General features: G+C 49.3%; 2 protein-coding genes and 1 pseudogene across 9 annotated transcripts; 1 reads left to right on the top strand and 2 right to left on the bottom strand.

The window, feature by feature from the left end:
* Nucleotides 1–3394: 3394 nt before the first annotated feature.
* CDC42EP2 (CDC42 effector protein 2) lies at nucleotides 3395–9414 on the bottom strand. Its single transcript, XM_036259160.1, has 2 exons — nucleotides 9316–9414; nucleotides 3395–4796 (listed from the first exon to the last, which is right to left on the bottom strand). Exon 2 carries the CDS (start codon nucleotides 4436–4438, stop codon nucleotides 3794–3796), a length of 645 nt encoding a protein of 214 aa, XP_036115053.1. The 5' UTR covers nucleotides 4439–4796; nucleotides 9316–9414; the 3' UTR covers nucleotides 3395–3793.
* A 13348-nt stretch (nucleotides 9415–22762) lies between these two features.
* Nucleotides 22763–52359, bottom strand: POLA2 (DNA polymerase alpha 2, accessory subunit). 8 transcript variants are annotated; one of them, XM_036258530.1, is made up of 18 exons: nucleotides 52247–52359; nucleotides 47811–47932; nucleotides 46715–46809; nucleotides 46475–46532; nucleotides 41986–42092; nucleotides 39273–39466; nucleotides 38536–38624; nucleotides 36552–36707; nucleotides 35974–36036; nucleotides 34830–34872; nucleotides 30532–30656; nucleotides 29384–29422; nucleotides 28707–28780; nucleotides 25595–25703; nucleotides 24948–25054; nucleotides 23935–23994; nucleotides 23573–23699; nucleotides 22763–22927 (listed from the first exon to the last, which is right to left on the bottom strand). In XM_036258530.1, the coding sequence occupies exons 1-18, from the start codon at nucleotides 52323–52325 to the stop codon at nucleotides 22778–22780; spliced, it is 1797 nt and encodes a 598-aa protein (XP_036114423.1). In that variant the 5' UTR covers nucleotides 52326–52359; the 3' UTR covers nucleotides 22763–22777. The 8 variants fall into 8 exon arrangements, with proteins under 8 accessions (XP_036114423.1, XP_036114421.1, XP_036114422.1 ...); XM_036258528.1 differs by having other exon boundaries at nucleotides 34830–34919; nucleotides 35943–36036; nucleotides 52247–52357; XM_036258529.1 differs by lacking the exon at nucleotides 23935–23994 and having other exon boundaries at nucleotides 34830–34919; nucleotides 35943–36036; nucleotides 52247–52357.
* Nucleotides 46827–47451, top strand: LOC118627739 (annotated as a pseudogene).
* Nucleotides 52360–62845: the final 10486 nt, after the last annotated feature.

Raw genomic sequence — 62845 nt, 5'->3', positions numbered from 1 at the left:
GGACACAGCAAAAAGGCAGATGTCTACAAGACAGGAACCAAATCTGCTGGCACCTTGATCTTGGACTTCCCAGCCTCCAGAACTGTGAGAACTAAATGTCTGTTGCTGAAGCCTCCTAGTCCATGGTATGTTGTTACAACAGTCTGAGCTGACTAACACAATATGCTAACACCAAAGCTGAACATAGTCTATGATCCATCATTTCCAATCTATACACCAAAAAACACGTACAAGAGTGTTCACAACAGCATTAATTGTAATAGCCCCAAACTGGAAACATCTCAAACACCCACAACAGCAGAATGGATTAAACAACAATGAAAGGAACAAACTATTGCTACACAACAACATGAATCAATCTCAAAAACTTAATATTGAATAGAAGAAAACAGTTTTAAAAGAGGACATCTTGTATGATTCCATCTATATAATGTTACATAAACAGACACATTATGGGGCTACAAGTCAGGAGAGTGGTTACCTTTACATGATAGTGACAAGGAGGGGCATGAGGTGGCTACTGGGGTGCTAGTAATGTTCCTTTTCTTCACCTTGGTAGTGGTTACATAGGTTTGTTTACTTTGTAAAAATTAATTGAACGACTCAAGATTTGTACCTTCCTTTGTGTGTATAATTCAATAAAAATTTTTAAATGAAAACTATTGGTGTTAATAAGTAGGCTAGTTCTATATAATCGGAAAGCAGTTTATAAGCCCAGCATCAATGGCTTTCTTTTAGGATTACTTTAAGAAATGCTGCGTCACTGAACAGTAGATACTCTATATGCTCAGAACCAGCGACCGGTTATATAGTGATTCTCTTACAGACGGGAACCAAGGAGTGGAAGTGGGGAGGTGCAACCACTTGCCATCTCAACTAATGACTCTTGCAAAATGTTTCCTGTGCCTGCAACTCTGGCTCTGGCTGATTTAGAGCCTTTAAGGACCAAAGGAAGTTATGCTTTCACCAGGGGGCACAATATGATTTCTCTAAATTAGGAGCTGAGACGGCCAACGGGTCATTTTGCATTCGACATCCTCTGAGCAAGAAAGTAAAAAGGGAGTTCCACTATTGGCTGAGGTGACTGATACTAATTGATAAGGGTTAACAGGATTACTCAGTGGGGACAGATAGAAATAGAAATGAAACCTAAAGGATCTTCTTAATATACATTCAGGCAGTTAATTGGAGACAGGCTCCTGATTAGGTATTTAATTCCAATACTCCCACTGAAGACAAACAAAAAATTAGAGAAAGTGAAAAAAAATATCTTACAAGCATTGAAAAGCTAATAGCCCTAGCTTGTGTGGCTCAGTGGTTAGAGAGTTGGCCAGAGCACCGAAGGGTTCAATTCCTGGTCAAGGGCATGTACCTGGGTTGCAGGTTTGATTCCTCCCCACCACCACCGGACGCATTCAGGAGGCAACCAATTGATGACACATCCATGTTTCTCTCTCCCCCTTCCTCCCTCCCTTCCACTCTCTAAAAAAAAAAAAAAAAAAAAAAGCCCTGGCAGATTTGGCTCAGCAGTTAGAGCGTCGGCCCTAGGACCAATGGGTCACGGGTTTGATTTCCGTCAAGAGCACATACCTCGCTTGCAGTTCATCCCCGGCCTTGGTCAGGGTCCTAAGGGAGGCAACTGGTAGATGTTTCTCTCTCCCTCCCTCCTTCTGAAGATAAACAGAAAAATATCCTCGGGTGAGGATTAAACAAAAGAAAAAAAAAAAAGCCCTGGCTGTTTTGGCTCAGTAGTTAGAGTATCAGCTGGAAGACAGAAGGGTCTCGGGTTCAATTTTTGGTCAATGGCGGGTACCTGGGTTCCAGGTTTGATCTCCAGGCCCTGTTGGGGAGCAGGCAGGAGGCAACCAATTGATGTGTCTTTGTTTGTCGTGCTCTCTCCCCTGCCTTCCCTCCCTTTCACTCTAAAAATCAATGGAAAGCCCTGGCCAGTTTGGCTAAGCGGTTAGAGCGTCGGCCCACAGACCAATGAGTCGCAGGTTTGATTCCAGCCAAGGGCACGTACCAAGGGCATGCACCACAGCCATGGGTTGTGGTTCATCCCAGGCCCTGGTTGGGGTTGTGTGGGAGGCAACCAGTCAATGTGCCCCTCTCATGTCGATGTTTCTCTCTCTCTCCCTTTCTCCATCTCCCTCCCACTCTATCTGCAGATAAATGGAAATGTACCCTTGAGTGAGGATTAAAAAATAAAAATAAAATAAAAATCAATGGGAGGAAAAGAAATGCTAATAATACAGTGAAGACTCATTGGGCCAACATTTAGGAGGCTTAAACCCAGAGAGGTAAGCCCAGAATTCAAAGCAATTTTTGTTCAGGAGACATTTACTGATCTGGAAGATGTAACTGTGAGACTGAGCTGTTGTTTGGCAGTCTTCGGTGGGAGGGCCAAAAATCAAAACCCAGAGCCTACCAAGGTAGGAAGTCAGATACCTCACCACCAACACACACACTTTAAGATGGGACCCCTACTGCTATTGGACATGAAGCCTAGAATCATATTACCTGGTTGGTCCAGAGAAGCTCAAGTCTTGAATTTGGATTGAACTTGGACCCATCCTTATAATGCCCCTAGTCACCAGGCAGAAGCAAGCATATTTGGTACCAAGCAATATCCTTTCTGAAAGAATGTACTGTCATGCAAGGCTTCAAATTGTTTCTGAAGACATTCTTTCAGGTATGATATTCAGTCCAGTCAAGGATAATCAGGCAAAGAAATAAGAAACCCTGCACAAGAACTGGACAAACAACAGAAAACATAAATCGACCCACGAAGATTTAAGATACTGGAATTCTCTGATAATGGCTATAAAACAACACTGCTTACTGTGTTTAAAGAGGGTAAAATAGCTGCAGGGAACAGGCACCTATTAATAAGTGCCCTAGGTTTGGCTCAGAATCACATGTGATCACCTTAATGTGCCCGGACAACACCCTTGCTCAGGCATTTTTTCTGATCACGTTGTTTTTTCGTAGTGTTCAACACTATTGGAAATCATTTTATTTGCTTACAAATTTACTATCTTTCTCCTGGAATGTAAGCTTAGGGAGAGCAGGAATCATGTCTGTCTTGTGTCCCCAGCACTTATTGCATGCCAAGTACACTGTAGGTACTCAATAAACAGCGCTGATGAGATGAGTCTGCTGACCAGCACTGTCCGATCCCTCCCAGCCCCATGTCCTCAGAATCAGGTAAAATCTTCCAAAGGGCAGGACCTGCCCTGCACAAAGCCAGGAGCTGCAGTCTCCCGCAGGGTCAGCCCAAGTTGCAGAGACTGGCCTGTCTTCAGTGACAAGGGTACGGGGAGCACAACTACGAGCAGCAGCAAGTTTTATTGCGACCAGAACCCCTGGTCATGTGAAAGGGGGTGGGGTAGAGGGACATCCAGTCACTGATGCCATGCTCCCAGTCCAGGACATGACACCAAAGGTCTGGCTGGCTCTGCTCTGCCTCTTCCCTGCCCCCCAGTCAGGGCATCCGAGGGGGCTGAGGCAGAAGGAAGGTGGAAAGGGAGTCCATTTCAGCGGAGCCTTCACCCGAAGGGTCTGAGGGAAGGAGGGGCAGTTGCAGTGGGGCCCAGGTGGCCCAACATACTCAGGGCCCTTGTCCACTGGGAGAGGGTGGGAGGGAGGAAAACAAAGGCTCAAAGTGAAGAATCTCTGGCCAGAGACCACACAAGCAGGACTTGGGATCCGGTCTTCTAGGCCAGGGCCATGTCCACCCCTGCTTCCCCACATTCACTCCAGCCTGGGCATCCAGCCTGGCTCGCCTTGGGTCCTATGTGGGGATCTGCATGTGGCCCAGGTCCTGGTCCATGATCTGGAGCACGTCGTCCAGGATGGAAGGCCCCAGGTCCACGTGCAGGGAGAGCAGGGAGCTGGCGTGGGACAGGAAGGGCTCCTCAGCCCCTGACTCAGGGGTCAGCCCATTTTGGGCTGAGCCAGCCTCTGGAATTCTCCAGATGTCCACACTCCCTGCCTCCTGCGGGGAAGGCTGTGGGGAGGGCTGAGGGGTCTCAAGGTGCAAGCGAGGGGGTTTGGGTGGGGCCTGGGTTGTGGGCAGGGTGAGGGCCTGGGGCCCGCCGATGACTGGGAGGGAGATGGCGTTCTTGAGCAGAGGGGACGGCCCTTCGGGGAGCTCCCGCCCACACAGCGTGGTGGTTCGGGTGAACTGAAAGGGGAGGTTAAAGGTGCCATCCTCCTCAGGTCCCTCGACTGCCGTCCCTGGAAGAAGGTGGAACTTGCCCTGCAGGAAGGAGATGTCACCGAACATGTCACTGCCGCCGCCACTGCCGATATGAATGGTATGGCGGAAGTCCCCCAACGGTGGGCTGATCATGTCTGAGGACAGCAGGTCCCGAAGCTTCTCCTTCTTGCCCTTGCGGCTGCCACGCTTCAGATAGATGGGCGCCTTGGTGGACATAGTGACCTCACCACCCAGGCCTGGCTGCTGAGGCTAGAGACGGTCCACTCGCCGAGACCACAGCCTCCTGCTGCCTTTGTCACCACGGAACCAGAAACACCCAGAGGGTGGTTTTCAGACACCAAAACCTTGTCAAAGGGCTAAGAGTAGGGTACGGGGTGTGATCAAAGTTGGCCCAAGGAATTAGAAAAAAAAAAGATTAATGACTGATGAAGTCAGAGGTTGAGATAACAAAAACCACTTTCTCCCAAAAGGGTTGAAAACTCCTGAAATTGGCAGCAGAAAGGTGGCGATCTTGTAGGCAGCAATGCTCCCTGGTCTTGTCCTTGCGAGTGTCCCCCTGTCCGGGGCTGAGGAGCTGAAACACCAAGGGTACAAGTCAGGGACAGAAGGACACAAGTCAGAGGTATCCGTTTCACTTCTGGGCCCCCGGTGCCGGCCCTGGGGGCCCAAGTGCAGGGGCCCTGCTCGAAGAAGCAAGTGCTTGCTCACAGACTTGCTACACTTTAGGGCCTGGATCACCAGCGCCAAGCCCCCCCCCCCTTTTAAATATGTTTTTATTGATTTTTTAGAGAGAGAGGAGAGGAGAGAGAAAGAGAAACAAACATCCATGTGAGCCCAGCCGGTGTGGCTCAGTGGTTGAGCAATGACCCATGTGCTAAGAGGTCACTGGTTTGATTCTCGGTCAGGGCACATGCCCAGGTTGTGGGCCCAATCCCCAGTGGGGGGCATGCAGGAGGTAGCCAGTCAATGTTCTATCTCATTGATGCTTCTATCTCTCTCTTCCTCTCCCTTCCTCTCTGTCTCAAATCAATAAAGAAAAAATATTTTTTAAAAAAGGAACATCCATGTGAGAAATATCGATGTGAGAAACACCAATCGGTGATCAGCTCGCTGCCTCCTGCATCCCCACTGGGGATAAAGCCTGAAACCTGGGCATGTGCCCTGACCAGGAATTGAACCGGTGACCTGGTGCATGGGTCAATGCTCAATCCACTGAGCCACACCGACCAAGCCAAGCCCCTCTTATAAGAGGGTAAACTGCGGTGCAAGAACCTGAGTGACAGGCCTGAAGTACCATACAAAGTCCTGGCTCTGGTCTCTTGCCCTGGGTCCCTGGCTCCACTCACCACCATCACCGGGGCAGTTACCCCCTATTGCACATCAGTGGGGCCCCAAGAAATGGCAAGTGCCAAACTGCCTGGGAATCTCATAGATTGGTCTCAGTTCCCTACCTGACAGAGGACGGAAATCTGAAACCTTTATCTCACCCACCCAGGCCTGGCACAGGGCTGAACACACAATAGGTGTGTAGACCCTGGCCACTTTTGCTTAGTGGTTAGAGTATCGGCTCACGAACCAAAGAGTGGCGGGTTCGATTCCGGTCAAGGACACGTACCTCGGTTGTGGTTCAGTCCCTGGCCCTGGTCTGGGTCATGCAGGAGGCAACCAGTCGATGTACCTCTCTCACATCAATGTTTGTCTCTCCACCCCCCCCCCACTCTATCTGAAGGTAAATGAAAAATATCCTCAGGTGAGGATTAAAAATATAGAGAGATGTGTTCAGCTGGCAGAGCCATGTGACTGACACCTCTCCCCCACCAATATGACCCAATCACATTCCACCTGGAAGTGAGGTTACCTCAGAGTTTCTCTTTTCTACTACTCCTGGATAGGAGTTCCTTACGGGCAGGGCCTAAGTCTACTGTAGTTTCTATCCCCCTCCTTGCCCTAGCACCTAAGGGGAAGATGGATGGAGAAGCGACACATTTTTGGGAGGGATGCTCTGTTCTGTGTCTGGCATTTTGCTGAGGTCTTTGCATATCATTTGGTTATCACAACCACCCTCCTATCATCCTCTTTTAACAACTGGAACTATAAGACATTGGAGGAATTCCCACAAGGCATTGCAGAGGAAGAGAAGCAAAATGCAAAAACGGAGTATAGAAGATTCCATTTATTGGAAGCCTGAGCAGCTCCCCTCCCGCTCCCCACATATGCATGTAGGTGTACCTACATTTACAGGTCTGCGTGGGATTATATGTGATGTAAGAACAGAGAAGAATGTGGAGGGCCAGCACTAGGATGTCATATGGGCTACTGAGGCTGAGATGGGGGGCAGGAATGGGATAGGGGGTCAGTGACGTGGGAGGAAAGGTGTCCTCAATAAAAATGATCTAATACTTGGTCCTGTTACTATAAAATGAAGTATGTAAATATGAAGGGACGGTCGTCAAAATGTTGGCCTTCTTGAGGTGGTAAAACTTCTGGTGACTCTGCCTGTTCATACTCTTATACACTCAAGTTCTTAATAAGCATATTATTTATGTGCACATATGATTTATGAAATCAGAAAAAATAAAGCTATTTTTAATGTGAAAAAAACACACTCCGAAGGGGAGGGGCGTCCTACTGGACTGACAGCAAAAGGAAGCCTTGCGAGCACTCGCTCTAGTTCCCACGGGGAGGACTGGCCCCGACAGATGTGGACTCAGACCACCAAAAGTCAAAGAAAGGAATATGTCCAAGGTCACCCTGCGGGTACACATGAGCCCACCATCTCGCACTGCCCTGTCCCCAGGCTGAGCAGGTGGGAAATCAGCCAGGGAGGGGCTGAGCAGAGGCAGGGCAGCCTCTGCCAGCTCTGCCCCATTATCCTGGGCAGGGTGAGGGGAGGATGGGCGGCTGGCTGGAGGAAGGAGGATGCACAAGTGGCAGAATCCCAACTGTCTTCACCCCCTCAGCCCAGGCTCTCACTTAGGAAACCCCACCCCAGCACCGGACACAAGCTGGTCAATCATGCTGAGCCACAGAGACCGGACATCTTGCCCCTCCCAGAGCACCTGCAGCTTAACAGGAAACAAAGGAATGACTCTCCAGCGGTGGAATTCCAGCTAAGCTTGGAAGGAGCTGGGGGGAGGGTGGGCGAGGCAGTGGGTTCCTCAAGGTCTTGGAGTCCCATTGCTCATTCATCTAACAGATGCCCACCATTCCAGGCCTGGGGGGGAGGGGGGACATGATGACACACATCCTATCTGTCCCCTTGGCAGGCAAGAAGTCCTGGGGCGGTTTTTCCTTCCTTTTTACTCATGGAGAATGGGGCTGACTGATGGGATTGCTCAGAGCCTGGGCCAAGCCCCTCACCCCACCAGCCATTACACAGGGGTGCCAAGACAGCCTGAGTGTTTCCACAACAAACTGGGTGTCCCTGACAGCTGTCTCACTCAGAGCTAGATATACCACCCAATTCCAGATGTGGGGAGAACTGAGGCTATCGAGGAAGGGTTGGGCCAGTGTCAACCACCCAGGGAGAGCTGGAAATTGCAACCATCAAGCCCCAGGAATTCGAATTTAGCAACCACAAGACCTCAGGCTCCAGCTGCCCTTGCACAGCTTCCATGTTAATGCTCCCAGGCACAGCAGGGGTGGGTATCATTAGTGCCTTTTACAGAGGCAGAAGCTGAACCTCGGAGACATTAAATAACTTTGCTGAGGTCACCCAGATAGTTGAAGAAGGGGGGGGGGGGGCACTGGTACCCGGCCACTCTGGGCGTCCCTCAGAGAAAATGACCTCATATCACAAGGAACACTAGACCACTCCCTACCAGTGGTGTTCTAAGAGCAGCCTGACCTAAAATCAGGAGACCAACCTTGAATCTATCTCCACTTGGGACTCGCTCTGATCTTGGGAAAGACACCATTCCTCTCTGGGCCTCACCTTCCTCATCCATAAAATGGGCCGACCATAAAGCCATCACCAGAGGGCCACTGGAGACCCTACTGCTATACTGCAATTGAGAGCAGCAATGTGCTCTGTAGCTGTCAGCTCGGCCTTTTATTTTCTTTTTTTTTTTTGGCCTTTTATTTTCTATTCAAGCACTTTGGTGGTCTGGACACAGTGCTCCCAACAAGACCAATTACCAACGGCCCCTGGCCCCGGGCGTCCACCTCCTCTCGCCCGCCCGGCACAGCCTGCCTGCGCAGAATCCCCCTGGCTGGCCTCGGTAGTTTCCTGGGGTCCCAGGGCGGAGAGGCGTTCGAACCCGAGGACGCTAGGTGGCGCGCTCGCCCGCTCGCTCTATCGCCCCGAGTCTCAGAGGAATCCAGGCGCGCGCCGGGGTCTCCAGCGCGCCTCCGGCTCCAGGCAGGCGCCCCCAAGGAGCGGCACATTCGGTACCCAGATGCGGATTGTCTACGGGATCTTCTCTTCGGGAGGCGGGGAGGGGCTCTGTCTCACAACCAGACAATCACTGGGGGAAAGGGGCGATCGGGGACCCTGCCTAGGTCTCCAAGATCTGGGAGGAGCCTCCCCCGTGCTTTCCGGCCTGGGCGATGTCCGAGTGTCCGTTCGGCGCAGAGCCAGAGCTCCAGTGTGTGGGCCCCCGCCCCTGGATCCCGCGGGTCCCACTCCTCAGCCCCAGCTCAGGTTCCCGCGCCGACCCCTCCCTGCCCTCTACGGGACCGCAGCCCAGCCCAGCCCAGATCCGTTTCAGGACGCTCGCGGCCGTGGCTAAAGATAGGAGGACACCTCACCATCCGCTAAAAATACGACCCCTTGCCCGGGCGGGGACCCAGGGCGGCAGGAAGGCGCTCCTAGGTCCGGGGGGTGGGGTGGGGCTCTGGCGTAGGATGGAGGGCGACACCGGGAGTTCGGGTTCGATATGCGCGGCGCCTCGCAGGCTGGGAGGGCTCGGGTGTGGCCGCCGAGACCCAGGCGCGGGCGGGAAACACCGTGGAGCCCAAGGCTCCGGGGAAAGGACCTGCGCGGAGGTGAGATGGGGACCCGGGTGCGAGCTGTGAAGGAGCCCCACAGGGATGGGCCTCCCGGGGAACCCCTGGGAACCGCGGACAGGTGGCAGAATCTCATGTGGACTCACCTTTACTGCGCAGGCAGCGGACCCACGGGTGGCAAAAGCTCCGGAGCTGGATCCCGCCGCAACGGGAGCCGATTCGGGCTGTGAACTTACTGTGCAGACCTTAGCCGCTAAACCCCGCCCCCGGCCCGCGGAACCAATGCCTGGTCTGCCCCAGACAGACCCCGCCCACATCCCCGCCCCACTCCGCGGGATCCGGCCTCCGCTCGCTCTGCCAGAGCTCAGCGTTGGGGACCAGAAGCAGAAGCGGTCTGGGGTTCCAGTCCAAGTTCGGGCGGCTGCTAGCCAGGCGGCATCGGGTGCCCAGGCTGGACTCCGTGGACTCTGGCTGTGCCCGTCGGAGCCCAAATTTTCGGTTTTAGAAAGGCTGAGGGGGCAGCAGCCGAAAGGGTTAATTCTTCAGAATTCACAGAGCGTCCTTGGACCCGTTCCTTCCCTGGAGGACTGGGTCAGGGAGGAGCCTGTACAGTGTATTCAGTGACTACTAAGGGAATGAATGAGGGCTTGAAGGCGCCTACGTTAAAATATTACAAACTTTCTAGAGCTTTCGGGAGTTTACTGCCCCCTAGAAAAAAATTACATTGAAGGTGTGCAGGTGGTGTGGACTGGGCCCATATTTGGCGTCAGGCTAGGTGGCTTCTAGGGAGGGTTGTAACTTAGACTCGTTACAACGTTGGTTCTTCATTCATTCATTCATTCATTCATTCATTCATACAGTACTAGAAACATTTATTGAAAGGCAGGCCCTACCCAGACTACTAGAAATAGATTGAAAGAAACTATGCCCTTGCTCCATTTAGCTATTCCACAAATACTTGTTGAGCTTCCCTAAGTTCTTGTCGCTGGGGATTCAGCCCCTTCTCCATGGGGACCTACAGTCCAGTGAAAGGAGGTGAAGGGAACCCAAGTCCCCAAGTACACCTTGATACCTGTTCTGGTGGGCAAGTGCTGAGAAGAGTGGGGCAAAGGAAGACTAGAGAGTAATGGAGTGAGGGGACCCTGCTTCTGGAGGGTAACAATGGTGACAGTACAATGTGACCAGGATGGTAAAAGTTTCCATACTGTAAATGTAGGAGGCACTGTTAGGGAGGTAGAATCAGGAAAACAAAATGTCCTGAAGTAGAGAAGGATGCTGGAGAAGGAGGTGGGAGGTCAGGAGGGAGGAAAGGATGGGGAAAAGTGGTAGGCAGAATAATGCCCCCCTCCCAAGATGTCCATATCCTAGTCTCCCGGACCTGTGAATATGTTCTGTTACATGGCAAAGAATAATTAAGGTTGCCAATGAAATTACAGTTGCTAACCAACTGACTAAAATAAACCGATTGTCCTGAATTATTTAGGTGAGCTTGGTGTAATGTCAAGGGTCCTTAAAAGGGGGAGAGGGCCCTGGACGGTTTGGCTCAGCGGTTGGAGCATTGGCCTGCAGACCAGAGAGTCCCAGGTTCAGTTCCCACTAGGGGCACGTACCAAAAAATAAAAAAGGGGGGAGGAGGGAGACAGAAAAGGAGAAGTCAAGAAAGAGCTGTGTCGCCCTGGACAGTTTGGCTCAGTGGTTGGAGCCTCGGCCTGAGGACCAGAGAGTCCCGGGTTCGGTTCCACTAGGGGCACGTACCAAAAAAAAAAAAAAAAAAGAAAGCTGTGACAATGGATGATGGGCCAGAGAAATGCTGTTGTTGCCTTTGAGGGAGGAAGAAGGGGCTACAAAGAAAGGAATGTTGGCAGCCTCTAGAAGCTGGAGAAGAGGGAAACATTCTCCCCTGAGACCTCCAGAGGAAGATGGCCCTGCTGACACCCTGATCTTAGCCCAGTGGCACCCATGTTGGACTTCTAACCTACAGAGCTGCACCTTAACACATTTGTGTTGTTTTAAGCCTCCAAGTTTGTAGCCATTTGTTACAATGGCAATAAAGAAAACTAATAAAGGGAAGTGTCCGGTTTTACCCTTGAGCCTTCCCAGGCTCCCCTCTCAGCTCCCCAGGAAGCATTCATTAGTTGATTCTGCCAGGATTGGCCTGGTGGCGCAGAGGAAAACTGGCTTGGGCAGTCAAGAGAGGGGACATGGTGGCCCTGGGTCAAATTGTGATGTGGGTGAGTAAGAGTTATACGTCTTTCCCCTCCTGCCATCCAGGTTCTACCAGGTAGCCACCTACCCAAATGCTTCCTGTTCCTGAGAGTCCAGCCAGGTGGGCAGAGCCAGCCAGCATCACTAACCCCTTTTACAGAGGTGGAAACCAAAGCTCAGGGCATGGACAGTAATCTGCTTGGCCTGAAAATGTCAAGACATGCAGACTCTGGGCCCTCCTCCCTACTCAGGATGCTCACCTAGCCATTGTCACCCCTGCCTTCCTCTCTCTCCCACAACACAGCCCTGGGGGTGGGGTGCAGCTCTGCCAAGCCCTGAGCCCTGCCTCTGAGCCATGGCCCCAGGTGCTTGTCTGGCTCTGCTGCTGACTTACTACGCGGCCACAGTCCCTTTCTGAGCTGCCTTACCTGTAAAATGGGAGTTAAGTGAGCCCCATACAAGATAAGGGACTTGCATGTGTTTTGTTGATGTAAACACATAGCTTTGGTGACAGTTTCAGTTTCATGGACACAATGTAACAGAAGCTTTGGGGGACAGGGGTTGGCCTTGCAACCTGACCTGGAATTACTCTAATGATGAAGGCCCCTGAACCTGCAGGAATGTGGCTGAGGTGCAGCCCCCAACCCTCCGGCTCATCCACTGAGAGGCCGCCATTGGGGAAAGGGGGTCTGGAAGAGGCAGAAGCTCCATTCCGAGTTGATGACAAAACAGAAAGTTGCAGAGATGGAAGCTTGGAGTAACAGAGACACTCACCCAAGGCCACAGAAAGCCAGAAACCAACTCCAGAGCTCCTTTTCCCCCAGAGATCTTTGGAGAGTTTCTGGGGGTGCGATTGGGAAGCACTGCAAAAGTATTGGGGAGCAGTGAGGGATGGGTAGAGAGCAGCCTATTTGGCCACGCCAGCCTGGCCCAAGCTTCTGCTCCCCTTGTTCAGGACTGGCGATCTGTCTAGCCCTGCTGCCAGGCCAGGCTCCCAGCCAGGGCCCACAGCCAGAGGAGCTGCCATCTGCACTCTGGGAACTGTTTTAAGCCCACTGGGACTGTTTTAAGCACACCTGGATGTGACAAGTTTCCATTTAGTGCTGGGTCCCCTTGTTGCTCTATATACTATCGCCATCAGCCAGAGCAAAGGCCTTCCATACACCCACATCCAAGGCGTGATTTGTGCCTGGCAGTGGGTTCTGCGCTTTGTAAGCACTCAGATAGGCTGTTTGCTCTTCCCATTCACAGATGAAGTTATATCACTTGGCTGGGCCCAAGGGAGCCCGGGGAGCCTGCTGCCAGCTCCTCCTGGGTCTGCTTTGTGTACACGCCCAGCTGCCAACGGAGCCCTGCAATTAAGGAGTATTTATAAACCAGAATTTCATTTACTAAAATTGTTTTTTGTTTTGTTTTGGATAATCCTCACCTGGGGATATATATACATATTTTTTATCCTCACCCAAGGACATTTTTGCATTTATCTTCAGATAGAGTAGTGGGGAGAGAGGGGGAAGAGAGAGAGAGAAACATCAATGTGAAAGGGACACATCGACTGGTTGCCACCCACACAACCCCAGCCAGGGCCGGGGACAAACTGCAACCAAGGTACATGCCCTTAGTGGGAACCGAACTCGGGACTCTCTGGTCCGCGGGCCAATGCTCCAACTGCTGAGCCAAACCGGTCAGGGCTTCCACTGATTTTTAGAGAGTGGAAGGGATGGAGGGAGGGGGAGAGAGAGAGAAACATCAGTGTGAGAGAGACACATCAATTGGTTGCCTCCTGCATGCCCCTCGACTGGGGCTGGAATTCAAACTACAATCCAGGTAACTCAGGTGCATGCCCTTGACTGAGAATCGAACCTGTGACTCTTTGGTGTGCAGGTCGACACTCCAAGCACTGAGCCACCCCGGCCAGGGCCTAACATTTTATTTACATAACCGTTCAGGCTGTGTGTAAGGGCCTGAGTGTAGGCAGGGAGGCTGGGATCTTGAGCCAGCAGACGGCTTGGGTTCCTGCACTTCTGACCCAATTGACACTCAGGCCAAGTGCCCCACCCACTCCCCCCACCCATCTGCACTCCCACGCTCAGGGTCTGATGTCTCAGCCAAGGCCTAGGCTGTTCCTGCTGGAAGGGTTCCTGAACACCTGGTGGCTGAGGGGACAGGACCCTGCAGGACATTTGGGAGAAGTTAGACGCAAGGAAGTCTGCTGTGGAGAAGAGCCCTGAATGGGGTATTCAACTTCCTTCTCCTCACCCTGGAGTCTCCCCGTCCCAGGCCCTGTAATCACCACCCGGGGACTGACTCAGCCCTTCCTTCCCCTCCCAGCCTCTTCTTCCTGGAAATCATCCACATCAGCGGCCCAGCCCCCTGTGGGCCCAGAGGAAGAAGGTCCAAAGCCCCTCCTCCAAGGTTGGCTGGGGATAATGAAGTACTGGCAGGAAGGATCTCCCAGGCGGGAGCCAGCTGTCTATGGTCCCACCTCCCCAGAACCTAGGGCCCTGGGAGGCAGGTGGCATGATGGGGGCCAGGAATTGGGGCAGGTCTGGGAGCAGAGGGTCACAGGGGAAGGATGGTGATAATCTTGGGGGTATTTAGGAGGGTAGTGAGAGGAGATGAGGTCTCTAGAGAAGTCTCAACTGTCCCCCTCCCCACCCCCAACCCCACAATCCCCAGAAATCCTCTTCCAGCCTGAGCTCAGCCTGCAAGGCTCTGTGACCTGAGCTAACCCCAGGTCTGGGTTACATGGGTTACATTTTTCCTTGATTGTTTCTTGTTTCCTTCCTCCCCTGGGCTCCTGCCAACTCCAGCCCTGCCCTCCTTGCTCTTCGCCTCCCCTCAAAGAATCTGATCTATCGGAGGCTGGGATTCGAGATGAACGTCCTCTTGGAGCCTTGGACCCCCTCCTTGGGAGTTAGGTGGCCTTGCTGGGGGATTTTCCTTTGGGTAGATTTTGGCCTCAGCCCCAAGGCCATGGGAATTTCCAGAGTGGTGACAGCCCGGTTCTGGCAAGGACTGGCCCAGACACTTCCTCCCAGAGGCCCCTGGGAGCACCCAAGCCACACTACTGTCCCATGGCCAGGGGGGCAGAGGTCTTCCTCAGCACTTCCCACTCCTTCAAGGAACCTTGTCAGTATTCATTGTGAAAATTCGTATTTGCATCTACCTTGTGCCTAGGGCTGTGCTGGACTAGAGAAGACACAGCTGGTCAAGGCTGGGTCCTGGCTCTCAGGGAATAGGTTGTTCTAAAACAGCACATTCTGTCCTGACCGGTTTGGCTCAGCGGTTAGAGCGTCGGTCTGTGGTCCCGAGAGACCCGGGTTCGGTTCCCGCTAAGGGCATGTACCTCGGTTGCAGTTTGTCCCCAGCTCTGCTTGGGTCGTGCGGATGGCAGCCACTCGATGTGTCCCTTTCACATTGATGTTTCTCTCTCTCTCTCCCTCCCACTCTATCTGAATAAAAAATGGAAAAATAAAAATAAATAAATAAATAAAACAGCACATTCTGCAAAATACTGGAGGTCCTTAGGGCAGAGGCCAGCTCTGGCTCATCGCATCTACCCCAGGCCAGCATGGGCGAGGCTGTCAGTGACTGTGGATTGAATGAAAACCAAAAAGAACAGCAGGGAAAAGGGTTCCTTCTGCAAGTGGTGGGGAAGCAGATGGGAGAGTTGGGAAGCCTTCAAGGAGGAGGTGATATTTGAGTAGAGGGCAGTAATGGATGAGTAGAAAGATTCTCCAAGGGGAGCGGGCAGAGGCCGAGGCCAAGAGGAGTACAAGTAGATGCGTGGTGTGATCAGGAAACGAGATGTCCAGGAAAAGGGGAACGTCCAGGAGGGTAGTGAGTGCTGTTTTTCTTGCCCAGCATCCATCCCTCTTATTGTGGTGACTGCCCCTCAATTTTCCAGAGTCACCAGTGTGATTGAATCCACTCTCAAGCTCTAAAAATGAGCCTGAGACCCAGGCCTAGCCAATCTGAGTTACAGGGATGGTTCAGGGATGGGCATATGACACCAATGAGTTTCGGCTTAGGGACTTGCTGGGACTCTTGATAACAAATGTCAAGATGCAAACCCAGCCCTGGCTGGTTTGGCTCAGCAGTTGGAGCGTCGGCTTGCGGTCCAGAGAGACCTGGGTTAGGTTCCCGCTAAGGGAACGTACCTCGATTGCAGTTTGTCCTCCGCCCTGGTTGGGTCGTGCGGGTGGCAGCCACTTGATGTGTCCCTTTCGCATCATTGTTTCTTTCTCTCTCTCTCTCCCTCCCACTCTATCTGAACAAAAAATGGAAAAATGTCCTTGAGTGAGGATTAAAAAAAAAAAAGATGCGAACCTAGGGCTGCCGGTGACCAGCTCTGCCACCATGAGGAAAGATGATGTCTGAGAATAAAGCTTTCATAGAGAAAAGCAGAGCCAAGAGAATGAATCTCAATAACATCGCTTGTGCTCCTAGATCCAGCCATGCCTGAAGCAGAATCCACTATATGGACCTACAAATTACAATTTTTCTAATCCAGTTGGAATTGGGCTTCTGTCACTTGCCACTGAGACTCTTTCCCCTTAAAGAATAATTAAAGGCAAGCAATAGCTTATGAAAACTGCTGAATGCCAAGGGAAGGGAATTAAGGATCTGTGTAGAGGTGCAACATGGTAAAAATTGCATTTTTTCCCATTTAAATTCTCTTTTTTGATGTGGTAATACTTTCATGTGGTTCAAAATTCAGAAGTTACAAGAGGCAAAAGTCTTCCTCTTACCTCTGTCAGCAGGCACCATTCTCTTCCCCATAGACAACCAGCGTTATCAGTGTCTTGTAAACACTTCGAGATAGTCTTTGTGTGTGCAAGCAAAGCCCCTCCCAGCTCTTTTACACAATGGCAATGTTTAGACAAGGAGAGCCCCAAAGTACTGCAGGCCCTGGTGGGGATGGAGGGACAGCAGGCCTGGGGGGTGGGGATAAGGGTGTCTCAGAGGGGCCACGGAAACCACATTTTATTGAGCCTCTGCTACAAGTTCCACACCTTGCTTTTTTCAGTTAACATTATATTTAAAATCATTCTGTATCAGTACATGGAGCGTGTCTCGGGTTTGAAGATTATTTTTTTTAAATCCTCACCCAAGAATATTTTTTCCATTGATTTTAGAGAGAGTGGAAAGGAGGGAGGGAGGGAGAGAGGGAGGAAGAGAGAGAGAGAGAGATGTGAGAGAGACAAATCGATTGGTTGCCTCCCCGATGCACTCCAACCAGGGCCAGGGATTGAACCTGCAACCCAGGTAGGTGCCCTTGACCAGGAATTGAACCAAAACTCCAACTATTGAGCCAAACTAGCCTGGGCCTGGCTTTCACTTTTTGATGGCTGCGTAGTATTCCAGTGCTCCATAATTTACAAAGGTAGTTCTCAGCCAATGGGCGTTTAGGCTGTTCCCAGCCTTTTCATATGACAAGCTATACCACAGTGAGTTGTCTTGTACAAATGCTGTTTCACACATGTGTGAACATAGCTGTGAAATAAATTCCTAGGGGCTTGGGAGTCAAAGGGCACATGCAGTTGTCATTTGGTCAGCTCTGTCTGCTTGTCCTTCTCAGGGGATGTGCCAAGTACCAGGTCTCCTGCATGAACCGCGGGGCCTGTTTCTCCTCAGCCTCACCAGCACTTGGTTCTTAGCCATTCTGACATTTGTCAGTCTGAAAGGTAAACACTAAACAGAGCCAAATGAACCTCACTATAGTTTTGGTTTGTGCTCCACTCATGATAAGTGAGTTTGACCATTTTTTCAGAGGCTTCAGGGCCACTTGAATTTCCTTTCCTTGAGTTGGCTGCAAAATTGCACTTCAAAATTGCACCTCTCCATTTAGAGAGGGCAACCTGGAGGGAGGCCTGGTTGGAGGCAGGGGACATTTTGGGGACAGTTGGTTCAGGATAGACAGAACTTGCCTCTGAACTGTGGTGTAAAAGCCAGAGTTGGGCCCTGGCCAGTTTGACTCAGCTGTTAGAGAGTCAGCCTGCGATCCAGAGAGACCCGGGTTCGGTTTCCGCTAAGGGCATGTACCTCGATTGCAGTTTGTCCCCGGCCCTGGTTGGGTCGTGTGGGTGGCAGCCACTCGATGTGTCCCTTTCACGTCAATGTTTCTCTCTCTCTCTCTTCCTCTCTCTCTCTCCCTCCTGCTCTGTCTGAACACAAAATGAAAAAATGTCCTCGGGTAAGGATTTAAAAATAAGCCAGAGTTGGAGATAATGAGGTCAAAATATTAGGATTTGGTGACATACCAGAACCATGAAGGTCAGGCCCAGTGCAAGATGATGATTTGGGCGATGAGGGTGGGTCGGGGGGATAAGGAGGATGGTGAGGCCATCAAAGGAGATAGAGGATTCGGGGGACGAAGCTGATGTGCCACCTGCCTGTTCCCCACAGCACACGTGATCGATGGGAAACACCCACTGATGGCCACAGGCCCCTGCTTACATGCTTCAATGCCGCAAACCCTGGGCAGGGCTCCTGCTGCCCTCTCCGGCCTCAAGCCACCTCTCCACTCCCTCTGCTCAGACAGTGGCCTTCTGGCCGCCAGCCACGCCCAGCCCCCAGGGCAGCCCCCTTGTACTGCTCTTCCCTTCACCTCATCTGGCCACCTGCCCATCTTGTAGCTCTCAGCTGGGCTGTCTCCCACTCAAGGAAGCATTCCAGACCCCCAGTCGGTGTCAAGTCTCCCTGCCGACACTCTGGACCACTGTCTTCTCTATGTCATTGTCATTTGATACATGTCCACCCACCACGGGACCTTAACCAGCATTGTTTCCCCAGAGCGCGTGCCATGCAGCAGGTACCCGATGCGTGAACGGGGGAATGAGTGCATGAATGGCAGGATGCTGGGGACCGCAGGAAGGCGTTTCTGGGAGACAAGCGTTCAGGAAGCAGAAGAGCCTGGTGACCTCGTCGTGGGGCACAAACAGCAGCTCTTGTGAGAGGGACTCCCAGGGAGCGATTACAAATGTGACAGGATGTGGAGAGCTGAGGAGCCCCGGGTGGGGGAGTTGTTTATATACATATATACTTTTCTTTCTTTTCAAGTCATCTGTGTTCATAGCAAAAATTTCAAACAGGCACTGGCCGGGTTAGCTCAGTGGTTGGAATGTCAGCCCGCGGACCAATGAGTTGCGGGTTTGATTCCAGTCAAGGACACGGACCTTGGTTGCAGTTAGTTCCCCACCCTGGTCAGGTTGTGCGGGAGGCAGTCAGTTGACGTGTCTCTCTTACATCCATGTTTCTCTCTCTCTCTGTCCCCTCCCTCCCATTCTATCTGAAAATAAATGGAAAAATATCCTCAGGTGAGGATAAAAAAGAAAAAAGTTTCAAACAGGACATGACAGTGGACATGACAAAGAATTCTCCTCCGGACCGCAGGCCGACGCTCTAACCGCTGAACCAAACCGGCCAGGGCCAAGAATTCTCCAAGCTCCTGGCCCCAAGCTCTTTTACACACATCCCCAGAGGTAAGGGTTGTTACTAGAAGTATGCTAAGGGGCAGAACATTTGTTTGTTTTTATCCTCACCTGAGGACATTTTTCGATATTTTGTTCAGATAGAGTAGGAGGGAGAGAGAGAGAAACGTTGACGTGAAAGGGACAAGTGGTCGCCACCCACGCGACCCAACCAGGGCCGGGGACAAACTGTAACCAAGGTACATGCCCTTAGTGGGAACCGAACCTGGGTCTCTCCAGACTGCAGGTCAACACTCTAACTGCTGAGCCACACCGGCCAGGGCGAGGGGCAGAACATTTGGAGGGGACTTGCATCTTCACAGGGAGAGGGGCCTCTGGAGAAGGCTGCTGGGATCAGGAACATCCCTGCCTTCTCGTCCCTGGCCCAGTGCTCCTGCTGCTGCCTGCTTTGTCGTGGGACTGCCACTACCTCTACAGGACTGTGGGGCACGGCCACCTTGGCCACCCTGCTTCTCCCCTCTCCCACTCCTCTAGGGTGGGGCCTACTACTGACTGGGTCCTGGAAGACCTGGGAGCAATGGGAGCAGGCAGAGAAGACAGGCTCAACTGGGCCCTGCAGGCCGGTGGGCCGACGCCTGGCCTCTCAGGGAGCTGTGTGCAAGGCTCAGAGGTCAGCAGGGTCACAGGGCAGCAGCTGTCCCTGAGACCTCTGAGAGGCCCCTGGGCCGGGCAGCTGCAGGGTTCTCAGCTGTCAGGCAGGCTTGGGCAGGAAGGAGCTTGGAGCCCAAGGAGAAGGGTGCGTCTGGGTAGGAGAATCTGGAGCTGGCTATAGGCCCAGTTGGGTCCAAGGGCAGACTAGCCCCTAGGCCCCTGGGGCCTTGTTATTTCCAGGACAGTCCCAGAGGGAGCAGAGATAGGTCTGGCCACTTAGGGACAGAAGACTACGTATAGTGTGATTCCTTGTATATATGCCCAGAATAGGCAAATCCATAGAGACAGAAAGTGGATTCGTGGTTGCCAAGAAATGGGGGGGTGTGGGTGGCGGTGAGTGACCACTGATGGCCATGGGGTTTCTTTCAGGGGTGATACAAATATTCTGGAACTAAATATCTAGTTGTGATGTTTGCACTATATTGTGAATATACCAAAACCTCTGAACTGTGCACATTAAAATGGTGACGTTTATGTTCTTTTTATATCTCAATAATAATTTTTTAAATGTTAAAAAAATCTAGGCACTCTAGTCTGTCAAGGGCTTTCATGTCTAGTCAGAGCTGACTGGAGGGAGAGCCCTCGCGTGTCCATCCGGAACTGGCTGGCAGGTGGTCAGCCGGGAGCCCCTGGCAGGGGAGAGGAACTGTGCACTGAGTGGAGAAGTGGAAAACCAGCCCAAAGGGCTACTCCCAGCACGAGGGGAAGTGACAGGGCTGGGCTGGGCTGGGTGACTGAGGTCAGGGAAAGGAAACTCCAAGCCCGAAGAGGCTGCTGAAGGCAGAGCAGAAGGGAGGGCCGGGGGAGCAGTCACGGCCCTGCCCCTGCCCTCAGCCCTGGTGACCCCCCCACACCATTCCCCAGCTTTGTTCTTGGCATCTACACAGGTTTCTATGCAGCTGTTGTTTCCCTCGGCAACTCTCCCCTGCCCTTTCTAGACACAGAGCCTGCATCTACGTTTTTCTTTTTCTTTATTGATTTTAGAGATAGAGGAAGGGAGAGGGAGAAAGAGATAGAAACATCGACATGAGACGGGCCTCTCCAACCAGGACTGGGGATGAACTGCAACCAAGGTACGTGCCCTTGACCAAAATTGAACCCAGGACTCATTGGTCCGCGGGCTGACGCAGAGGCTGAATCTTAAAAGGCAGCCTTGCAGGGTGAAGGAGGGCAGCCTCAGCCTCCTCCACCAGAATGAGGAAGAGCAAAGGGCAGGGCTGGAGCTTAGAGGGATGGAAGGTGAAACTTGGTAAGAGCTTCACCTTCGGGATCCTGTCTCAAGGACACAAGGCACAACCAGGACCAGGGAGATTCTACGAGAACCTAAGGCAGGCAGGTCCCAGGAGTCTAAGCCCAGCCAAGGCTCCTCGCTCACTCCCTCCCTTCAACCTCCCAACATCAGTCAGAAGTCCTGTGCCCCAGCACAGGTGGGAGCAAGAGCCCCCATGAGCAAGAGGGATGCCACGACAGGAAGCCAGTGACACAGCTGAAGAGGGGCCTAGGAGCAGTCAGCTAGCAGCAGTCAGCTAGCAGCCGCTGGGCACCAACTTCCTGACAAGGGGACCGGCTGGTGGCAGAGAGGTGCACCACCACTGGACCCGTCTGTTCTGACTTCACACCCTGCTTCCTGTTTGAGTTTTAAATGCCTATTCTGACCTTCCCGGATCATTTCCAAGTCACACGACTCGTATCCAGGCAACGGATCTTGATCCCATTCATTCCAGGCGGGCTCCAGTTTTCTTCCCCGGGAGGCTGCACACCACTGCCCGCTGGCCCTGCACAGGCCTCCCCTGAGGATGCAGCTCTTTCCTTCCCCTCCGCTGCCTCCCCCCATCCCACCAGGCCTCTGGGTCCTCCCGTCTGTCAAGGAGAGGGGCCTCTCTGGACCTTGCCAAGTGGGGACCAGGATGTTACCACTCCCAAGACTTCTTCAGAAGCAACATGAAAATAATTGCCAAGAGCTGCGGCTCTCCGAGCCACACATGGGTTCACGTGATAGGGCTTGTTTATCGTGGCTGAGGGCCTGTTGGTTAATCTTCCCAGGCAGGGGTTTCCCAAGGAGGGGTAGGTTTTGAGCCGACATTGGGCTTGGTGGAAATATGACATTCTTGAACTGGGGCAACTGTATCAGGTTGTGGAAGAGGGGCCCGGGCTCCAAAACACATCTGGAGGCTGATAAGTCACGTTGCCCTTTGGACCACAGCCGGGTGCTTCAGTGCGGGGGATTCTGGGAGGGGGAAATCAGCTGGGGCTTGTCTTCGGGGGAGGTGCTTGGAAAGTGAATGGAGCACAGCAGCAGCTTCTTGTTTTGAAAAGCAGACCGGTTTCACCAAGTCCTGCCGGTGCTGTCAGTGGGAGGCAAAGGCTGGGCACTGCTGGGTTACTTATTTATCTCTGACTCAGGCACAGGCATCAGCACCTACTGCTCTCAGCCCAGCAGCTGGGGGTTTCCTGTCTTGGCTTTGGCACGTGAGGCAGGGTAGCCTGCCAGTTTAGGGCAGAAACCCACTCCACCTTTAGCCAGAGGCAACCTTTCCCGATGCCAAGACCACGGGCACGAGGACGTGTCAGGGACCCCGGAGGCCTGGCCCTGCCCAAGTGTTCGGGCTGCTGTGCGGCTTGGCAGGGCCGGCGCCGGGGATCCAGCATCGGCACAGCTCTGCGAGGCCGCCCCTCCAGATGGAGAGGTCAGGCTGGGCCCACAGCATGCATGCGAGGGCTGCGCCGGGAGGGCCAGGCATGCAGCCAGCTGCTCGCTCTGCAGCCCAGCTCCGTGGCCTGGGCCCAGCTCCGGAGGATCCGGGCTGCGGCCGGGAAGCCAGCGTGACAGGCGCTCTGCCTTCTCTGGACATAGGTCAAGGAGGCAACATTCTTTATGTGGAAGAAAGATTAGACTCAGAAGTTACACTCAGGATTTACTTCTCCAAAATTTTATTTCTCCAAAAGTTGTTTCTGTGTCTGATTCACGTAGAAAATCACAAAGCCGCCTTGCTTCTGAGCATGCTGCATCCACAGCCAGTTCACTCTGGACTTCGCGTGTCAGAAACAAAAACGTTCTCCCAGAGAAGCTCCCTCCGAGCCAAGCCGGGGACAGCTGCACACACCTCCCTGCTGGGCCCCTCCCTGCAGCCGCCCCCAGCTCGCTGCCTCCTTCCTTCACCTTCCAACAGGTGGGATCTTGTCAGAGGGCTACTCCTGGGCTCTTGGCGACTAAGGCTACAAGGGCCTGCACAGTGGGGGACAAGTACCCAAGGCCTCAGATCCTGACCACCTGGGCGGCGACACATGGACTCTGCCTCTCCTCCCCGCCTGTGGTCTGCCTCCTGATGTAGAGTCGGCCATAGGTGCCCCCCACCTGCCCTTTGGTGAGGCGCCCGGGGTTCACACAGACACAGCCGAGGATGTCCTGGGAAAGGAAGGGAGAAGACTGGGTCCGGACAGGCCCAAACCAGCTGGACTGATGTGACAAAGTTGGAATCTAGCAGACGCCAAAAAGGGTTTTATAAAATGGGAGGAAGGCAACCAAACACCTCTTCAGTCAAATATGTGAACATATTATTGGAAAACTGAGTTCCTTTGGAGTCCCATAAACAGAATGAAGGTGACTGGGCAGGGTGACAATCAGCTCCCAATCTTGGAGACACACCTGACCTGGTTATTGTTTTCCAAGGTGACCAAGTTTACCTCTTGAGGCTGAACTGGCTCTGGCTGGCAAGAGGGGGATTGGCTGGGTAGAGGGACCCAATCCCCAGGTGGGCAGGGACTCAGAGGCAGAGATGAGACCCTATCGCATCCTCCAAGTTCTCAGGGTGAGGCCAGATCAGAATTCAGGGGCAGGGCCCTGCCTGAGCACCAGGCTCTGGGAGGAGAGGGGGGCAAGAGACATCATTTACTTAAGCGTTTTACTAATAGATTTGTTTTCTACTCCTACCATCCAAAGAGACGAGGCCACCGTCCCCGTCAGCCGACCCTTGAAGAGTAGGGGCCGGTGGTCTACGAGGGAAAGTCTAAGACTCTCTGGCCTGTGAGAAAAAGCAGAGTTCAGACTTACCTTGACAAAGTATCTGAGCTCTGATGGGATTATGAGGACATCAGGGGTGACAGGCAGCTGTGCATGGGCATAGAAATTCTCATAGTCAATGGCCATGTCTTCCTGGGGAGGGTACAGCGGGTAGAAGCTACAGAGATGGAGAGAAACAGTCAGCAGCAGCTGATTCAGGTCCCCTGGCTCCCATGCTGTCATAGACTCTTCTCTTTTCCTCGGTGTTTGGGGGACAGAACACAGGCTCCTCATCACAGGGTGGGGTTCCCTGGTGGTGGCCTGGTGAAACGCTCACGATCAAATCTGCCAGAGCTCCGGGAGCCCAAAGCACTCTCCCCACGGCCAGGCAGCATTCCAGGAGGCGAGCTCACCTCCGCTGCGTCAGGATGTGCTTGAGTATTCGGCTGAATCTGTCCGACGAGCCAGACGAACTGGGGAGAGCAGAAAGCAAGAGACCAAATGCAAAGCCTTGTTTTTCAGTCTGTTTCTCATCGGGGAGGACTCAAGGATTTGATAAACCAGAGAGAGGCTACATAGCCAAGGCACAGTGACAAGAGGGTCCCTCTTGGAGTCTGCACCATTGAGGGAGTGTGCAGCGGGGTGACCCTTGCACCTCAAACCTCAGCCAACAAGCACACACCCATGTTCACATGACAGCCGAACCTACACCGCAGACTTGTCTACACCTGATTCTCTGCAGAGCTACACACTGCTCTGGTGGGGAGAACCGCCGTCAAAGTTCACAGGTCATCCTTCACCAGCAAGGACACCCACCCTTGTTAAGGGAGGGAAGACAAGCAGATAAACTTTTTTTTTAAAATCCTCATCTGAGGATATTCTTCTATTCATCTTCGGATAGAGTGTGGGGGGGTAGAGACACCTATGTGAGAGAGACACATCGACTGGTTGCCTCCCACACAACCCCGGCCAGGGCCGGGCATGAACTGCTGAGCCACACAGACCAGGGCAAAGCAGATGAACTTAAAAAACAAACAAACTTTTTTCTTTATTGATTTGAGAGAGGAAGGGAGAGGGAGAGAGAGATAGGAACATCGATGACAAAGATGATCAATTGGCTGCCTCCTGCATGCCCTCCCCCGCCCCCCACCCCGGGGATGGGGCCCACAACCTGGGCATGTGCCCCGACCGGGAATCGAACTGGTGACCTCTTGGTGCATGGGTTGACGCTCAACCACTGAGCCACACTGGCTGGGCAGCAGATGAACTTTTATGACTATAAACTAAATGCAGACAGGCAGACATGGTTCTTTGGGGTCAAATACTGTAGAGACAAAGGCTCTAACTGCGCCCCTCACTTGGCCAAAGGGTGTGGCAGAAGGCCAGCCATTCCGTCCTGCCTTCAGGGCTGGGCTACGCGCCTCACCTGCTGATCTCCTCGGCCCCAATATGGAACAGTAGGTCCGTGGAAGTCAAGCCAAAGACCACGCCATTTAAAGAGAGACTGCAGGGCTCAGACACGAGCTGCACGCGCTAAAATGAGAAGGGGTTGAGACACACATTTACAACCAAGTTAGAAACTTCTTCCTCATGAAAGCTGGGCGTCTCCAAGGGCTGGGGAGCCCACTGAAAGTGAGACCAAACCAACGTACAGTAAAATACAGGCACATCTGCCTGTTAAAAATAGTAGCTTAAGCCCTGGCCGGTTTGGCTCAGCAGTTGAAGTATTGGCCTGTGAACCAAAGGGTCCCAGGTTCAATTCCTGGTCAAGGGCAAGTACCTTGGTTTCAGGTTTGATACCTGAACTGGTGGGGGTCATGCGGGAGGCAACTAGCTGATGTCTCTCTCACATTGATGTTTCTCTCTCTCTCTCCTTCTTTCCCTTCCACTCTATCTAGAAATAAATGGAAAAATATCCTCAGGTGAGGATCAACAATATCAAAAATGTAGCTTAAGATTCAGGCCCTGTGCAGGCCTTGAAAAGTCACCTTCACCCTCCACTTCAGGGACAGAGCTGGGTCACTTGCACATTCGATTCCGGCTGCCTGCTGGTTGAGGAGGGGACGCTGGTACCTTTTTGTCTTCGTGAGGCAGATCGGAGTAGCTGAAAGGCGGCTGTGGGTACACGGGCTCGTGGTGCACATCTCTCAATGATGGAACAAAGACGAGGTGGGAGCCAGAGCTACTTGGTCAAAAAATCATCAGAAGAGGGAGAAAAACGAGCGCAGGTGAGTGAAAACAGCTGGACGATGGTATAACGCAGCGCTTGTTCAAGACCCTACTTCCAGGGAAGAGTTTCAGAACTGGATGCTCCTGTGAAGAGGTGCCACTTCCCACGGACACTGAGAAAGACAGTTTGTGCTCATTTACACACATCCACCTTGACCTGGAGCAGGTCACCCAGGATGTGCTCTTGGTTCTGCATGATGAGAAGATAGGGCTACTGTTTGGTAGAAAATGGGGAGAAGAAATTAGGATCTAGAAAATCTAGAAAGACAGGATTTGACCAAAGAATCAGAGCAGAAACCAAAGTCCTGGCTCCTCATACTATGCGACCAGATGTGGCTTAAAGGTATTATGGTCTCTGGACAGGGTTCTGGCCTCAGGAGGGACCTGGCATCTAATCAGACCTGGAGACCACAACCTCCTACTGACCAAACACTGGATCACAAATTCGACATCTAGGACAGAGACGTTGTCAGAGCAATGGGGACACCCGACTGGCTTCTCCCAGAGCCAGCCCCTCCCTCACACAGGGAAGCGATGCCCTCGGCTCTCATTTCTTAGCAGATAGTCTTGTAAAAATGAAAGACATGTTGAACAGCAACAGTAAAAGCATAGCTGACAGACGTTCCCTTTGATGGAGGCAAGAGGAGAATTTCTAGGGTTATAACGTACAAGTGATGTAAAAACTTTAAAAAAAAAAAAAAAGTTTTTTATTGTTTAGAGAGAAAGGAGAGATAGAAACTTTGATGTGAGAAACATCGATCGGCTATCTCCTACACGCCTCCCACTGGGGCTCAAGCCCACAACCTGGGCATGTGTCCTGACTGGAAATCGAACCAGGACCTCTCAGTCCATGGTATGATGTCAGTCCAATGAGTCACACCAGCTGGATGATGTAAAAACCTTTAACTCTGGGGGTCAACTACTATCCTCCCCAGTCACACAAAAGGAAGAAAGCCCCATTTTCTTGGTCCCCTAAGCTCTGCTTGGCCTATTATGAACCAAATAGGCGTAAAGTGTGACTCTGGGGGCTTATTTAAAACCCACTGTTAACTCATTCCCAGCTCCCTCTTTTGTTTAAAATGTAAGGCCTTCCCGAATGTAGCTAACATCCAAAGCTGCCTCGTATGGGATAAAGGTGTTGGTGATTGTTGTCACTTGTCTGTCATGCCTGCTCATGTGAACTGAGACTTCTGCAACAGAAAACCAGAATCTTGAGACCAAAGAAACTTTGCATATTAGTCACAGTCCTCTTGACATGGAAAAGTCCACTATAATTATCAAGTCTACCGGAGTCTGGCAAAGAGGCTGGGGGTAACTTGAACAGCCAGGCTTCACTCCAGATCCCAAGGGCTCAGTCTGATGGACACGAAGGTACAGCTGGCCACTTTCAGAGACGGAACTGCTCTGTTTCAGTGTAGGCGCTGGAAGAGCAATAGTTAAGGAGGAAACAGCTCCCTTGCTCATGGTTATAGACTGGCTGTTGGGGGAGGGATCCAAAAGAAAATTCCAACTATGCTGAGTATTGCACAACCTCATACATCACGGTGGGAGGCTCCTGTGAGGGAGGGGTGCTTCCTCACTGGCTCTGGTTTGTATTGATACATCAGCTTAATGCTCTGCACTTCTGACCTCTTGGGAATAAAAAGAAATTCCCCAAACGAGGACCCTTATACACTGTCTGGGGAAAGGTGGGGCAGCCCCGAGGGCACACCCTGGCCACAGATGAAAGTGCCTGGTGGTGCTGGGTGCTGCCCCAGGGTAACAAAGCCTGGTCTGTTCTTTGTTTGTACCACTGCTGTCAATGCCACATGGGGTGAGGAACCCAGACAGAACCCAATTTCACACTGAAAGCGCCCAGCTACACAGGCCCGGCCTGTCCCCAAGACCTCATGGCCAACACACAGGGACACTAGCCCTGCTCCTGTTTCTCTGGGGTTTGTCTCCTCAGCTCTCCAGGTCCGATGAACTCTCAGGGTCACAACAAACCTGGGAGGCGAGAGGGAAGGCACTGTGACATTCACTGGTGGGAGGAAGGGCATTTCCAGCTGCAGCCTGTCACTACATGATTCAAGTCCCCCAACTCTGGGGTTACTTAGGGGCTGTTTCCCCCAGTCCGCGAGGCCTACCACGCTGGCCGCGCTGCCAGTACAGGAAGGTAGTATTCCGACTAATCGACTCTGGGATCAGTTCTCACGGCCAAGGGGTGGAAGATTATACATCTTGTTTTAAAAACCACCTTTGTTACAGACTTGTTTTTAAAGATTTAGCTTCGGGAATGTTTGTTTTTTCCTGAGCTCAGCTACAGGCAAGCAAATCTCCAGAGAAGGCCCGTCAGCTACACCGATCTCTGTCAAAGCCGGCACTGGAGGAAGGGGGCAGGACTCACGGTTCCTGCAGCAGCACCCCTTTTCTCAGATCAGAACTGCTCATCTCTTTCGCCACCCGAAGGACTTTCACAGCTCCTTCCCCTGGGTCTGTGGCAGGGATCCAAGATCCCCACCCTCCCGGGGTTTCTACCACAGCCTGCTCTGGCCATTGGCGATGCCCTGCTGAATGTGGGGAAGCAGTGACTCAGGGGAAGGACTTGGGCTCACCCAGAACGATCACTCTCACAACAAGATGCCTAGGGCCTCTCGGGATTTTGTTGTGTAAGTCATCAAGCGCTTCTCAGGATCACCCCAGAAGATTCCCGTGGAATCTGAGTGTATGTGAGCAGGAGCAAGAAAAGGAAGGAAGTACAGAGACAGCAAGGGAAGAGCAAAAGTCAAGTGTGTTGATCTTTGTGTTTTACAAAGATGCCTCTTAACTCAGCGCCTGTGCACTTGAAGTTCAAGAGTTCTATCTCATCTCTAGTTCAAAATAAACTACCCTTCCTTTTGAACAGTTTCAGGTTTTCAATGGGAAGGAAGCCCAGGAGAAACCTAGGCAGCTTAGGGCAGCATTTTTTAATTCTGACCTTCGCGTCCCTTCAATAATTGTTCGTAGACACTGCTTGAAAACATCTTCAAATGGACTCGTCAACAGACAGTTCTGCAAGAGAAGGAGACTTAGAGGGTGGGCCTTTGGCGTTGATTCGCTTCTTTAACATTAGATGACCCCGTGTACCAGCTGCTGAGCTTAGAGCTGAAGGGGAAGCAAAGGACAGATCTCTGTCCTCAAGGAGCTGAGTCCAGTGTGGGACAGGAAAGGAGATTGGGGAAGAACCAATCCTTTTGAACATAAGCTGAAACACTAAGAGGAGTGTTTCGGTAGGAGACGTCCAGGGAAGGGCCATTTTTGTTAGTGCATCAGGGGACAGCTCCATGAGTCAGGAGCTGAGGGGAGCAGCCGGAAGGTACCTCCCCAAGGCAGCTCCGTGACGCCCGGACACCTGCATCCGCGTTGGCGCTCTCGGGCCTTAGCGTCAGGCACCACAAAGGACCACCAGGACTCCTGTATTTGGATTTCCCTCCCCCAGCTTCCGAATGGCCATGTACTCTGGTGAAATGAAGCCCTCAAATTCCACCTCTATTAAAAATGCCCTGTTACAATGTCTTTCTGATTAGCTGCAGGGTGACTCCAAGAGGTGAAAATACCAGCGAGGGCTCAACTGAATGCAAGTACCCACTACAACCCCCCACCCCAGTCACTTACCTCAACCTGCTCATGCTTGGCATCCAGGAAAGGGCCAAACTGCAAATAGGGCCGAGGGGAGAAACAAAGGTACCAGATCAAAACATGTACGTGAGCGCCTTCACGTAACCCCTCCTAGCAGTTCTTTCTTGGCGTCCATCTGTCCCACCAAAGCTGCATGTTGAGCCTGGGACAGTTAGCAGGTGGGGCGGGGGTGCCCAGCCAAGATCAGACAGAAAGCCATGAGCCCTGCAAGTGGGGGGCCGTCCTGGCCCCATAACCAGTTGTACAGCCTCCTGCAACACGGGGCTTTTCCCTAATGTTCTAAACCTAGCAAGGGAAATCTACCATCCTGCTAACGGTAGCACTTTGAGCTTAAAAAGAGAATCGTTCAGAACTTGGAGTAATCAGACAGAAGCAAGAATCCTGGAAAGAAAATGAAGGGTGAAAAAATAGTAGCTTTTATTTTTTTTTAATATGTTTTTATTGATTGTTTTGAGAGAGAGAGAGGAAGGGGAAGAGAAATAGAAACATTGATGTGAGAGAGAAACATTGATCGGCTGCCTTCTGCATACCCCCCGCTGGGGATGGAGCCCACAACCCGGGCATGTGCCCTGACAGGGAATTGAACCAGGACCTCTCAGTCCATGGCACAACGCTCAATTCACTGGGCCACACCAGCAGGGTAAATGTTAGGCTTTTAGACTAAATTGAGGCCTGTAGATCATGTACACTTCTCCAAAAATGCAGATGGAGAACTAAAAAAAAAAAAAATATATATATATATATTTTATCCTCACCCGAGGACATTTTTCCATTTTTTGTTCAGATAGAGTGGGAGAGAGAGAGAGGAAGAGAGAGAGAGAAACATCGATGTGAAAGGGACATAGCGAGTGGTTGCCACCCACACGGCCAACCAGGGCCAGGGACAACTTGCAACTGAGGTACGCGCCCTTAGCGGGAACCGAACCCGGGTCTCTCTGGACCACAGGCTGATGCTCTAACCACTGAGCAAAACCGGCCAGGGCCTAAAAAATATTTTTAGAAAGGAGGAGAATCTCACATGCTTCCTAAGAATTTAGATCCGCTCTGGACCTTTTCCAAAGCCGACTGCCTGGTTCTCCCACTGGTACCTCCCCGAGCGAAGCTGTCCCGGGAGGGCCTCCTACCAGGATGCAGACGTCCGGCCGATCGTGGTTGATGGTGGTGATCAGGTCAAGCAAGGGGTCATACGTGATGCTGTCAGATGTGGTGTATGGCCCACAGGCCACCAAGACCATGTTTTGCTCAAAATCTAAGACAGAAAGGATTGTATGGTGTTGATTAGAAGGACAACTAGGGAGAAATGCCACAGGGTTCAATTAATTGAGTCTCCTTATGTGTGCAATTCTGGGAACCCAAGAGGAGCAAGATCTCATCCCCATCCTCACAGAATCCTCAACCAGCAGGTGCACAGGCAGGTATGCACATAACTGGACCGCATGACAGGCGCACTTCCAGCAGTGAGTGAAGCGATGGGAAGAAAGTGGCAGTCAGGAGAGAACTGATCAAAGGATATTTACTTATAATATTTCCCCCCTGTATACAGGTATTTTTAAATGGATTTTTAGAGAGAGAAACATCAATCAGTTGCCTTCCATACAAGCCCCAAATGGGACTCAAACCCATAACTTTTTGGTGTACAGGATGACGCTCTAACCGAGCAATCTGGCCAGGGCTCCCCCTAATTTTTTTTATTGTGGTAAAATACATTTAACATTAAGTTTGCCATCTTAACCATTTTAACATTTCAGTAGTATTAAATACATTCATGATGTGCAGCCATCACCACCAGCCATCTGCACAACTCTTCATCTTGTGAAACTGAAACTGTCCCCAGTGAACACTAACTCCCCACTCCCCACTCCCCCAGCCCCTGCCACCCACTATTCTCCTGTCTGTCTACGAATTTGATGATTCTGGGTGTCTCGTATGAGTGGGATCATAAGTATCTCACTTTTTGTGACTGGCTTATTACATTCACCTAGCTACACTTGTAGGTAGAATTTTCTGGAGTAAGGGCAAGGCAGGGTCCTGAAGAGCTGTGATTAGTGTGTTCATTGTGAGGGGTATCTGATGGTTCAGCGTGGCTGGAGCATGTGGTATCCTGAGGAGTCCAGGACAGGCTGGGGTGCAAGGCTTAGAATGGGAGGGTGTTGCGTGACGGGGTGCAGGGGCTTGCTGTGCACCAGCACCCGCCATACGGTGCCCTTTTCCTCACAGAATCTGCTTTCCTTTCGGAGAACCAGCCGTCTCCTCCTTAAAGCAGTCTTGGGGGCTATGAATTAGGTGCACTGTCCTCCCCTAGCCGAGGGACAGACACGTGATCCAGTTTCAGCCATTCTTACTCTCCTCCCAGGTTCTGGAATCCCGAGGTGAACTATCCAAAGATAGGAAAAAAGCTGGAGCTGACCTATTCCTGCAGAGGTGACTGGATGAGACAGTTGGGGAATTCCTGCTACCTGGACACATGGAGTTGCTAGGTCCTTATCTGGTTCTAGCCTGGATTTCTAGCCACCTGTCCAGCCTGTGAGCTACCTGGACTTCCTCTAACAAATTTTCTTTTTCTTAAGGTAGTCTGAACCAGTTTCAGTAGCTTACAACAAAACAACAAAATCCAAAGATCCCCGACTTCTTAACATGCAGCTGTGTTCATTTCCCAGGTCTGCTGTAACAAACGACCAACTTAGTGACTTAAAACAACACATATCTACTATTAATAATGCAAGAGATCAGAAGTCCTAAAACCAAGGCGTTGGCTAGGCTGTGTTTCTTCTGGAGGTTTGAGGGGAGAATGTTTCCTCGCCTTTTCTAGCTTACAGGGGGCTGCTTGCATTCCTTGGTTCACAGCCCCTCCTCCATCCTCAAAGCCAGAGACATTTCTGGTCTCTCTGAAACTGGTCCTCCAACCCTCCCTCTGATAAGGACCCTATCACTATACTGGGCCTCCATGGATAATCCAGGATAACTCCCCACCTCAAGACCCTTAATCATATCGGCAAAGTCCCTTTGGCCACATAAGCAACAAGTTCACAGGTGGTGATACCATGACCCGAGACAGAGAATTCAAGGGGAAGACTAAGCTCCATACAGAGCAGGGGACAAAGTTAAATTTGGTTCTGAGGTGCCTACAGGAGATGTAAACCTGGGGCAACTAGCAAGTGCCAAGAAGGCAAGGCTCATGTCTTACTGTCTCCATGAGCACCTCACTCCGTACCCTGCTCCCAAAACATCGTTGACAACTTACTCAGCTGCTTCGGAAGGCTTCCCTGGCACACAGCTCAGGCTCTGGGAATCTCAACCATGTTGATTTTTTTCATTCTCTGAAGCTGATCTAATGCCACCATGCTACTAATATGGCCATAAACACGTTTCCTGATAGAATGCACAGTATTATTAATTCCTAAATTTCATTCCTCATTCTAGGTCATCACCAAGAACGGCCTCATAGACTACCAATGTGCACAGGTGTGGGCCATCTCACGGTGAATCTTCAAGTCCACCTTCCTTACAAAAATGCTTTCATAACTATTTTAAAGCAAAGTTTGTTAAAATTTCTTTTTGTCGCCCTGGCCAGTTTGGCTCAGCGGTTAGAGCGTCGGCCTGCGGTCCAGAGAGACCCGGGTTCGGTTCCCGCTAAGGGCATGTACTTCGGTTGCAGTTTGTCCCCGGCCCTAGTTGGTCGTGCGGGTGGCAGCCACTTGATGTGTCCCTTCACGTCGATGTTTCTCTCTCTCTCCTTCCTCTCTCTCCCTCCCACTCTATCTGTACAAAATATGGAAAAATATCCTCTGGTGAGGATAAAAATAAAAAATAAAAAATAAATAAAAAATAAAATTTCTTTTTGTCTTTTCCCATCTAGTTTAGTTACCAAACTCGAGGCTTTCTTAGAAATTCATCTAATTTTTTTGTGTGTTAACCCTCACCCAAAGATATTTTCCCATAGATTTTTAGATAGAGTGGGAGGGAGGCAGGGAGGGAGGGAGGGAGGGAGGGAAGGAGGGAGGGAGGGGAGGAGAGAGAGAGAGCGAGAGAGAAACAACAATGTGAGAGAGACAGATCGATTGGTTGCCTCCTGCATGACCCCAACCAGGGCCAGGGATCAAACCTGCAACCCTTCGGTCCACAGGCTGTGCTCTAACCACTGAGCCACTAACCAGGACTTCATCTATTTCCCCCCCCCCAGATTTTGTACAGATTGCGTGGGAGGGAGAGAGAGAGAGAGAGAGAGAGTAACATCGACGTGAAAGGGACACATCGAGTGGTTGCCACCTGCACGATCCAACCAGGGCCGGGGACAAACTGCAACCGAGGTACATGCCCTTAGCGGGAACCGAACCCGGGTATCTCTGGACCGCAGGTCTACGCTCTAACCACTGAGCCAAACCGGCCAGGGCTATTTTTTTTTTTTTTAAATTTTTTTCCTTTATTGATTTTAGAAAGAGAAAGGGAGAGACAGAAACATCAATGACAGAGAACACCGACTGGCTGCCTCCTGCATGCCCTCCACTGGGGATCAGGTCCACAACTTGGGCATGTGTCCTGACCGGGAATCAAATTGACGACCTCTTGGTACATGGGTCAATGCTCAACTACTGAGCCACACCAGCTGGACTCTAACTTTTTTTTTTAAATCCTCACCCGAGAACATTTTTCCATTTTTTATTCAGGTACAGTGGGAGGGAGGGAGGGAGGGGGAGAGCGAGAGAGCGAGAGCGAGAGAGAGAAACATCGACGTGAAAGGGATACATTGAGTGGCTGCCACCCACATGACCCCAACCAGGGCCGGGGCCAAACTGCAACCGAGGTACATGCCCTTAGTGGGAACCAAACCCGGGTCTCTCTGGACCGGAGGCCAACGCTCTAACCGCTGAGCCAAACTGGCCAGGGCTGGACTCTAATTTTTTAATAAAATTTTTATTTTGGAATAACTTTAGACTTATAGACAAGTTGCAAAGGCAGGACAGAGCTGCCACATGTATACCTTTCACCCAGTGTCCCCTAATGTCAGCATCTTTCCTACGTTTGTCAAAACTAAGGAATTAATGCTGATATATCACCGTTAACTATTCCTGACTTTATGTGTATATCACTAGTTTTTCCACTAATGTCCCTTTTCCAGAACACAATGCAGGATACCGTGCTGCATTTAAAGAAATTCCTTTTTAAACAGCTCCTAGTTTTCCTTTTTCAAAGCAACCTTCAAATATCTATTAACATTAGAGTTGGATGACGTACTTTCTGTACTCAGAGCCCAGGTGGTCAGACCCCTGGACCCCCATTGGGGTCTGTGAACCCGCTATGTGCTGGGCCTCCTCACGGTGCTCTCACAACTTAGGGAGCTTCCTTGGGGCCCGAGGGACCACACCACTGCACCCTTGCCCACCACCCTCATTGTTGGCAAAACAATGTTTGAACAAAAACTTACCTCCATCCTCTTCGGTGGGCTGATAAAACGGAAGCGGCACACCCTTAAAAACAGGAGAGAGGCAAAACTGAAGTCTTGCCCTAGGCATTGCTGTTGGTATGGAAAGGGGTGGGCACTGAATAGGGGCCTGTTGGCGGGTGTTTTGCTCCTTGGAGCTAAAAGCATCGGCCCGCAGAGAGTCCTGGGTTCAGTTCTCCATAAGTGCACATACCTGGGTTGCAGTTTGTCCCAGCCCTGGTTGGGGCCATGTGGGTGGCAACCACTCAATGTGTCTCTCTCACATAGATGTTTCTCTCTCTCTCTCTCTTCCTCCCTCTCTCCCTCCTGTTCTATCTGAAGATAAATGCAAAAATGTCCTTGGGCGAGGATTAAATAAATAAATAAAAATAAAAGCTCACAGAGCCAATGGTACTTGCCATTTCCCTTTATTTGCTCAGAGTGGCAAAGAAACCCAGAAAATGGGAGGTCACAGCCAAACTCATAAAATACCCAGCAAAAGTGGGAGAAAGTGGGAGCGTCCTTAGTAGGGAGGGGAAAGCATTCTATGAAAATCTGTGGAGGATCACTGCCTAGAGCCAGGGCAGGTAAACCAAGGCCTGTGGGCCAAATATGGCCACCACCTATTTTTGCACATAAAGATTTACTAGCACACAGATACTCATTGGTTTACAGATTGTCTATGGCCACTGTTGTTAAAATATTTGCTGGCTGGCCCTCTACAGAAACAATTTGCTAACCCCTGGCCTAGAGTAGAGATAGGTTGCCACTCTAGAGATAGAGAATTGAGAAGAAAATAAATAGGTTCTTTTTTTTTTTAAATCCTCACCCGAGGACATTTTTGCATTTATCTTCAGATAGAGCAGGAGGGAGAGAGGGAGGAAGAGAAAGAGAGAAACATCCACGTGAGAGAGACACATCGAGTGGTCGCCACCCACCCGACCCCATCCAGGGCCAGGGACAAACTGCAACCGAGGTATGTGCTCTTAGCGGGAACCAAACCCCTGACTCTCTGGTCCGCGGGCCGACACTCTAACCGCTGAGCTAAACCAGCCAGGACAATAAATAGGTTCTTAAAAAGGACAGGCTAACTGCACACCTATGCCCGTGGCAAACCTGGAGGGAGGGTGGGGGACCGCTGTGGTACCTCGTAGAGTTTAGTGGCAACAAATTTTCTACCAGTGGTGTTGATCCCTTCCATGACTACAACCTGAAAGACAAGAAGCGAAACAGGGAAGATAAACAAGAGGCCAGGAATAAATTATTTTGATATAATTAAAAGTATTGTCCAGTTATGCTCCTTTTGTAATTGTAAACTTGGGAGTATTTTTCTGGAAAACAAATTAAAGGGGTTGTGTTAGTAATAATAATTATTCTTCACACAGATGACCTAATTTTTATAACAATCCTATGAGGTAAGAATTATTATTTCTATTTTACAGATGAGGACACTCTGACTAACTAACATGGCCATAATCACATACCTCATGGCATGGAGCTGGGATTAGAACCTGGGCATCAGATTCCAGGGCCAAGGTCAGAGCACACAAGGGCAAATCGGAACCCCACACCAGTGTCCACTCTTGGGCCTATGCTCCAGCCACACCTCCTGGCAGCAGAGGTCGAAAGCGAGGTGCAGCATGCCAGTGGTGAAAAGCTCATTCTCAGGGCCACAGCCCATGGCACATACTACGGAATAAAGAGCATGCCTGCTCCCCATCTCACCTGCCCAGGAAACAGAGAGTATTCTTTGAGCTCAGATAAATCCACTGGAACTTGAGCGCCAGAGGAATGTTCCCGGTCTCCCTCCAGAATCACTGATTTGTTGTTCAGCTTCCCATTGCTATCACAGCCAATCTTGCCCAGCAGCGTGACAGGCTCCTACCAAAGGAAGGTTACAACAAAAGACCCATACAGTCTTTGGGACAGAGGCTCAAAATCTGAAGTCAACAAGGTGAATAGCAAAATCCCAAATAACAACACATTATTTTGGTGGGTTATCATTTTGACTCTGAGGTGACAAGCATCATCGCTGACCCTCAGGGGATATTGGAACTCTTACAGGGCATCCAGTTTGCCCACTCAATGCTTGAGCCCCTCTATATGGCTACCTTAACCTTGAGCAAATCTAGTGAAGGGGAAGTTGCCTCCGTACCCTCAAAGCAGCCCACTGCATGTCTGGATAGTTGTAACTGTTAATAATAGCTCATGATGCCTGGCCCGTGTGGCTCAGTGGATTGAGCGTCGTCCCATGGACTGAGAGGTCCCAGTTCAATTCCTGGTTAGGGTACATGCCCGGGTTGTGGGCTCGATTCCCAGTAGGGGGCATGCAGGAGGCAACTGATCGATGTTATCTCTTTCACATTGATGTTTCTATCTCCTTCTCTCTCTAAAAAAATCAATAAAAACGTATTTAAAAAAACATAGCTGATGTTTAATGAGCTTACTAAATAGCAAGTACTGTTCTGAAGGCATACAAATATTGACTCATTTAGTCCTCACAACAACAGTGAAGTGGTTACTATATTACTGTATCCAATTTACAGATGACAAAAATGAGCAATAGAGACACCAGACAGTTTAGTCAAGGTCAAACAGTGGGTGAAGCCTGGGTCTGAAGCCCAGAAGTTTGGCTCTAGAGCCATATCCTTTTTTAATTTTAATTTAAAAATTTTTTTTTATTTTTTGGCATGTGCTCCTAGCGGGAACCAAACCTGGGACTCTCTGGTCCACAGGCCAACACTCCAACCGCTGAGCCAAACTGGCCAGGGCTAGAGCCGTATTCTTAACCACACATGATACTGCCTCTTAACCGGAAGTTCTTCATTAAATTAAGCTGAAACTTCTCTTCCTGTGGCTTCCTCTGCCCTGTTCTCACTCCTTGGGGCCAACGGAGGAAGTCTAATCTTTTCCCACAATAGCATGCATCCCTGTGCCCCCTCCACTACTTCCCCCCCAAACTTCCTCATAACACATAGTTTTACATTAAAAAAAATCTTCCCCAGCTGGTCATTCTTCTCTGAATGAAAACATATGACTGAGGTACCTTATAGACTCTTCTAGACACATCTCCCCTTAGATTAAAAAACATTCTAGGGCCCTGGCTGGTCTGGCTCAGCGGTTGGAGCGACAGTCCATGGACCAATGAGGCGCAGGTTTGATTCTGGTCAAGGGCACGAACCTCAGTTGTGGTCCAATCCCTGGCCCTGCTTGGGGTTGTATGGGAGGCAGCCAATCAATGTACCTCTCTCACATCAATGTTTCTCTCTCTCTCCCCCTCCCTCCCACTCTATCTGAAAATCAATGGAAAAATATCCTCGGGTGAGAATTAAAAAAAAAAAAGACACCACAGGCAGCAGCTGGTTCATAACAACAGAGACCAAACATAGAAGAGACTGTGTAAGTCATCATTTCTGGAACTTCTATCCTTGCGGGTGTCCCCACATTCTGACACTTGATTGCTTAAGGCCTCCCATCTTTGCTATGTGCGCAACCCAAACCCAAGTGCAAAGACAATGGCTGTGTCTGGTCACAAAACCAGAGAGCATCTGTAAGTCTTTTTTCAAAAGAACTCATTTTACCAAATCCAACCAGGATACATATTCTAACTAGCATGTAGAGAAATGAAAAGGGAAGCAAAAGGATGCTTTTCACCATGGATTGGAAAATACAGTACTAATTAGAAAGGCCTATTTAGAACAACTCTTACTTGTGCTGGAACTAGAACAGGAGTAAAAGCTTCAATCTTGTAATGTTCCTTGAGTTCACTGCCAAGCTCTTCTATCTTACAGGTCAGAACTGAAATCCCGGAGGGGAAAAAGTATTGTTTAAGACATTTCACTTGCCAAGAAGAGAAAATACAGCACATTGTCAAACATTAACGCCAGTCATTTTACAGAAGCAGGAAGGGTGCTTAGATCTGGCCAATTCATGCTTTCTAACGCCCTAGCCAATTTCCCCATACTTGGCTGCTGAATCTGGCCTTCCATTGGCCACAGGGGATCATGTAGCACAGTTCCAGGCAGTCAGCACGGAGCCCCACCCCATAGCCTTCCTTCTACTCAGGTCGCCAGGGAGGGTTAGGGCAAGTCAAGCCCAACCTTGACAGTCTTCCATTCTTCACAAGGAAGAAGTCATACAAGTGTTTCTACTTTAATACTTTAATTGGCTTCCTTTACATAGTTTAAGTGGTTGTTACTGGGAAATCATTATGTGCTTTTCCTTTAGCACTTTTCCTTAGCAAAGGGAAGTCACTTGGGAGAATTACTGAGAGTATCATCTCACATTCTTCCACTAACAGAGGCACCCAGAGGACATCTACCAACTGAACATATTCAAAGGCAGCCCTGGAACTTGTTCTGCAGCCTAGCCGAAGCCTTGCTACTTACTCTAAACCCTTCCAGGTGGTTTTATATCGTCCAGAATTTCAAAGGGAAAAACAATCACCTTCTCGAATGTCTGCGAGCTTCTGAAACATGAATTTGTAGCTCCCAGTTAGTGATTCTGGACACCCCAAGACTTTCAGGCTGATGACACCAGCTCCTCCTCTCCCGGACCAAGATACTCCCTGTGCTGAGCCAAAGGAAGTAACCACTTCTCCTCGGTTATTTCTTGAGTTGTATTTCTGAGAGGGAGTAGCACTAATTGGAAGCAAGAGAGTTGAACGTTACTGTGTTCATATATACAGGGAGAGAGGAATAAAAGGAGGTTATCTTTTGGAAAAGGGGATTGGAGAAACCTCAAGCTAGGGATCATAAATCTAATCAGCTTAATGGGGTCAGACATACCCCAACCTTCAAGGAATTTCAGGAATGAGGGGCTGAGGAATACCAGGTTGAGCAATACCAAACATGTTAGAAAAGAGACAGAGACATATTTTCATAGGTCCTTCCCCTGGCTTAAAACTAAACAAAGCAAAACTAAACTCAAACTCTTAACTGATTAAAAAGCAAGATTCAAGTACCATTTTCTTTTCCCCTCTCGTGACTATTTAGCATTTATTAGAATATCGTCAGAGCCTGGAACTTTAGATAAGCCAAAGGTTGCTGTAGAAATAGCACCTCACCACGTAGCTCAAGGTAGAAACAACAAAATGAAGTTAAGTGGAAAGAATCAACTTTCCAGTGTCCATGGAGGTGGAGATGTAATGAATCTGGTCAGCTGGTGAACAAACATTCCCATTCTCCAAGGCTCAACTGACATGTTCTCATATTTCCAGGGGGGTCAATTACACCCCCAAGAACACTCAGACTTTGCTATCTTCTTAGATGAGAGCAAGGTCTTCCAATCCTTTGGCTGTGAAAATAACTTACAGAGAGGTCTATTTAAAACAGGCTTATTTAATGCACCGAAACTCTGCAGCAACCAGCTGTGTGTGGGCCCCACTGCAAGAGGTGCCAGCGTTCCTTCTTCCACAGACAGGCTACAGAAAACGACTCAATTAATTATCTCTATCTCCAGAGCTGCCTCCACCTGAATAATTTACAAGTTACTTTCATAAATTACAAAACCAGCTTCTGATGTCGGCTTTATTAGCGTGCATTTAACAATGACTAGGTAGCATATCCCTGACTTCTCTAAGCCCCTCCCCGCAAAGCTCCGTGGGCCGTCCATGACCGCTGGCCCTTTAAGGCCCGAGCAGCCGTACAAAGGCCTACAGGTCCCAAAGGACTGCTTGTTCAGAGAATACGACTACTGTAGTGGTGCCGGCCCCTAGGAGAACCATCTCTATGCACCAAGTTTCAACAGCACCCTTGTAAGTCTAGACAGATTGCTTCTAAAAAGTTCAAGAACTCCCCAAAACAGTAGTGGACCACGGAGGTCAAATTGTCCTTCAGAATCCAATGACGGCTCTACCGCCTGCTACCACCTCCTTTCTAAAGTGAGAGAGCTAGGCAGCCATGTGGGCGTCTGGCTCCGAGGGAGGAACATCCGAGATGTGGTAGAGCCGACGATTCTCACTTTATGACGCACTAATAACAGCGGGATAAAGACCAGGGCAAAAACAAGATATCTCACACAGCAGCCTCTGGAACAGCGCTCTCGTCTAGTAGTTTGGACTTTCAAGTTTTAAGGCAGAAGACAATAAAATTGTACCCAATTAAAAAAAAAAAAAAAGGTGACAGAACTGTCTGGCCGGTCTGGTTCAGAGGTAGAGCATCGACCCATGCACCAAGAGGTTGCCAGTTTGATTCCCGGTCAGGACACATGCCCAGGTTGTGAGCAGAGCCCCAGTGCAAGGCATGCAGGAGGCGGCCAACTGATGTTCTCTCTCATCGATGTTTCTCTCTCTCTCCCTCTCATTTCCTCTCTCTCTAAAATCAATAAGGAAAAAACAAAAAACGAATAAAGCGACAGAGCTTAAACACCTTCAGCTCTGCTTGTCTAGAAGCGATCAAAGCTGAGATGGTGACCCCTGCAATAGCGTTTCCTCGATGGTTGTTCCTTAGCCTCCTCCAGACACGGCACGCGGCCGCCCCCGGCCGCCCCTAGCAACCTCTCCCACGAGCACAGCTCTCACCTACGGAATTCTCTAATATGAGCCGTGTCATTTATGGATTTCAAAGACATCCCAGTGAGCTCTGTGGATTCAACTGCAGAAGCGGCAGCAGGGACAAAATACCCATTAAGTCAGTGCAGGTTCACAGGGACAAGAAAACTCTCAAACTAGCTGTAACCTGAGGTGGCACAGTGAACAGGTTATGCAACATTATGAACAAAGATATGTGCTTTTCTTTTTTAAAATATAACTACTTTCGATAGAAAAAGAAAAGAAAACAAAAGAAACCCAACAACACACGAACAGAAGCAGGTGAAGGGCCCTCCGCCTCCACTGGCAGGACTGGGCAGACTCAGACCTCTGAATAGACAGGTTGTTTCCAGTAGAGGATATCAGTTTCTGATCTAGGAAACGAGCCCCAGAAAAGTAGGTGGAAAGTGAGTTTCCTTGATTACTGGAAGAAACAGTAACTTTCCACACAGGAAGAGAAAGCAGGGGGCAGAGAGCAATGAGCTTTCCAGCCAGTTCATGGGGGCAGTATCCGTCCACCCCCATTTAATAAGTCACCCCAGCTTGACTTCATGGTGGAGTCAGCCTCCACCAGATAACCACAGAAACAGGAGGGCAGGCCAGCTTTTTGGAAACTGCATTAATTCATACCTTGGAGAAAAACTCGATGGCAAGAGGAGCTGATGGGGGCTGCGAGTAGACATCCTCCTTTTTGTTAGGGGGGTTTCTGGGGTGGTGACAGCTCGCTTCTGAGAACCCTAGAAACAAAACAGAAAACAAAATCCCAGTCCCTCTAGACCCAAGTTACTAATTAAATGTACAGATGCTTAGGACTGGGTCTTAAGGTTCCATCTGTGGAGCATAACCCCATACAGAAATCTTCAGCAGCTATAACCCAGAACGTATCAGAATACTGTCCCCACATTGAAGGCAATCATGAAAAAGTGCCAACATTTCCTAAATAGAACTGCCCAGTGGGCAATCTGTGCCGTCATATGGTTCAGCCACCCCCCGCCCCCAGGTGTGAGTTTAACAATGTGTGGGTTTTGGCCTGCATGGACGCATTTTCCTGAGAAGGGATGGGACTGTGTCACTACTTATTTTGGCAAAGTCTACCACACATTTTCAAAATTAAAGAAGGGAATGACTCAAGGCAGATAACATGACTGAGCTCATACTTGGAGAGTATTTAGCAAATATCTCACTGATGGTCACTTTTTGGTTTTTGCTCATCAGCAAGAATCCAAAGATATGCCTAGAATGGAGGATGAAGCCCACAGTCCAGAGACACATTGCTCCCCAAAGTCTAGGATAACTGACGGACAAAGCGAAGGCAAAGTCCTTGCCTAGACTGCAGCCAGCAGGCCAGCCAGTCTGCCAGGCGCTCTCTGCCCTGGGGCTCCTCCTGGCTGCGGGTCTGAGTCATAGCACCACATCTGCCCACTGTGGCACTGCGAGAGGGACCCAGGAGAACAGTCAAAATCATCATTAAGGGGCTGGAATGGAAACTAGATTTTAAAACTCTTATGCTACCACCCTATAAACAACCATTTTATTATTATTTTTTAATATTCACCTGATGATATTTTTTTCCATTAATTTAAAAAAAATACGTTTTGCCCTGGTTGGTTTGGCTCAGCAGATCAAGCATTGTCCCATGGACTGAGAGATCCGGGTTCGATTCCTAGTCAGGGCACATGCCCCGGGTTAGGGACTCAATCCCTGGTGGGGGGTATGCAGGAGGCAGCTGACTGATGTGTCTCTCTCACATCGATGTTTCTCTCTCTTTCCTTTCTTCTCTAAAATCAATGAAGTAAAAAAAATTAAAACAAAACAAAACCCCCCACTACATGCCAGTTTTTTCTCTTGTACTGAGAAATACAGAGGGTACCCTATTCTCATATAAGCACATTCTCACACAACACAGGAACCCAAATTACAGCCAAGGATGTCAGTTTACTAATTTACTAGAAATATAATACTGATGATATGGGAACTTCAAATCCTCATACTAACACATTCTCTCCTGTCAGGCTGGACACGTGGAAACCCAAATTATAACCCGAAGATTTCTGGTGAGCACAGAGGCAAAAGAATAGCTGTCAACTGAACAAGCCAAATATTTCATGCTGCTAAGCAAACCCACTGACATTCACCACTATAACAGGAGTACCTGCCCCAAGACCTGACAAGGGCAGGCGACCTCAGCCCGGCACTGTATGTGTGGAAAGGCCACATCTGGCACCATGGCTCTCTCTCTTTTTTTTAATCCTCACCCGAGGACATTTTTCCATTTTTTGTTCAGATAGAGTGGGAGGGGGAAAGAGAGAGAGAGAGATACATCGAGTGGCTGCCACCCGCACGATCAACCAGGACTGGGGACAAACTGCAACCGAGGTACGTGCCCTTAGCAGGAACCGAACCCAGGTCTCTCTGGACCGCAGGCCGATGCTCTAACCGCTGAGCCAAACCGGCCAGGGCGGCACCATGGCTCTTTTATCACACTGCCACTGGTGCATGGTCTAACAGTGATCGAGCAGTTTCCACGCAACAGGTACTAGTCTAAGCGTATTACAGAACTCAAGCCCAGACCCATATTACATCTCCTCTGAGCTTCAGACATGTATTTCAAATTGTTTGTGCTCATTTCAATCCTACTGACTGAGCTCTGATTCCATGGTCATGAATTCTGATCTGTAAGTGAACCTTCCAAGTACTTCTGTAGCAGGAATGGGGTGTCTCCAAGGTGGCACCTCAGGCTTTGAGAGGGTACATAGTTCAATAGTAAATTTGCATCTGACTTACACATCGGTCTGAGAGCTGAGTTACCACGAGTTAATCCCCAAGAATACAATGAACTCTGGGTACACAGACAAGTTAGATCAATTCTGGAGCTCTGAAGTTGTCAATCAGATCAACACGGTGGTGGTCCCAACAGGTACTGCAATTCCATTTAATGCTACCGAGAGAGCCAACCAATCGCCCTCTTTCAGGTCTGTCCTTCAGCAACTACTGAAGTGGCAGGCACTGTGAGAACAGCACTGACCAAAGCAAGTCTCTGTCCTCAGGAGCTTACATTCTAATGGAGGGAGACAGACTAAACCAAGTAAATATATAACATGTCTCATGGTCGTAAGTTCTATGGCAAAAAATGAAGCAAGAAAAGAAAATAAAGGAGAGAAGAAGAGGGGGTTGCGATTTTAGGCAAGTATGTTCCCTCTGACAAGGGGACATATGAGGTGCACCCTCATGTTTGGCATGTTTGAGGAAAGCAAGGAGACCAGAGTGAGAAGAGATGTGGGAGGAAAGAGGGAGTGGGGACCAGCTCAGACAGAACTTCACACACCCACAGACTGAATTTACTAGGTTAGTAAGTTATTGGGGAAGATGGAGAGCTGTGAGCAAGAAAAACCTGGCCTGACTTTCATTTGAAAGGAACACCCTGGGTGCTTGTAGAGAATTGGTTAGAGATGAACAAGGCAGAAAGGGGCCAGGGGACCAGTTAGGAGGTTGTCCCACTCATTCAGGAGTCAGGGATGCCAGGGATCTGGTGGTGGCAGTGGAGGTGGTGAGAAGGGCCCAGATCGTGGAAGGAGAGCTGGCACAGAAGTCGGATGTGGGGTGAAAAGAAAGACTCAAGGAGGTCTCCAAAGTTCCTGACCGGAGCAAATGGAAGAATGGGGTGCCTTTGATGAGATGTGGACCCTAGGAGAGGACCACCTTTACAGGGAAAGAAAGTGCTGACTTTATAATCTCTAAGTAAAATCTCACTATTTCCTTTCATACCTGGTTTTGTGAGCAACTTCACAGGGTACATTTTTCGCTTTCTTCTTCTCCATAGGCACAAACTATTTACCTTCTTTCTTACCATGTGATTTACTTAAAAAAATTAAGGCTTACTTCATGTTTATGGATTTCCAAAAATTTATTTTGTATAAAGAGTAACTATATTACTGAATACCTTGCATTGGGCTTGGCTCTTTACATATTCAAGCCCTGAGATAGTATTATTATTCCCTGGCTGTGAGCTTCTGGAGGGAAGAACTCCTCCATGCCTGTTTCATTCACTGTCCATCACCTGGCACATAGTAGCTGCTCAGTAATGAATAATGAATCCTAATTGTATAGGTAAGGAAACTGCAGCTCAGAGAAGAAAAACAACTCACCCAAGGTCACCTAAGCCTTTTTTTTTTTTTTTTTTATCCTCACCCGAGGACACTTTTTCATTCCTTGTTCAGATAGAGCAGGAGGGAGAGAGAGAGAGAGAAACAACGATGTGAAAGGGACACATAGAGTGGCTGCCACCCGCACGACCAACCAGGACCGGGGACAAACTGCAACCGAGGTACGTGCCCTTAGCGGGAACCGAACCCGGGTCTCTCCGGACCGCAGGCCGACGCTCTAACCGCTGAGCCAAACCGGCCAGGGCACCTAAGCCTTGACTCAGGCTTTGAGGGCAATGCTTTCCCACTACCTACTCTCTGTCACGCTGGAACCCAACACTATAATTGGATTATTCGTTTACAGTACCTCCACCTGATACAATGCATAACTATTAAAAGGAGTAGTTATGACCCTGGCCGGTTGCTAAGTGGTTAGAGCGTCAGCCCATGGACCAATGAGTTGCGGGTTCGATTCTGGTCAAGAGCACATACCTCGGTTGCGGTTCGTCCCCGGCCCTGGTCGGATTGTGCAGGAGGCAACCAGTTGATGTGGCTCTATCACATTGATGTTTCTCTCTCTCCCTTCTTCCCACTCGGGTGAGAAAAAAAAAGAATAGTTACGGAGAAATTGTATTTATAAAAATTCTATGATTTGTTTTTGTTTTTGTTACGTGCCCCCACCAGGAACTGAACCCAGGACTCCCTGCTCTGCAGGCCGACACTCTAACCACTGAGCCAAACCGGCCAGGGCTGATTTGTTAACTGAAAACAGCAGGATAACGAAATGTTCACAAGGACATCATGTAAAAACAGGTATGCATGTGATTAAGAAGGAAGATGCAGAAGAGGAAATATGGTAGGAAATATATGGAAACTGAGTGGTTAATTTTCCCCCTCAGAACTTCAAATGTCATGATGATTTTAGAATAAAGAAAAAAACACCACTTAAAAATGCAATCTCCAAACACTAAACTCACCTTAGAGGGTGTAGCATAAGAGTTCAAGAGGGTCTCATCTTCTTCCTCCACTTCTAGTCTAAAAATATTGGTTAAGAAAAATAATAACAAATTTCCACTAAAATCTAAGGCAAGGGTTGACTAAATAGAAATCTGAACAGTAGGTACTTTTTCTTTTTGTTTTTAAACAACATATGCAACTGTAAAGAAATTATAAAATAGACTCTGGCCTGAGGCAAAAACCTTCAGGAGAAAGGATACAGCTCTTGTATGGAAACAATGTCTCTGGCTCCCGCGTGCCCACTGTCCTTGGAGGCACTGTGACGAGGGACTCTCGACACTCTTTTGCTCAGAAACTGAGGAATAAAAGATAATGACTATATTATTCCAAAGTCAAGTATTAGGGGAGGCATTTTCTACAGTCACGAGGTAATAACAGGCATTCGAAATATAATGAAAGATATAAAATTCCTCAAAGTAAGAATTAAGGGCCACACAATCGACTAAAAATAGAGACTTATTTTGTCTCTTTTAAACGAGGCAGCGGAGAGAGGCAGATCTTTGTGAAGACCCTGACTGGCAAGACCATCACCCTTGAGGTTGAGCCCAGTGATACCACTGAGAATGTCAAAGCTAAACTCCAAGACAAGGAGGGCATCCCGCCTGACCAACAGTGTCTGATTTGTGCAGGCAAACAGCTAGTGGATGGCCGCAATCCCTCAGACTACAATATTCAGAAAGAGACCACCTGCACTTGGCGCTTTGTCCCAGGGGTGGCATCATCGAACCCTCCCTCCGCCTGCTCGCCCAGAAGTACAACTGCGACAAGATGATCTGCCGCAAGTGCTGTCAACCCCGGCAAGAAGTGCGGCCACACCAACAACCTTCGCCCCAAGAAGGTTAAAAAAGACTCCTCCACCACCTCCTCGGGCACACAGGGCAGCCTTCTGCCTGAACCCTGTGACTCTGGGACCTCAATAAAGTTTCTATTTTGTTGACTGGAGCAGTAAAAAAAACAACAACTTATTCTGTGACAGTTTCTCTATAACACATAACAATTCTAATCATAACACCAATTTCTTATTAAAAACCTACCACCTGCTGGGCACAGTCCTAAGTGATTTACACCCATTTTTATTTAATTCTTACAATAACCTCCCAAAATACTGATTACTAGAACCACTGACAGAAGAGGGAACCAAGGCTCAGAGACATTAAGTACTTTGTCCAAGCTCACATTGGGACTGCAACCAGGTCTGATTCCAAAGTCCATACTCTTTTCAATATATCCTAGTCCCTCCACTATAGAGCAGAGATGGAGAACCACACAATGAGTTTCCTTACATTGTGCTCTTACCTCACGCTCAAAAGAGCTCAGGGTCTCCGAGGTAAGGCAGTCTTTCTTTGTGTTGGTGTAGGTCAAGAGCTCGCCCACCATTCCCTCCACATCCTGTTCATACAGAACGCACAGCTCTGCCACTGTGGAGGGAAAATTGGACAAATAAGAACTTCATTTATTTCTTGCAGCTTTCACCTTGAAAAGAGGAAATAGTCTTCTATTTATTCAATCCATATTTATTCAGCACCTACGAGTGCCAGGTACTGTTCTAGGCATGAGAATACAGCAGTGAGCAAAACAGAGAAGAATCTTGTCTTCACGAAGCCTACTGTTGGCGGGAGACAGAAAACAAACAAATAAGTAAAATATGTAGTGTGCTATGTAGAAAAATAAAGCCAAGAGAGAGATCAGGGAGTTGGGGAAGGGCATGGCAATTTTAAAATATTTTTTTCTTTATTGATTTTAGATAGAGAGGAAGGGAGAGGGAGAAAGACAGAAACATCGATGAGAGAGAACAATGATTGGCCACCTCCTGCATGACCCTCACTGGGGATCGGGCCCACCTATGCATGTGCCCTGACCAGGAATTGAACTGGTGACCTCTTGGTGCATGGGTTGATATTCAGTCACTGAGCCACACTGGCCGGGCGAGAGGAAGACTTTTGAGTAAAAGCTTGAAGGAAGCAAAGGAGTGAGTCTCACAGTGTTTAAGAGAAGAGCTTTCAGGCAAAAATTCTGAGGTCCAGCAAGATCAGCAAGGCCACTGTGGCTGGAATGCAATGAGGGAGGAGGGAGGAGACAGAAATGGGAGGGGAAAGGGGGTGCAGATTGTTGCTATTACAATTACTCTGGGTAGTATTCTGAGCAAGATGGGAAATTGCTAGAGGGTTTGAAAAGAACAGAACAGTAACATGATCTAACTCCCATTGACTGAAGGGGACCGGGCAGAATCAGGGGAACCGATTAGAGAATCATGGTAAAATCCAGGTGAGAGATGATGGGGGCTTGGATCAAGGTGGTGGCAGCAGGTGGCCAGAAGTGGTGGGACTCTGGATAGGAAACATCCTAAAAGTAAAGTCAGTGGGATTTGCTGACTGGACATGAGGCTTGAGAAAAGAAAGATGATGCTGTGTTTTTAGCTTGAGCACCTGGAAGGTTGCAGTCACTATTAACTGAGGTGGGGAAGAGAGCAGGAGGAACTACTTTGAAGAGAGGTATGCGACACCAGGAGCTCAGTTTTAGAAATGTAGAGGTCCATTTGACATCCAATTGGAGATGTCACGTAGGCAGTTGGCCAGACCAGCCTGCAGTTCACGCAAGAGGTCTGTGCTAAAATATAAATGTGGAACTCATCAGAAATACAGGAATGTGCCCTGACCTGTCTGGCTCATTGGAGTGTCAGCCCACACACCAAAAGGTTTTAGGTTCGATCCCGTCAGGGGCACGTACCTATGCTGCAGGTTTGATTCCCCCATGTGGGAGGTAACCAATCAATCTCTCTCTCTCCCTTCTACTCTCTCTCTAAAAAAACCAAACCAAACCAAAACAAAACAAAAAAATCAATGGAAAAAAATATCCTCAAGTAGTACGGATTAACAACAACAACAAAAATATAGGGATGTAGGGAAGTAAAGTCATGAGCCCAAGTGAGATCACCAAGAAAGTGAGAGTATGTTATAGTTCAAGACAGGAGCAGGATGAATCTGCAGAGCCTGGGAAACGGTGACAAACAAGGTGGGAGAACAACCAGTAGTGTCTGAGAGGCTGAGAGAAAATCATGTTTTAAAGGAGGCAGATGTTGCTGATAATTCAAGATGAGGACTGAAAAGTCACCACTGACTCTGGCCAGGTGAAAGTCATGAACAACTTTGAGAGAAGCAGTTCCAGTGTATTGATGGAGATGAAAAAGAGGACTTTTAAGGAGAAAAAATGAAAGCAAGTATAGACAACCCCTTTGAGGACATTTGCTATAATTGGGAAAGGAAGAATTGAAGTGGGAAGTGGGGTCAACTGAGTATTTTGAAGGCAGTAGTAAGAACTATGCTATTAAGAAAATAATCTTATAGAGAGAAAAATACAAAATATATGCGAGGGGAGAATTACAGGCCCCTTAAGAAGGTGAGAACAAATGGGATTCAGGACTCAAGAGGAAGGTGAGGCTTTCCCTGGGAGTGTGGAGAATTTATTCATTGTAATAGGAAGAAAGGCAAGGTATAGAGCATAGAAACAGGTAGGCAGGAAGACATAATGGCTTATAGTTTACAAAAGTTCTCTAATAGCATCTATCTTTTTGAGCAAAACAGAAAGTAAATTCATCAGCTGAGAGTGGGACAGAAAGACGTTAAAGGAGAAGGTGGAAACCAGTCGCTTGGAAGACTCAGGATGAACAGACCAGGGAAATATGGTATGACTGTCAGGCAACATTCAAGTCTCACTGAGGTTGGCGATTATGAATTCAAAGTCCAGTATTCCAACACCACTGCCAACGTAGTCAGTCCTACGTGAGGTAGAAGCCACAGAACCTTGGGCTGAAGCCTTCACAGATTTGGTTCATACAACTAATTTCTCTTGTTTTGTTTTGTTTTTTTAAATCCTCATTGGATAATACTTTTTCATTGATAGGGAAGGAGAGGAAGAAAGAGGAACATCGATGGGCTACCTCCTGCATGTCCCCTACAGGGGATCAGATGGAGCCTGAAACTGGGCATGTGCCCTGACCCAGAATCAAACCGGCAACATTTTGGTGCATGGGATAACAGTCAACCAACTGAGCCACATCGGCCAGGCCTAATTTCTCTTGTTTTGACTTCAAGCTCACATAATAAATGTCTATCACTGGGTTTCTCATTTAAGTCTCATTTTAGAAGAGAATGCACTGGGAATAAGAACTTCGAGTATTCTGGTTTCTCATGAGAAATTAACACTTTAATATTTATTTATATATTTTTTTCCCTTTACTGATTAGAGAGAGAGAGAGAGAAAGAGGAAGGGAGAGGGAGAGAAACAGAAACATCAATGAGAGAGAACATGGATTGGCTTCCTCCTGCATGCCCCCCCACTGGGGGTTTGGCCCACAACCTGGGCATATGCCCTGACTGGAATTGAACTGGTGACCTCTTGGTGCATGGGTTGACGCTCAATCACCCAAGCCACACCAGCTGGGCAACACTTTAATATTTAAAAAGAAGTTCAGCCCTGGCTGGTTTAGCTCAGCAGTTAGAGCATCAGCCTTCGGTCCAGAGAGACCTGGGTTCGGTTCCCGCTAAGGGCACGTACGTACCTCAATTACAGTTTGTCCCCGGCCCTGGTTGGGTCATGTGGGTGGCAGCCACTCGATGTGTCCCTTTCATGTCGATATTTCTCTCTCTCTCTTCCTCTCTCTCCCTCCCACTCTATCTGAACAAAAAAATAAAAAAATGTCCTTGAGTGAGGATTAAAAAAAAAAAAAAAGAAGTTCAGCCCTGGCCAATTTGGCTCAGGGGTTAGAGTGTCGGCCCTTGGACCAAAGAGTTGCGGGTTCGATTTCAGTAAAGGACAGTACCTCACTTGCTGTTCATCCCCAGGCCTGGTCAGGGTAGTGTGGGAGGCAACCGGTTGATGTTTCTCTCTCTCCCTCCCTCCCACTCTATCTGAGGATAAATGGAAAAATATCCTAAGGTGAGGATTAAAAAAAGAAAATAAGTTCAAAGTGTTGATGAATGGTGAAGGCAGGTGCACATTCATCCCATTTCTAAAACTGAGAACTCTACATCTCCCCAGACTTTACTTTAACCAAGTCCTTACATGGCCCCAGGGCCTGGCCAATACAATGGACCAATATGATGGAGCTCTGGCCTTAGGGCGAGGAGACTGGATTCATAGACCAGCTATGGGTTCATAGCTCAGCCTATTAACTCTCCTTGTCTGTTTCTCCATCTGTAATCATCTGACAAATTCTCTAAAGTCCCTTCCAAAGCTAAAATTCAATTTTAGGAACTCACCTCAAGGGACTCATATTTGCACAGACTACTAACAGCTTTGATGAGAAGCGATGGATCAGCAGAAGTTTAAGGTGTAGGGTGGGAAGAGAGGAGCCAGGAATAAAAAGCTCCATTTCAAAAGCTCACACCTCTGGTTTCGTTGTAGAGACTTAAACAATTTCCAACCTGGAGATGCCAGCGGAGCCCGGTGCGAACCCGGCATGTCCCAATTCCACCTCTCTGAAACTGCGTTGATTTAAAACCGCACTTCATATTCTTATTTTTGAGTTGGGGTCCAAGCAGTCCTCTGTGAGCATTTCGAAGTCCCCCTATCCCAAATCTCAAAACTCAGTTTAATTTCTCTCTCACTCACCGAGACTGATCTAGGGGAGGTGAAACCTGGACGCGCTCCCCTTTGGGTTCTAGGCGGCTGGGAACACCGAGCCGCCGAGCGTGGGCCTCGGCTGGGGTCCGGGGAGGGGGCGAGGGACTCACATTTCTCAGTCAGAGACTCGTCGCAGTCTAGGCCGAAGATCTCCAACTCCTTTGCCAGCTGCTGAGCGGACACGGTCATGGTGACCCAGGAGAGGGGGAGGTCCACCCGGTTCCGACCCGGGTCCAAGAAACCCACGGGCGTGGGGACCGATGAGAAGGACGCGGTCCCTCTGATCCTTTCGCCCTCTGGGGGACTGAGATGGAAAGTGGCCAAATAGCCCCACACCTCAGGCGGTCAGAAGGCCCCAGCAGTCAGTCATGGAGAACGCTTTTTTCTTCTACGTGGGTGAAGCCCCCAAACGCCCAAAGGAATGGAGCAGAAATCTCAAGAAGTCGCTCTCCTGGGGAGAACGGCCTACTCCCTATTCCCTATGGCTGAACATCTATCTCATTGACCCGCACACCACAGAGCAGCCGGGAAAAACGCGCCAAATGGTTTGTGCACACGCATGCGCGAGACCGGGCTCAACCCCGCCCCTTCCCCTCTGCTTTCCCCTGGTTCCGGGGCTCCGCGCGCGTCCGAGAGCGCGTGCGCACAAACTCCAACCCGCCCGCGCGCGCCCGCACACGGTGGCGGGTGCGCCCTACGGCGGCTGCGCAGTGTCTCTCCCAGGCCGCGGAAGCCGGGTACCCAGGCGTGTAGGCCCCGACTCTTGGCACCGAAACCGCGTCTGGGTGCTAGCCTCTTGGCGAAGACCCATGACGCACGAACATCATCCAATAGTCCTGTGCTTTGGTGCGCAGGTGCTGTGTACATTCCCTCAACTGTCCCAAGCATTCTGTGACCTACCCACGAGAGGAAGGCGCGTCTTCCCTGCTCTGTCCTGTCATCTCTGCGCCTCACTAATCTGATAAGGGCGGCTTCGTTAGAGAATGTGATTCCCTGGTGATCATCATACTTATCACCTTGGTCCCAGCCACAGTGATAGGTCTATTTTCTGAATCGAGCATTTTGGTAGAAAAGGAGCGGAAAGCGGACAAGTGACTTAGTTTTGGAAGTTAGGTTTGGATGCCTTTGGGATTTCCAGGTAGAGGTGCCCAGTGGGCGCCTGAAAGCTTGGGAGTGAAGATGGCTCACTAAGAAGAGAGTTTAGAGGTAAAGTGAAAAGAGGGTCCGCCCTGGCCGGTTTGGCTCAGCGGTTAGAGCGCCGGCCCACAGACGGAGAGTCCTGGGTTCAGGTTCCCATAAGAGCACGTACCTCGGTTGCAGTTTGTCTCCGCCCCGGTTGGGGTTGTGCGGGGGGGAGGGGGGCAGGGGGGCGCCACTCCATGTGTCCCTTTCACGGCGATGTTTCTCTCTCCCTCCCACTCTATCTGCACACAAATGGAAAAATGTCCTCAGGTCCTCCCCCAGAAATATCTCCTAGTTCTTTTTTTATAACTACTTTTAAGATTTTTTATTTATTGATTTGAGAAAAAGAAATATCCATTTATTGTTCCACTTATTTATGTATTCATTGGTTGCTCCTTGTGTGTGCTCTGATTGGGGATCAAACCTGAAACCTTGGGGTATTGGGAGGACACTAACCAACTAAGCTACCTGGCCAGGGCCTCTCCTAATTCTTTGAGCCAAAAATCTCCATAGGCTCAACTTAGATCAAATAACACTCTACCTATGGGATGTTAGGCATCACACTCTGCCAATGGGATGGTAGATTGGTAGAGTCTTTCTAGAAAACAGTTTGGCAACATATATCAGGAGCTTTAAAAATGTTCATTGCTTAACTAATCATTTCTTTATTTGTTTTATTTTTTAATCCTCACCTGAGGATATTTTTTTCCATTGGTTTTTAGAGAGAATGGAAGGTAGAGAGGGAGAGGGGAGAGAGAGATAGTAAAAAAACATCAATGTGAGAGAGACACAGGATTGGTCGCCTCTGGAACACAGTGGGATCAAACCTGCCACCCAGGTATGTGCCTTTGACTGGGAATCGAACAGGAGACCCTTTGATGCTCCAGCTGACACTCTAACCACTGAGCAACACTGGCCAGGGCAGCATTTCTTATCCTATGTAAATCAGACAAAGTTTTATATACAAAGATGTCTGTCATGACCTTATTTACAGTATTAAAAAAAAAAAGAAAACGGAACATTCAAAGGCAGGGGCTAGTTGAGGAAAGTAGGGGTTTTACCAAAGCAGTGATTCTTGAGACTGTGCCAAAGAGGCCAAAGACTCCCAGGGGACGCCTCAGGACAGGACATGGAAGACAAGGGTCAGGCAGGAGTGAGAGCACCTCAGGAGGGCAGTGTGGAGCTGCTTGTAGTCTGCATATTAACTAGAGTAGGTCTGGGCAGGCTTGTGGAGAGGGAAAACCCTTTACTCCCCCTAAAACCTCTTCCTGGTGGGGACCAAGGGCAGAGGGTGAGAGCAGTCCACCGGGGTACAGGCAGTAAAGGGTGTATTAGCTTTCTATTGCCACAAACTTAGTGGCTTAACACAACACCCAGTTCTGTAGGTCAGAAGTCAGAGCACAGTTATTAGCCAAGCTGCTTCCTTTCTAGGGGTTGCTTTCACAGCCAGAGAAACTGTCTTTAAAGAGCCCATGCTTTAGGTCAGGTCCACCCAAATAATGTCCCTTTCTCAAGGTCAGATGATTTGGGACCATAATTACATCTGCCAAATCCCTTTACAGCAATGCCTAGATTAGTGTGGAGTGGGCGCTATCTTAATATGAAAAGATATTGACTCAATAGAGCCCAACACAGAAAACTAAAAACCAACAGATGAAGCTATTGAAACAATGGCTGGATCTGTTTTGAAATATGTAACAACCTGCCCTGGCCAGTTTGGCTCAGCGGTTAGAGCGTCGGCCTGCGGTCCGGAGAGACCCGGGTTTGGTTCCCGCTAAGGGCACGTACTTCGGTTGCAGTTTGTCCCCGGCCCTGGTTGGTCGTGCGGGTGGCAGCCACTCGATGTGTCCCTTCACGTCGATGTTTCTCACTCTCTCTCCCTTCCTCTCTCTCCCTCCCATTCTATCTGTACAAAAAATGGAAAAATATCCTCGGGTGAGGATAAAAAAAAAAAAAAGAAATATGTAACAACCTTCAATATAATAATTACTAAAAATAATGTCTTATGTAGGAGGGGGAGTTAAAGAATTATCTGCTCTGAGTGTCAAATAATCTAGGTATGACACCAACCCTCCTCCCTCTTTTCAATCCTTTTCTGAATTATTTGTTGCCTGTTCTTGTCTGGAGGTGGGTGGTGGGTTGATAGATTGGTTCTGGTCTCTTGTAGAAAGCTGTCAAGAGCATGTCAAGATCTTCTCTCTGGAATGTAGGGTGATTTGCTGTGTATTTTATTCAGATAGCAGGGAAAATCTCTCTCCACATCCTGTTACAGATGCTTGATGGCCATTTGGATTTCCTCTTCTGCGACCTGCATGTTTACATCTTTTTTTTTTTTTTTAATTAATTTTAGAGATGGAGTAAAGGAGGGAGAGAGAAACAACATTGATGTGCGAGAGATATATCGATCAGGTGCCTCCCATACAAACCCCTCCCAAGACTGGGATCAAACCCACAACCTAGATATGTATCCTGACCAGAATTGAACCCACAACCTTCCCAGGCATGATACTCCAACCAGCTGAGCCAGGGCACATGTTTACTTTTTTTTTTTTTTAATCCTCAACCGAGGACATTTTTCCATTTTTTGTTCAGACAGAGTGGAAGGGAGAGAGAGGAAGAGAGAGAGAGAGAAACATCAATGTGACACATCGAGTGGCTGCCACCCACACGACCAATCAGGGCCGGGGACAAACTGTAACCGAGGTACATGCCCTTAGCGGGAACCGAACCCGGGTCTCTCTGTACCGCAGGTCGACGCTCCAACCGCTGAGCCAAACCGGCCAGGGCTACATTTTTTGATCTTTGCCTTTTCTTACAAAGCACCAGGAGCTCTTGGTAGATCATAGACCAGGTGTCAACTCAACCATTCCACTGGCAAGTTGGGAATAGTTTTCACATTTTCAAATGGCTGAAAACATCAAAAGAATAATATTATTTTATGATGTGTGAAAATGATCTGAAATCTAAATTTCAGGATCCATAAAGTTTTATTGGAACACAGCCATGGTCATTTGTTTATGGATGGTCTATGGCTGACTCTGTGCTACAAAGACAGACGAGTAGGCAGCTAGCAAGTGGAAACAAAGGTGTAGTGCATTTTCAGCTCGGTTTGTATGTAATTAAAGCCACCGTTCTTATACATTCCCTATTTTAATTTAATTTAATTTAATTTTCATCTTCTCCCGAGGACATTTTTGCATTTATCTTCAGATAGAGCAGGAGAGAGAGAGGGAAGGAGGGAGAGAAAGAAACATCCACGTGAGAGAGACACATCAAGTGGTTGCCACCCACATGACCCCAAACAGGGCCAGGGACAAACTGCAACCTAGGTTCATGCCCTTAGTGGGAACTGAACCCAGGACTCTCCCTCTGGTCTGTGGGCCAATGCTCTAACTGCTGAGCCAAACAGGCCAGGGCTACATTCCCTACTTTTAATTAACAGCAGACATTCTGCTTGTCTCAGTAGTTACATTGAGCTTACTCTGACATCCTATTTCTCATAATTATTAGACTGACTCTGACATTCTGCTCTTTCAAGATTGTTTATCTTGCTTTCTTTTGACTAGTGCATTTAAACAGTTTATTAGTTATATCCCCTTTCCAAATCAGGCAAAAAAATCATAGGTATCCCTTATGTTCTAAAGTCACTGTTGCGCCCAGCCGGTGTGGCTCGGTGGTTGAGCATCGACCCATGCACCAAGAGGCTGCCAGTTCGATTCCCAGTCAGGGCACATGCCCAGGTTTTGGGCCCAATCCCCAGTGCGGGGCATGCAGGAGGCAGCCAATCAATGTTCTCTCTCACCAATGTTTCCATCTCTTTCTACCTCTCCCTTCGTTTTTATTGATTTTTAGAGAAAGAGAAAGGGAGAGGGAGACAGAGATAGAAACACTCATAAGAAAGAAACATTTGCCCTGGCCGGTTTGGCTCAGCGGTTAGAGCGTCCGCCTGCGGTCCGGAGAGACCCGGGTTCGGTTCCCGCTAAGGGCATGTACCTCGGTTGCAGTTTGTCCCCGGCCCTGGTTGGTCATGCGGGTGGCAGCCACTCGATGTGTCCCTTTCACATCGATGTTTCCCTCTCTCTCTTCCTCTCTCTCCCTCCCACTCTGTCTGTACAAAAAATGGAAAAATGTCCTCTGATGAGGATTTAAAAAAAAAAAAAAAGAAACATTGATCAGCTGCCTTCTGCACACCCCTTACTGGAAATTGAGCCCGAAACCCAGACATGTGCCCTGACTGGAATCAAACCAGCGACCTCTTGGTGCACGGGTCAACGCCAACCACTGAGACACACCAGCCAGGCACTGTTGCTTTGTAAACATCAGAAATGTATTGCATGTGGTGTGGCTTTCTGATAAAGAACAGTATCTTGTTTGGTGTACTGAATGAAGAAGTATTATGAGTTTGCTGATTGGATTTACTTTCAGCATTGAAATTTTTGCTTCAAAAGGACTTTAAGGAATCTGTCAGTTCTTAGTTTTTACCTGTTTACACCAAGTTAGGCAAAAGTTTGGGAAGAGAAGACACTTTCGCCTGGCCGGCATGGGTCAATGGTTGAGTGTGCCGGTTCGATTCCCAGGCAGGGCACATGCCCAGGTTGTGGGCCCAGTCCCCAGTGCGGGGCATGCAAGAGGCAGCCCATTGATGTTCTTGCTTATCGATGTCTTTCTCTTTCTCCCTCTCCCTTCCTCTCTCTCTAAAATCAATAAAGAAAAAAAAATTTTTAATTAAAAAAAGAAAAAAGACACTTCCAACGTTGTGGTAAAACAAAGCGGCTACACAGAAACCATTGTTACGTGTCATCAGTTTCTCTGATAGTGATGTATCTGTAACAAGAAAGCATTTACTCCTTAAATGCCTGAGCTCCTGGGGCCCTGAGGTGGCTCTGCAAGCCATGCTGGGCTCTCCCCACTCACATTATGCAGACAAGCCCAGCTTCCTAATTGGAGAGACCCAGTGCAAAATGAAAACTCAGGGCTCCCTGTTCAAAACGATTAAGAATTTCAGGATGGCAGCTGGGCATTGAGGCAAATGTGGGACCCTTCTGAGCGTGGGGTTCCATGCAGCGGCGCAGGTTGCACACCCATGAAGCTGGCTGTGTTCACAGTCATTCCTGGCAAATGGCAGAGGGTCCCTTTGCTTGAAGCCAGCACTGGGCCAGGACCACATGGGCCAGCTGCCCTTCACTTGACTTGGACTTCTCAGCTGCTGTGTTTCTGCTCGATGGGTCTATATTAAAAACTGACCAAGCCCTGAGACCCGCTGCTGGCCTGGGAGAGGGGAGGGGTGCGCCAGGAAACGCCTTGCCTGGGAACCAGAAGGCTTGGCTGGGTTCTCTCTCCAGGCAGGGCTGGGTATGGGCTGTGACAGCTGACCTTGGGCTGCCCTTCAGTGTTTGCTGAAGAGAGAAGTGGCCCCGGGGCCTGCCAGCAGATGAAAGTCTGTCCTGAAGAGATAACAATGACAGCATTATTTTAGCTGTGGTTTTGGTGTTTTTTTTCTTCTTCAATTTTGTGTAGTCATCCTTTCTTGCACAGAACTGCTCTAAAAACTTCCATCTAAAAGTAGTAGAAAATCACCCAGAAAAGTCATATTCTTCATACATTTCCTTATTTGTTAAAAGGAATCAGGACTCGCCCTGGCCGGTTTGGCTCAGTGGTTAGAGTGTTGGCCCGCAGACCAGAGTCCCAGGTTTGGTTCCCGCTAAGGACACGTACCTCGGTTGCAGTTTGTCCCTGGCCCTGGATGGGGTCATGTGGGTGACAGCCGATTGATGTGTCTCTCTCACATTGATGTTTCTCTCTCTCCCTCCCACTCTATATGAACAAAAAATGGAAAAATGTCCTCGGGTGAGGATAAAAAAATAAAAAATAATAAAAGTAGTAGAAAATCACCCAGAAAAGTCATATTCTTCATACATTTCCTTATTTGTTAAAAGGAATCAGGACTCGCCCTGGCCGATTTGGCTCAGTGGTTAGAGTGTTGGCCTGTGGACCAGAGAGTCCCAGTTTGGTTCCCGCTAAGGACATGTACCTCGGTTGCAGTTTGTCCCCGGCCCTGGATGGGGTCGTGTGGGTGGCAGCCGGTTGATGTGTCTCTCTCACATTGATGTTTCTCTCTCTCTTCCTCCCTCTCTCCCTCTCACTCTCTCTGAAGATAAATGCAGAAATGTCCTCGGGTGAGGATAAAAAAAAAAAGTAATCAGGACTCATTACGAGAGGTGTCCCCTTGCAAATGAAGGAGGTTTTATGTCCAGTGCTTCAAAAATTGGATGCTGACATTCCAGCAGTGACGATCGCTTGCTCAGAGATGACTGGAGAGGAAGTTTCTAGAGCAGGGTGATGATGATGTTCTAGATCTGGGCTCCCATACCACGCAGTGGCTGCTGGGCACTTGGAACGTGGCTAGTGAAACTGAGGAACTGACTGTTAAATTTTACTTAGTTGTAATTAATTTCTATTTCAGTCTCAGTAGCCACAGATGGTCAATAGCAACCGCACTGAAGGGTACAGACTAAATCTAGATTCCAGATTCAGAACACTGTAACAACTTTAAATATTTGTCAGAACCCAAATAGTGTCAAAAGTGAGTAGTTGTTGGCAGGTGTCGGATTAAGATTCTTCATTGGTCAGTGGTCAAGTTGAGGGTGGCAGTGTGTGTCTGGGTTAAATGGGCCAGATGGCCTGTGAAAAGAGGTGAGAGAAAGAGATGAGTGGTCCCTGTCTCCACCCTGACCTCCCGGGTCTGAGGTGTCCCCCTTTTTTTTTTTTTTTTAATCCTCACCTGAGGATATTTTTGCATTTATCTTCAGAAAGAGCAGGAGGGAGAGAGGGAAGAAGAGAGAGAGAGAAACATTGACGTGAGAGAGAGACATCAATTGGTTGCCACCCACAGGACCCCAACCAGGACCGGGGACAAACTGCAACCGAGGTATGTGCCCTTAGCGAGAATTGAACCCGGGACTCCCCAGTCCGCATGCCGACGCTCTAACTGCTGAACCAAGCCAGCCAGGGCTCCCCCACCTCCCTTTGAGCCTGGATCCCCATGACCAGTCCCTGCAGAAACCACTCTCCCTTTTCCAGTCTTCCCCACGTCTCACCCACACCATTTGCCCAGACTTGTCCCTGGGGACTCAGCAGTTTCTTCCATATACACCTTGCTCCTTCCTAAAACGCCTCCCACTGCCTGCTTCATGGGCCATGCCAGGTCCATCTCAGGGGTTGTCACCCCTTGTTCATGATCACTATCATCAATATCCATAATTACCCAAATCCAGAGAGCGTAGTGGCTGCAAAAGAAGCACCAAGTTAGAGTTCCCCACCCCCACCCTCTTTTTTGCTACTTCCAAATTCCGGTAGCCTGGTTGCCCATGGGTAGGCCCGGAGGGAAAGGGTAGAGTGGGATGGGTTAATTATGTGGTTTTGTCTCTTACAGCCAGAATGGGGCTCCTCACCTCCTCCTGCCCCAGCCTCATACCTAAACATTCTGTTTAAGTGGGGTTACCCTTTTGGGGAAACTGCTGAACTGAGACCCCAGACTGCCAGTGTGTGCTGCACTGGGCACTGAGCTCCGGCCGTCCTGTTGTCGTCTCAGTTTCTCCTTTAAAGTCCATCTTTTGGTGGCACCTGCCGCCTGGCCGCACAGGTCTGGTCAGCGTGTTGATTCCACTGATGTTGCACGTGGGTCACGAATGGGGGTTTGTGGGCCTCGTGCAATCTTCCAGTCCCCCCCCCCCTGCCAGGCACTGGGCCACACTGTCCATGAGCCAGCGAAAATGTAGCCAGGTGCTTCTGGGGGCTGTTGTCCAGGGCAAGCCCCACAGCCCGCAGCTCTGCGCATTACGCTGAGTTCTCTGTTCCGTGCACAGTTGGTAGCAGAGGCCCAGGACACCATCAGCCTTCCAGTCACCTTAGCTGATCTTACCTGGCCCAGGCAACCTTTGAAATACGAAAGCCCCCGGGCCCCTTGGCAGCCATCTCTCTGAAGCTACACGGCCCAGTGACACTTAATGAGAAACTTAAGAGATGCCTGGAAGATTGTCAAGGGCTCTTGAAAAGGAATACACCAGCTGCTCAGTGCCTTAGGATGTAAAGGTAAAGAAGTCTGGAGGCCATTTGCCAGTTACCGGAAAGATTATTGTAAAAAAGCACAAGCCAGCCCTGGCTGGTGCAGCTCCGCGGTTAGAGCATCAGCCCTCTGACCAGAGGGTCTTAGGTTCAATTCCTGGTCAAGGGCGCGTACCTCAGTTGCGGTTTGATCCCTGGTCCCGGTCCAGCCATGTGGGTCACAGCGATGTTTCTCTCTCTGTCTCTCCCGCCCTCCTATTCCATCTGTAAAACTCAATGGAAAAATATCCTCAGGCGAGGATTAAAAAATAAATAAAAATAAAGGAGCACCAGCCAAGTGGAATTGTGTTTAGACAGTGCTGTCTATGCATCATCTTTGGGAACTTGTCTTCACGTAACAGCTTCTGCCAGTGTTTTTGCTGAAGACAAGAGTCGTCAAGTCTTTGTAGTTTTACCTCGTGGACTGTGACCTGTGACCTCAAGATTATCTATGCTTGTTGTATGAAAATTCCTTGTCAATATGTCTGTTACAGAGAATCGAGTTTGTTCACGTAAAGGTATGAATTACCCTTGTTCTGGGAAATCAGCTTCCTAACCTCATGGTAGCTCACTCTAGCAAGGACTTCACAATATTGTTATAATTAACCCTGTCAGCTGGGCTGAACTGTGTAAATTCTCTTGCTGGTTAGGACAACTATTTCTAGATAGTGGTTCTCAATCCCAACTAAAGCCATCAGAATTTTTGAGAGTGGACCCCAGTACTGGTATTTAAAAAATCTCACAGCTGATCAGTTGGGCTCAAATAAACGTAACTTTAAAAATAATAAATAAATAAATAAATAATAAAGCTCACAGCTGATTCCAGGATTGAGAATCATTATTTAAAATTTTCTTCAATAGCCCTGGCCGGTTTGGCTCAGCGGTTAAAGCGTCGGCCTGCGGTCCTGAGAGACCCGGGTTCGGTTCCCGCTAAGGGCGTGTACCTCGGTTGCAGTTTGTCCCCGGCCCTGGTCGGTCGTGCGGGTGGCAGCCACTCGATGTGTTCCTTTCGCATCGATGTTTCTCTCTCTCTCTCTGTTCCTCTCTCTCCCTCCCACTGTACCTGAACAAAAAATGGAAAAATGTCCTCGGGTGAGGATAAAAAAAAAAAAAAAACAAAATTTTCTTCAATAAAAAAAATGCATCCCTGGCCGGTTTTGCTCAGCGGTTGGAGCATCGGCCTGTGGTCCAGAGAGACCCGGGTTTGGTTCCCACTGGGGGTGCGTAGCTCGGTTGCAGTTTGTCCCTGGCCCTGGTTGGGTTGTGCGGGTGGCAGCCACTCGATGTGTCCCTTTCATGTCGATGTTTCTCTTTCTTTCTTTCTCGCTCTCCCTCCCACTCTATCTGAACAAAACATGGAAAAATGTCCTCAGGTGAGGATAAAAATAAATAAATAATAAAAGTGCAATGGTGTTTATAACAGA

The sequence above is a fragment of the Molossus molossus genome, unplaced genomic scaffold, assembly GCF_014108415.1.
Source record: "Molossus molossus isolate mMolMol1 unplaced genomic scaffold, mMolMol1.p scaffold_m16_p_13, whole genome shotgun sequence".
Taxonomy (NCBI): domain Eukaryota; kingdom Metazoa; phylum Chordata; class Mammalia; order Chiroptera; family Molossidae; genus Molossus; species Molossus molossus.
This window is presented reverse-complemented; position numbering and strand designations above follow the sequence as displayed.

Excerpts from the sequence above, each read along its gene's own strand:
- CDC42EP2 (XM_036259160.1), bottom strand. The coding sequence starts at position 4,438 with ATGTCCACCAAGGCGCCCATCTATCTGAAGCGTGGCAGCCGCAAGGGC.
- POLA2 (XM_036258528.1), bottom strand. The coding sequence starts at position 52,325 with ATGACCGTGTCCGCTCAGCAGCTGGCAAAGGAGTTGGAGATCTTCGGC. Across the intron at positions 34,920-35,942 it reads GTCCCCCACCCTCCCTCCAG|CAATGCCTAGGGCAAGACTT; the intron begins GTTTGCCACGGG and ends CCATACCAACAG. Across the intron at positions 22,928-23,572 it reads AGCTCAGATACTTTGTCAAG|GACATCCTCGGCTGTGTCTG; the intron begins GTAAGTCTGAAC and ends TTCCTTTCCCAG.